This window comes from Fundulus heteroclitus, chromosome 19 (assembly GCF_011125445.2).
Source record: "Fundulus heteroclitus isolate FHET01 chromosome 19, MU-UCD_Fhet_4.1, whole genome shotgun sequence".
NCBI classification, from domain to species: domain Eukaryota; kingdom Metazoa; phylum Chordata; class Actinopteri; order Cyprinodontiformes; family Fundulidae; genus Fundulus; species Fundulus heteroclitus.
This window is the reverse complement of record NC_046379.1, coordinates 18,850,775-18,911,924: the sequence shown is the minus strand read 5'-3', so window position 1 is coordinate 18,911,924 and position 61,150 is coordinate 18,850,775. Positions and strand designations below refer to the sequence as shown.

Here is a 61,150-nt window from a genome sequence, read left to right as displayed (position 1 = left end):
GACAAAATAGAACTAAAATACCCCCACATCCCAGCCCCTCTGTCCACAACCACTTCAAAATGAAGTTCTTCCACCTGCCCTTCATGTAGGAGATCCCTGTTTTTGATATTTGTTGATATACAGGCATCAAAGTCGATTAGTTTGCCTGGGTGAGTGAGCATGCTCGAGTACGATAAAAACAAAATTGTTTGATTTGTTTGATAAATTGTTTTGATAAATAAAAGAAAAATAACGTTCTCTCGAGTCTAATGCATGTTACAAGTTACTGATTTTGAAACAAGATATTTCCAGCATTTTTTATTGCTAAACTGCCAAAACAGTTCTCAAACTTTAATACAAATACCACCTCTGTGAAAACTAAGGTTTCTACCTACTGTTGTATTGACAGGCATTTTAAAAAGGACATGACTTGGACATTTTCAGTTTTTTTTCCCCCTTAGAGCCAAAATAGAGATAAAAAATGGCATCATTGTACGCTGGCACTGTATGTGTGATTGAGTATTATGTTTTTACTCAAAGGCTTAAATATCCACGTCTAACATTGTACCAAACAAAGACAAAAAGACCCCTAAAACTGACACTGTAAGGGAGAAAGTCGGATGTTTAATATCAATCCGAAACCTTATACTCTGTTATGGCCACCGTACGCTTAAAACATACCGAGAGTTTTATTAATATTAATAATGTGGAGATACTTTTTTTTAGGCAACAAGCACTCTGGGTGAGTTTGGTGTGAAGGGAATGACGAATACATGGAAAAGTACCTCATGCCTCCTGTTAAGTGTGGTGGAGGATCTGTGATGCCGGGGGCCTGTATCTCCTCCTATGACCCTGAGAATGTCATTAAAGAGTACATGACACCATCATGAGTTCTATAAAATACATTTTAAATACAAATCTGGTGGACTCACCAAAGGTCAGCAGTCATCCAAAAACATTTGGCCAAATCAATGTAATAAATGGTTAACCAACCTTAAAATTCAATATTACTAAATGGTGTTTACCACATACACAAGCATCAGTAATGCAATGCTCATTTGCACTTTTGACAGTTTGTATCTCATTACGTCTTCTTTCAACATAGTGCTCAGTCACTGTTAATGTACATCTCCTTTTAGTTTTTGAATACGCTACATAAAAAAAAATATGCTGCTGTTAGCTTATATGGTTAGTGATAGTTCACCAGTCACTCCTAATAGAGGTTGATTTGTCACTAGTTTGAGAACTAGAGCGTTAAATAATTTCATTAACATCAAACTGTCCTGTATTCATTCAGATATCGACCAAGAGATGCTAACATATTGGGCCGACGGTGCATACCAATGGCATCCAGCAGATTAAAGGGAGTCCTTCTCTCTGAACATTATCATATACTTTGGGCCAGTCGTCAGCTTGTAAATAAGTGATGTAGAAGCCTTTTGTCTGATGGGGGCACAGATTGGAGACAGGCGTCTTTGCTCTGTCGGCATGAGGCTCAGAAGACAAAGGCAGGAGACAGAGCGTCTAACCTTTGATTCTTCTGAGAACCTCAGTCGCCTTGTATCAGGGCATCAGACACAATCATGCTTTCCATGTGGGGACGTTAGGAACAAAGGAATTACCCCGACACCGCCAGGTTGAACAAGGCAACTCGGCTTGCCTGGGATTAACAAGTATCACATCCACTACATTACAATGGACCTAAAAGTGATATCTTAGAGCAATAAATACGTTACAGACCTACCAGCTTTGAAATCCTCTGCAAACAACCCTCCAGAAGGTTTTCTTCTCCAAAAAAAAAAAAAAAAAAGAAAAGAAGAAAACTAGTGTGCAAATTAAATTCGTTCCAAAATCATTCATTGGTGGCATCACATAATCAATGCGTTCTTTTCTGTGAATAGATCATATCTAGACAGAGCCAGCCCAAGGTTGAAGGGGGCCCTGAGGAGAATTCCAATCGGGGCCCATTTACAGCTAAAATACCAGCAGCAGAAAAGATTGCAAATAGATTTATAATCTGACTCTGTTTAAGCAGTGTTCATTCTCCAAATGTTTTCTGGATTATGTGTTCAACGGGTGCAATTGTAAACTTGTCTTTTGTGAATACAAGTGTTCTTGGGACTCGCAGAAGAAGTTGCAAATTTTGCTCATGTCCAGCTTAGTCATTGCCTTTTCACATTTTCTCGTCCTGTCCTGTTCACTGAGACCTGATCTGTGAAAACTGAAGAACGAATCAACCTGACTGAATTTATCTTTAAATTAATTGAAGTTTAATCCCACAAAATCAATACAGATTGAGAGCCTTTTTTTGTATTCAGCTTTATTTTATTTGTTGTCAAGCTTATTTTAATGCCTTAAGGAGCCTTTGATGAACATACTGATTGATTCGGTCTTTAACTGGTTCATAAAAGTCAATCAATAACTTTTAATGTGTCGCAGAATTTGTTACTTTTTTGTGATATTACTTCAGGTGGTAGGATGCAATTCATTCTTTTTATTATGAAAGCAATAAATAATACCAGCAAATAAACTAATACGTTTTTGGGTGTTTTTTTTTTGTTTTGTATTTACTATTGTTACTATTTTCTGAATAAAAAAAAAGACAACTTATACAATTCAATGTACATTATGGAAGGATAAACAATTTCTTTATGTTTAAAATAAGGACTCAATTTATTTTTAATATGTAGATATAAATATATATATATATATTTTGTCAAAATATATGATCATATTGTCAAAGAAAACAAAAATGTGAGACAAACATACACCTCATAAGAGTTATAAATAAGGGTCCAAGTGAGCATTTTTGGGAGAAAAAAAAAAGACCTTCTGATTCGTTCTAGTGTCCACATCGCTTCGTTCAAGGCGCCATTCTTTGTCCAAGATTTTTTTGCAACTCTGTGCGCTAGCGGCAGCCACAGCCCTCCACTACCATTTCCTGGTAGTTTCTCAGGACCACCTTGTCATGTTCATCCACATAGAGCATGGAGATGGCGCTGAGTTCTGTTGGTACGCAGCAGGCCTTGGGAATATTGTTATTCACAGAGTTCACCAGTGTCTGAACAATGGCATGGTTGGTGGAGTTTAAATGATCTGCCAGGGGGAAAGGGCACTCCCCGTGGCAGTAATATGCCTGGTAGCCAGGTGGTGCCACAATCCAGTCATTCCAGTTTACGTCACTGAAGTCTACATACAGTGCATGGCGCCGGCAGTTGCGCCTGCCTTTGCGGCTCCGCTGTTTGGGACTGCGCTTGGTCCGGCGGGTCAGCGGGTGGCCCTTCCCGTCGTGACCAAAAGTTACCAGAAGAGGACGCAGCTGCTGCCAGTCCTCTCCGGGCTCCTGGTGGACCGAGCGGCTGGTGCGGACGTGTCGGCCCTGGTGGCGCGGGGTCTGGTTGAGGTGCAGCACCTCCACGGCCAGTCCGTAATTAGGGAGGCCCTCGTGAGTCCAACGCAGGATGGCGGGGCTGACATCAAAGCTCTCCCAGCGGGACGCGTTGTGCCTGACGAGCCGTGTGTCCAGAAGCTGGGTGATGAGCTGCCCGGGCCGTGGAGGTTTCAGGACCTCGTAGATGTTTATGCGGTGCAGGCTCTGGTCGTCCGCAGTGGCCTCAGCAATCTGACTACGGTAGAGTCTTAGCTCTGCAGAGGAAAGCAGCTCATCCTCTGGAATGCTGCTGAGGTTGAACAGGAAGCGGAGAGGCATGGATTCTCCATCACCCAGCTCATGGATCCTCTCCATGTGCTCTGAAAATAAGGAAAAGGAAAAGTGTGGGATGTTTGCTGGAGTGCACAAGGATACAGCTTCCAAATTCTGGAATGAAGTAAATATATATATATATATATATATATATATATATATATATATATATATATATATATATGGTCTCTTTTGCCAACTCTTATCAAATGAAATCCAACACTTTATTGTCATGCTTCTCAAGGCCTCCAATGTAGTGACAATTAAGAGGATATTTCATTCAAGTTTCTTTAACTTTCTTTCATGATTATCCTCCTGTTCTCTCGGTACCTTTCTTTGAGCACTTTGCTGAAACATGCATCACGCGGAGGGTGGTGATTAACGTACCACAGCTACAGCATAAACACAGTAGAGGCTCCCTGTTTCACTCACAGTCTGCAGATTTCTGGCAAGATCACCATTGTTGGGGGAAGGAATGTTGTGTCTACTATTTTCCTGCTCAATCCACCCCTGTTATTTCACACCCAGGCCCTAATCTGGTCCAGGTGGTTCTCATTATTAAAACCTGCTGTGCTTTTGATTGCCTCCGCCGTTTGTCCACTTAAGACATTTATCATTTTCATCATGAATAATCATTAAGGAGTCAGACAATACAGTAGAATCTCATATATCCGAAGCCCATGGGAGGGAGGGTACTGCACGGGATTACAGTGCATTCAAAGCCGAAGGATATTCAGGCTTTCGTGCATGCTTACACGCACTACTCACGTCTTGTCTGCTTTGTAGCTTAACAGGGGGAAAAAAAGAAGAAGATTTTTTTCCATTACACCTGGTCAATAAAAATCATAATTTTCCAGGCTGAAATCCACAATGAATGCCTTGCCTTTCCTGTAAACACATCTCCTCATCTAACCATCCATCTGCTGCAGACTCTTCTACCTCCCTGTGGTTTGGATTCGACTGAGTCACTCTATCGCACAACAGCGCTTCCATGAAAGCAAGCGATCGCTCTTCAAATGCTTCAAAGCGCGTTATTAAGATAGTTCAGTAAATCCTTGTAGAGAGATGAATAGATCCATGCACAAGTTCAGCTATTCAGAGGTTAACATGAACAACTTGCTCGTAAATAAAATCCTTGTCTTGTATGAGCCACATGACTGTGAACTGCTTTGTGGTTATTTATTATATCATATGACAGATTTGGCCCAATTTATAAGTTAGGGTGTAAGACAAAAAATATTGGTGGAAGTGCAGGAAAGAGCAAAGGATTGTCATTAAAATGTAGGATTTGTAGAACTAGCCTTTGCCCCATTTCCTACTTTTAGCAGTTTTAGTCATTTTGTACAGATTTTGTGTGCGAACAGTGGTACAGTAGTACCAATGGCAGCAAATAGAGCCTTACCATGATGATACCACCACCGTGCTGGTGGAAAACAAGTAATCTGTCTTGGGACATTTCATATCAGTCATGCTTGTTTTGACCGCCAACAAATATTTTTTGGTTTGATCACTAATCATATCTTATATTTCTGAAAGTTAGCTCACCAAATAGGGTTTAGAATCACAACCAATGAAAATAGGATGCAACATAAAATCTTCGGAAAATAATATACAATGTATTTTTATGATATGGTATCTCCATGATTCATCAGAAATAGTACAATAAAAATAGACTGATATGAACATGGAAGTAGGAAGGGGGAAGATGGCTTTGCATGAAATTAAAATGGGAGTCCAAGCTGTAGTGGATTGCCAGGGAGCCGGCTTTCTGTTTAGGCGTACTTCAAATGCACATTGTGCCTGTTTGAAACACAAACTGCAAAGTTTGTCCTCATGTAACTGGATGTCATGGCCCCAATGGATCAGGCGCACTTCTCCCAAACACACACATGAGACAAAATGTTTTACTTTGGAACCAAGTAAAAGATTTTACTTAGGACTTAGGGACTGAAAAGGTAAAATATTATATTCGGCTGTGAGTGGAAATACTTGAAATGTTGCACTTGCAAATTTAGTAACATGCTCATCCTTTAATTTAAAATGGTAAAAAACAGAAGCTCTGTTTATTGATGAGACAGAACTATAGAGTACTAGTAGATCAATTAGTGAAATAAATATATTATGACTGCCATAAACTACTGTGGTTAGTATATTTTTATGCAGGACACCACTTCAGTGTAGCATATGCATTTGCATAGAAATCTCATCCGTTGATGGGAGAATTGATAAAAGAAAACTAGGATAATAAAATGCTTGATAATTGGGCTTTTTTTTTATTAGACGTGGGCCAGTTGTCAGTATAAACAAATACAAAGTTTTTTTTTTAAAGTAGCATTTTTAAAACTGTTTTAAATAGACGACCAAGCATGCTGTTTTCTTGTTATTTTTTTTTATTAGCTGTTACATAGAGTAAAGCATCTCTGACCCTTTTCCATCTCCTGCTGCACACTCGGGTATTGCACTGCTCTCTCGCTGGCAAGAAAGTCAACGTTGGCTGTTTGGAAATCTTGGAAACCAACAAAACAACACCCATCACCCTTGTAAGGACGATGTTGTTCTAAAACTGCCGTTGACAAGCTATTAGGGGCATAGCAACTGATTGCAGATTGGCTACGTGAGCAAATAGCCTGACTAATAACGGACTATTACACTCCCAGTGTATCTCTTTGAAGAAAAGAATGGCTGAAAGATGTAATGTTTCTGCGCAACCAGCACCAAACAGCTACAGGCTGCATTTGTTGAGTGTTTATTCTATATTCTGTTTTTGCTCAAGTCTATGTATCAACATCAAAGTAACCATAAATGAATTTATTAGATAACAATAATGTAACATTAACAATCAACATGTTAAGATCTTCCTTGGTATTTATACTCAAACCTATCATACATATATCTAATATATTATATTAGAATAAGGATCATCTTAATAGCGTAATGCTTTTTTTAAAACTGCAGCTAACAAGGCCCGAGGGGCATGTCTGTTACACAGCAGACCATAAGCTCTACTGGAGCAGATAGCCTGACTTATTTTAAAGCTAATATCCGTTTCTCAAATACACGTTTTACTCTATAAAGAGCAGAACTACAGAAGAGTAAGATTTTGCATCCGCCAGCACCTAAAATGTACGGCTGAACGTAGTGAGTGTTTAGTCTACATTTTTTCCTTAGTCTACGTATTAAAATAATAACTGATTTACAAACATAACTGTAATAATCAGTTATGAATATGTGGTTTCAGGAGCAGCAGAAATAAGTTTTTCTTTTCTTACTTAAATATCAAAGCAACGTGATTGTGTTATACATTTTGGTTTGAATTTTTTGAGTTAATACTGGGATACCAGGGTATTTTTAGTCTAGGTAATTGTGCCATGTGGATCTCCAGCCAGCCACATGCCTTTTTTTGATTGAGCTCGGTGCGATTCAGTGACTTTGGGGATATATGGAGAAAGCTACAATTAGACGTCTTTGACAAGCCAAATGACAAATAAACACCAGACTGCCTTGAAACATCCCAGTATTCTCAATTCACTGTTTGCGCTGGTTCTTTTTCTTTTTCAGAATGTTGCTTTGAAACATTTTATGCCCTGTGGGCCTCGTTTTGAATTCGGTCAAACTTTTAAAGCCTAAGTAAAAACCTTTGCATTTGAGCTGAAACGTCGCAGCCTCAATGCAAAGAAAATTCCCTCTAATCTTCTCATCTTTGCATCCCACAGGCTCCTAAGACTGGTTTCGCCTCGGTCCAAAAGAACTGCAGCGTTTTTTTTTTCTCTCAGCACCTACATTGTTTGCAGCAAGGCCTTTATTTAGAAGGTTGCGGAGTAGCATTAAAGATAATTGCATGGTGAGGACGATCTTTCTTAAAGAGCCCACGGTATAAACTGGGGACATGAGAGAGGAGCGCGCTAGGTTTGCGAGCCAAGAACGGGCTTTTTTTAAAACCCTGTTCTGCTGGGTGGAGCAAGACGTGTAGGTCAGTAATATGAAGGTATGCCCTTTTCTTCAGTTACAAACCAAACACACAGAGCTCTGTCAAATTAGGCTCCTGAGAGCTTGTCTAGCTGAATTTTATGACTCTCTGCAGACTGTGCTTGGTGACCACATCCTTAGATTCTTTGGTCATGGCGAGATGGGTGGAGCACTCTTGCATTTTTTTGTCCTACTCTGACTTCTCTGCAATCTGCTGCCATGCTAAAGCACCTCACTTCTACAAAAGCTGTTAGACTGACTGTGAGTATCCACCTCAGAACATATGTGCATTAATTAATATCTATTTCCCCCCTCTCGTGGAAGCTTCCTCCGTTTTTCTTACCTTCATGGTGGAAGGCCCTTACAGTGTTGGCCCGGCTGGCCGACCTCTCAGGGTACTCGAAGTCGATGTCGTGGGCTCCGGCCTCCTCGGCCTCCCCCGACTGCAGCCGATAGAGGTCCAGCAGGTAGCGGGGCACGGTGACCGAGCGGCTGGGCCGCGGCCGCCTCTTGAGGCCGAACATGTGCAGCAGCGTGGCCTCGAAGTCCCGCAACAGTTCATGGCTCTGAGCAGCCGAACGACCCTGCAGGCCAGGCACTTTCTTCTTCCCTTCTTCGGGTATCAGACTAGCATGGTTGCTCTCTCCCAGCAGGACTTGGCATATTAAAATGACCATCAGCATTCGATTACCAGGAATCATGATGTCTCTGTCGGGGGGGGGGGGCGGCAGATGGAACAGGAGGAGGAAAGATTAGAAAAGGTCTGAGCAGAGCAGATGGGTCAGAGAACATAAGAGGAAAGAAGGATTTCTCTTTCCTTTTCTACAATGTATCTCACAACCCCCCACCCATCTTTCTTCTTTTTTTTTCACCCATTCCCTCTAAATGCAGACTAATTACCTCCAATAATGCAGTCATGTTTACAGTGAAGCAGACTACCATCAGATAGACTGCTTTTTGTTTATCTTTTGTGACATCCTCCAAATGTAAACAGCCGGTTCCACACTCCAGCATTTTAAATGCAGTCTTCTTCCCTCCACCCCTTTTCCACTTGTCTCCCTGCACTACAGTTACACAAGCAACAAAAAAAAGGCAGCCCTGGGGGTCATAGCAAATTTGTAACTTATGGAGCAAACCTCAGAGCTTTCTTGTTGTCTGCGTCACATTTAAAACAAGCCACTCTTCCTCAAGCACATGCCCCAACCCAACACATTTGGTTTGGTTCTGGACTAATGCCACAGCAAAAAAAAAAAAAAAAAAAAGAAACCCACGAGCTTCCCCAAGAGGAGAGAGGAGAATGGTAGATATGCAAAACGTAGCACAAAAAAACTGAAGCGGCACTGTCCACGTACTCACCGACAGGAAAGAAAGCATGGGAAAACAGTCCATGTTTCTTGGGGGCATGCACTGGACACGTTCTTCCAGGAAATGTTAGGTGGTGTTGGGAGGCTGCAAGAGGGCGTTGGAGTGACCCTGTTCCTGAAAGATACAGTTGAAAACACACGGGGAGAGGGGAGAGGGGAGGAGGGGGGGTTATAAACCGAGCGAGAGCGGCTGCAAACACTTGAGGTTGTTACATGGTATTTACTTGAAGACCAACACATGAGAATGTGTGTGTATGTGTGTGTGTGTGTGTGTGTGTGTGTGTGTGTGTGTGTGTGTGTGTGTGTGTGTATCTGTGGGCGGGTAGGAGAGAGACCCAGTGTCTCTTTAAGGCTTATCATTTTGGGTTGTGGGTAAGCTAGCTATTTGCTGCAACTGGAATGTAAGGAGGTATGTGGCACAAAACAGACGAGCAGATCGCTAATATTCTAACCTCAAAACAGACAAGCGAGCAGACGTCGTTCGGCGGCTACATCCCAGGCTGACTAACGAGGAAATAACGCAGGACTACTTAATCCGCGTAAAAACAATACGCGATGTCATTAACAGTGTTAACTGCGGCTGAGTCACGCTCATAAAAGTGCCACTTTTGTGAGTGAGCTCTCTGGAGCAGGCCAGGTTTTCATTTAACCTTTGTGCAGCTGGTGTACGGCCAAACAGTGATACACTGGGAGCAAAGATATTCACGTCCCATAATGTTTCTCCCATTCCTTCGCTTTTTTTTTTGTGATAGATTGACACAAAGTAGTGCATGATTGTGAAGCGGAAAGAATATGGTATATGGATTTTTAACTCTTCTCCTTAGAATAAGAATCTGGAAAGTGTGGCATGCATATGTATTCAGCCCTATGAAGGAAACAATCTGAAGATCCACCTTTCAACTGTATAAAAAACATGCCTGGTAGAGAGAGCATCCCCACAACATCATGCTGCCACCACCATGTTTTTTTTTTTTTTTTTGTATTCAGGGTGATGTCCAATGATAATTTCCTTTTTTATGTGGTTTTGTGTCTGACCAAAGCACCTTCTACATATTTGCTGTTTCCCTGCCATGCAAGCTATATGTGCTCTGTGTCCACCCTGTGTTAAACCGTGTCTGTCTCAAAAAAAAAGTCACTATGGTAACACACGGTGACAATAAAGATTCTTGGTTCTTGATGGCTTCCATCAAACAACCTTTTCATTGCGTTCTTCCTGCCACACTTTTATACAGGCCAGATTTGTGGAGCGCGGGACTTTAAAGTTTTCCTGTCAACAGATTCTTCAATCTTGACTTGTGTTAGATGAATGGCCATGCCTCGGTAGATTTACTGTTGATTTATACTCTCGCCATTTCTGGATGATGGATTGACCAACGCTCCATGAAGTCACCAAGGCTGCAGGTGTTGTTTAATACCCCTACCCTGTTTGGCACCTCTCTGGGTGTTCACTAATGTTCTCCCAACAAATCTGAGGCCTTTCTAGATCAACTCTATTTGCACTGAGATTACATTACACACAGGTGCATTGTATTTGCTAAACAGTTGACTTCTGAAGAAGACTATGAGGGTGGCAATGAGATTCATTTGCGGTGTTGGAGTAAAGGGAACTGCATATAATTGTCGTTTTTTTTAGATTCTTCTTTGTAAAACGTTTTGCCCCTTTTAATGAGACTTTGCAATTATGCATGGCTATCACAATCACAATTAAAGACACTGAGGTTTGTGGTTGTGACGAAACCAAACGTAAAATAAAATAAGAGTCTTAACACTCCTGCCAAGCATTATATTCCCAAGAACGATTGCAATGTTGCGTACAACACCGGCAAGTTGTGCGTTTCCCAGTGTGAGACTGTTTCTGGCTCAGTATCTGTGCGATTATCTCAGCCCTTGCATGGCTCACTGTACATGCAATCAAGGATCTTTTTTTTTTTCCCCCTAACAGCATTAGGCTGACCTCGGAGTGACCCTTCTTTCTCGGTCATGACACTGGATCCAAAGTGTGTGTGAGAAAACAAAACACACACACACAAAAAAAAAAAAAAAAAAAAAAAGGCTGAGGTGCACCGAGCGCGCGCATGCACGCTCCGTCTGCACATTTGCACCAAATGTGTGCCGCCACTCGCATATTCGTGAGAACTGCGGCGAAGCGAGGGAGAGGAGGGATCAGAACATGATCAGCTCTATTACCCATGGGGTGCTGGGATAAACGCGTCTGTGTGCGTGTGTGAATCAGTGAGCGCACATCTCTGACAACAAACGTTCATTGTACAGAGCGGGCCTCTCCCATGATTACAGGGATTCATAGCAGTGAAAAACAGTGACCATACAGAACATCTTGTAACTGTAACCAGCCACTGAGAAAGCTGTAGGCTACGGCAGACAGACAACCCAAAGTGGCACGGTGATGACGAAAGGGGAATATAAAACAACAATTAGTGGAGAAACTTAGAAATTTTGGAAAACAACCTGGAAGATATAAAAAAAAGTTCAAATTTAGGAGTTTTTTTATCAACCTCTTCCTATACTACATCTCTCAAACAATCATAGCAGAGCAGCACCTGAATTATACATTTGTTCAAGGTGCATTATATTCAGAAATACTTGAAAACAAGCAGCAAACGTGCACTTTTTTTTTTTTTTTTTGCAGTGACAAATGCGGAGCGAAGTGCAATTAGGTCGCAGCAGTAAACTGCCCTTGGCTTTGCTTGGTCCTGCTTTTGCCGCTCCCTCCCACCCTCTCAGTCTCCCTCTGACCAGAGATAATGTGATCAGACTTTGCACATGGCTCTTCAGATGTGTTTCCTGAGGAATTTGACAGGGATGGTGGGAGGGAAGATGGCAACGAGGCAGGGAGGGAGAGAGGAGCGCAACAAGTTGCCACGGGAACAGATCTATGACCTGATTTTATCATTAAAGATGTCTGCGGCAGCATGTCTGTCTTCAATGAAAGCAATGTTTTTCGAACACTGTTATTCATCCACATACAACTGAATGCACTGTTCGTTTGATGGCCTTCCAAATTGAGGATTTTTGTAGAGCTGCTGGAATTTAACCGCATACTAAAACCAAACAGTATTATTTGTTTCACACAACTTTTAATTTATTGTGGTTTTCCTGGCTGATACTCGGCTTCTCTTTAAGGTTTGTTTCCCAATTCATATCTAATTTCCCCATAGACTTGGGAACAGTCACAATCAAGATTGAAAAGTTTTTCTTAAACCAACTAGTTCTAGTTAGTTGCCCCTTTAAAGAGCATGACTGATTATGCAAAATTCTCCCTAACCCCAAGGACTAAAACATATAAAACATTTCCTATAGGTTATTTAATATAGTTCAATAAAGTTTTAAATCCAGCAGAAGATGAAGGCATTATAAACTTATGCTAGCATCAAAGCATGTGCCCCTAACTCATCTGAGCTTAATTAAACAGGAGGAAAAGTGTGTCAAAATACACCCTGTTGGTTGGGAGACATTGAAATTTGTTTGTTTAGATACATTTCATTAATATAGGAAGAAAACAAAGATTTTTCAGTGTTTGACTTTGTGGTCAAAGTGAGCTGGCTCTGTATTTCTACTATTCCTATATTTTAAATATATATTTGAAATCTGGGGGTAGGGTATTAAATAGAAGACGAAAATGGATGTTGACCAAATATTACTACTGGTATTTGTTTTGAGAATAAAATAAAATAAATAAAAAAACATCCCTGTAAATTCTTTCTTTCCCATCTAAATCTTTAGAATTAAAGATTCACTGGAAGCAGATTAATGAATTAAGCAGATTAATGATAACACATTCTAAAACGAACCTTACCGGTTTCCCCTCATATACCTTCCATGACCTCATAATCCAGAGGCCGCATTTGTTTTTGTTGTTTTAATGTTGAATACTTCATTCAACAAATCAAACTGTTAAAACTTTAATACATTTGGATATCTGTTACCTTAGTTTCCTTTTTTTGCAACAAAATCATGTCTGTAACTCTATACCAAAGTTGTCTTTCGAAACCCTATCATCTTTCGTGAAGTCAACGTGACAAAAACGCGCTCCAAAAAAGCGAGTAAGTATTGCTGAGATGTCCTATTTGTAATCTAATTTATCACAGATTATAATTGCGCATGGTGAATAAAGAAAATGGGTTTGAATCAAAGCTAGTTTCAGACCTCAATTCCCGAGCTCTGCGTTCACCTTCACACATCTGAGTGGAGGCGTGCGTAATTTTTCTAATTAAAAAAAAGCGTTTTTATGAAATGGTTCCTATAATATAAGGAAATATTTAAACGGATCGGAACCAAACGAAGCGCGGGGAAATCGGACGCTTTGTTTGGGAATGACCTCACTACTTGGGTTTTGTCACCGCACACGTCTTCGGGCACAAACCAGCAAAAACCTGTTGCATGTTAAGGATCACACGTTTCCCTTCGTCTCAAACTGGATCAGCGAGGCGCACGGGAAGTCATTCGACAATTTTACATCTCGCGTGAATTCTTTTTCGGACTTTCTAGAAATAGCAAATCTCCGCAAAAAAAAAAAAAAAAGTTCTCCCTGTGATCTCTTTGACGTTCTGTCGGTCAAATCTCTGAGAAGTGTGAGTGCGTCAGCTGATGAGCGCTTACCATCAGTAAGAGATGCAGGTATCCTCGTATGGAAATGGAGGTGGAAAAAGTGGTTCAAAACAGTCCAGGCGTTTCGGAAACACACAAAAAACTGTGCCTTGGAGGAAAGTCGGGTGCTTTTTTTTTTCAGCACATTTATCCTTCAGTGAAAGCTCTAAAGGCCGGCTCTCGGACTCTGCGGCGAGGTTTCCTGTCCGTCTCCAGAACAGTGCGCAAAGAACGGGCAGCCTCTCCAAATGATCCTGCATCTACGGTCCCTACACTTTTTATGTGTCCGCCCAATTTGCCCTCCTCCTCCTCCTCCGTCCCCTTACCCCCACCTCCCTCATCTGTCTCAAACACCTTGGATAACCCCCCTTCTATCCTCATCCGCGATGGAAAAAGAAGGCAGCTCACGATTTTTTGTTTGTTTTTGTTTTTTTTTTCTTGTGAAACTTTGTGATTAATAAAAAATCTGGTCTTAATGCAACTCTGTTATGTGTTCTTTCTGCAGCGAAAACAAATTGAGGAGAGTTCCTGGATGTAATGCAGAACCCACAACAAGGATTTAGGCATGGGGGGAAAAAACATTCAATACAGACAATAATCTCTTTTAATGACCAGTAGTTAAATTGCTGGTTCTTCCCACAATAAAACAGAAAATAGTGTAAGAACAGTATTTAGTAATAAGAAAACAACAATAAAGTACCCCCCCCCCCCTTCCCCTCCAACTCCCCACAACTCTATGCCTGTACTAGATCTTCATTGGTTTGAAAAATATATTTATCTCCTTGTTATGTTGAGGACATACAGGTGCAGGCATGATTAAAAAGAAAGTACACCCTTAATCAATTCAAGGGTTTTAAGATGGAAGTGAGCTGGTCTTTACCAGGTTCCAAGATTCTATGTGTGTTTTCTATCTATATGCTTTTGGAACATGTTTGACATATGGATATCAGATAGATATGAAAATAGAATTCAAGAGCACGGTGTCCCACAAGGTGCCCATTAGAGCAACGTTACTTCCCAAGTAGAAGAAGTAGAAGACTTATGGAGTCTTTTAGTTTTTGACTTCTATATTCTTTTGACAGATGGGTCTAAAAATAAATTATTTGGACATGTGAACAAAGGGTATGTTTGGCCTAAACCGAATACAACACTTCAGAAAAGTGTGAGGAAAGGGAACGCCATGATAACTGTAAACCATGAAGCTGAAAGTGGTAGATGGAAAACAAATGTCCCGTTGAAATTATTTTATTCAAAGTCCCAACTTAAAATATAGTTACATATGTATATATTTATATTTTTTGTGTGGAATGTTGTATGTATATATATATATATATATATATATATATATATATATATATATATATATATATATATATATATACACATATATATATATATATATATACATGTATATGTTTGTATAATAGGAGCGTGTAAAAAAAAAAAAAAATTTCCCTCTGGGATTATTAAAGTATTTCTGATTCTGATTAACTTTTTCCTCAGCTACAAAAGGCTTTTTTTGGTTGATATCCTTGTTTACTGTTTCTTCAAGACTTAAGATATGTTCAATTTTGATTCAAACAACTTTACATCATCTATATACACACTTAATTCATTTGGAAATGTTGATTTTAGAGCCCCAACTGAAACCTAACTTTTGACCAAAAAGCAAGTCACACCTGACAACAAGCTTAAATGCCTGCTTAAGCCCAACTTTGTTTTCAATGTGTTTCAGGGACTGTTTCACCTCCACATACAGGCCAAAAGTAGTTCCTTTTGCGCACACAGCAGAAGACATTTCTACAAATGCTGCCACGTTTTAGGATTTATTTAGAGAAGGCAATGATCATTTTGAGAACGTCATGTAACTATCGCTTGTGATTTACTTGTATAAAATAAACTTGTGAGGATAAGGCACAACAACTGGCTCTAGCCTCGGGGCCCATATCCTCCTCAATTCGGCCCTGTGTGTATCAAAGGAAAGGATCAGACACTGCTCGCTGTTATTCATTTGGGATGACATAAAAACCCTTTTTGTGTACTTGATCTTAACATATCACTTAATAAAATTAAGTGAATCTTAAAAAAAAAAACACACGTAGCATTGTTTACATTCTTAAAGTTATTTTTACTCATCTGATACTCTCTTCCATTACTTTCCAGTAATCTTTGGTCCTTCAATTTTAAAATCACAAATCTTTACTCATCGGAGCATTGCAAAACAATGCTTTGGTTCAAAGTTCCACTTTTCGATATTCTTTGAGAAGGATACGCTCACTTGGTTGTAAATTGACACTTTGCCACCAGATGTCACACTATAAAACATGCACCAACCAAACTGAAATCAAAACAAAGTGAGGCAGTGATTCATTTATTTTAACCGTCTGGTCTTTCATGATCATTCCCCGTTTCGGCTGTAGAAAAACTTTGGCCTTGAGGGCATGCAGATTTAAAACAAGAGGTTATTGCAAAAAAATATATTTTACAGTTCTAGTTAATGATAAGACTGCTAGCAATTTGGAACTATTTCCTCATCTCTTCAGTCTGTCGAGTGCTGTATACAATGGACTACACAATTAAAACCTGAATCCTAATATCCCGATATTTGGTCAAACACCGGAAGGCAGATGTCAGGATACTTAAAAAGAGGATTAGGCGTGAATCGGTGACCAAGAATCAGAGCATGGATCGACACCCAGATGTCCAAACAGAAGTAGAGGTCTGTCATGGGCAAGGCAAGGTGGGAAAAATGCAAATGTAAATTTGCTAGGCAACTTGAAGACAAACAAGAGCAAAGAAAGGCTGTTGGGCATCTACTGGCACAACGCTGTAGATAATCTGGTAGAGGCTGAAGAAAGCTGGTGTTGTGCTTATAACCTTTTGTTCTCTCTCTTTTTTTTTTCTTCATAGTAGGTACATCTGGTCTGGCGTTCTGTTATCTGAGACATCATTCAGGAAAGACAGATCACCCGCTACTACCATCTAATGTAGAACAGATTACTGGATCAATGTGTGCTTCTGTGCTTTTTGTCTCTCTTGTTGTGTCTCTGCTCTGTCTTCTGTAACCTCCAGTCGGTCGAGGCAGATGACCGTTCATACTGAGCCCGGTTCTGCTGGAGGTTTATCCTTCCTGTTAATGGGGAGTTTTTCTTTCCACTGTCGCTTCATGCTTGCTCAGTATGAGGGATTGCTGCAAAGCCATGGACAATGCAGATGACTCTCCCTGTAGCTCTACGCTTCTCCAGGAGTGAATGCTGCTTGTTGGGATGTTGAAGCAATCAACTGGTTCCCTTATATAAGAAATTGTTGACCAATCTGTATAATATGATTGATTTTGAATTTGTAAAGTACCTCGAGATGACATGTTTCATGAATTGGCGCTATATAAATAAAATTGAACTGAATTGAATTGTGCTGCACACAGGTGAGAAGGAAAAAAATCAGGCATGACCATGGGCTGAACAAGGCTGGTTGGTGAACCGACTTTTGGCATGAATAACATGGGGAGAAGATATTGAGCGAGAAACTTTGCGTGGCAGAAACGTGAATCATGGGTGATTTAGCAAATTCTAAAACAGAAATAGTTTGCAATGTTATTTTCATTCATTCCACTCTTATTTAACTGGTGACACAATGCCAAAAAGTCATCAAGTAATTTAACAATGGCGTATTTTATGGATGTTTTGATGCTCCGATGCATGACATTGCAATGTTACCTCAGAATGATGTGTATTCCCTTTTTGATGTCATCCATCGAGACAAGTCTACACATGCTTCACTGTGGGCCCGTGGACCATGCAAGCTAAAAAAAAAAAACAGAAACACACTACGCAAACAAACAAAGCGCCCGTGTGGGTTGCAGAACAGTTTGTTGCAGGCAGATAAGATAAAGATCAGCCTTTCATTTTCATGTACCTGTGGGGAGAAAAAAAAAAGTGAAGCAAAAGCACGTTTCAAGTCATCACAAGTAAAATATTTTTCGCTGCTGCTCACTTTTTGGGGGGGGGGGGATTTGTCAGGAGGAAAGGCAATGCCGTGGATGCCCCCTTTCCTCATTGTTGACCAGGCTTAGCCTCTCTGAGCCCTCTCAGTTCCGAAGGAGATTACCCGCTTCGGGTGGCTTAGAATCACAAGCAATGAGTGTTCAACTTATTTAACAATGCCATGAGTCTTTCCTTAGTTTTTGCCCGGAAATGTCTCCAAATATACAACATCGTATGTGTTTATGAGACAATGTTCCAGGTTGGAAGTTGTTTTATTATATTTATGTGTCTAGAAACCTCACCTTCTATTCTTTTTTACTGACTGAATAACTCTCATTCATCTCTATACTTTTGCCTTTGGCAGTTTTGAAGGTAGATCAGCAGTAAATCTCTTCTTCTCAGGAAAAGAAGGGTGATCTAACGCCGGGGCAGTGTCACTGCGTCCTGCTTAGAGGCAGAAATTAGCAGAAGCTCAAAGGCAACCGTGCCATCTAGATCTGTGATAACGCGCCGTTTTTCTCTTTTTTTCCTTTGTTCACTGCTGTAAAAATGTGCCACGACCACAAATCAAACCCAAGCTTTTGCACATGCGAGGATTTCTTTTTTGGAACATTCTTCAATCCAGCTGCCTTGTGTTCCCTTGTCCCATAATCCCTAAACCCATCCCAGGGACCTCAAACTCTGTAAGTGGTGAGAGGGGTTAAGGGGAGGGAGGACGAGGGGAGCGGAGTTTGAGGATGGCTCAAACAAACTATTTTAATCCCTGTAATGGAATTGGCATGTAAACCCCTAAACGTGGAAGTAAACAGAAAGAAAATGGAGAGGGTTGGCCTGAGCAGTTTGGAAAACTTGCTTCTTGCCCCCACTGAACCGGCTGCAGCCTTCCCTCCTTCCTAACAAAGGCAGACTGACATATTTTCCAGCTTATATTCTTGAATATGGACTCACCAGGCATTTTATTAGCTAAGCTTTGCCAATACTGGATTGGATTTCAGAGTTGCCTTAATTGAATAAGTTGTCAGAAACATTCCTCAGAGGTTTTTGTCCGTATTGACATGTCAGCATCCCTCAGTTACCTCTGAGGGATGTAGTTGGCCGCACATCTATGATGGGAATCTCCTGTTCTAACACAGGCCCCTTTATTAGATTGAGGTCTGGTGAACATGAAGATTTTGAAGTTCGGTGAACTCACTGCATGTTCAAAGAAACCAAGTTCAGATGATTGCACATTATTCTGCTGGAGGTACCAATCATAAGATGGGTACAACATGGTTATGAGGGGATGGACATGGTGAGCAACAACACTCAGGTAGGCTGTGGCTTTTAAATTATGCTCTGTTGGTTCTATGGGGCTCAGAGTGTGCCAAGAAAATGTAACCCACACAATAACACCACCACCACCAGCCCGAAGGGTTGGTTGGAGAGCTCGTTCTCTCATTTCGTTTACACAAAATACTGTGTCAACCTTTACTAAAGAAATTCTTACCCAGTTTGTACTGAAGACTTTTGCTTTTCTATCAACTTAAACCAGTTTCCTCTGACCTCTGACGTCAACAAGGCATTCCCATTCAATTAGCTGCCATTCATTGGATGTTTCTGAAATCCCAGAGAAATACCATGTTGGTATCAGTTTCTTAGATACTCAGACGGGCACTGACCAACTTATCCTGTTTCATGATGCTTTCCATTTGTCCAAGAAAGTCCAAGTTTCCGACCTCCGAAATTTCCACTGGAACACCCCCTAAAGTCGGAATTACGAATCGGAACCATACTCGACTTTCACATTCGTGATGGCTGCTACTCACTGTAACTTTGAGTAAAACTTCATATTTTAACAGTTTTTTTGCATCTCTCTATTGTTTATGTAACATTTAGTAAGTCATACAGGTACTTTTCAGTGTCACAGGATGTTTCAGCGTTGTTTATTTGCACACAAAAAAGCGTAGAACTGTGTTATTGCCACTATTGTTTTAATAACAGTGGCCATAGAGGATAAACGAGCAGTAAAGAATTGCCACCTGTTGTTTAACAGTTCGTGTTTAGTTGAAAAACAAATTTGCGTTAAATTGTGACTTTAAAATGCATTCTGAGGCTCAGATTGGCTGTATTTGTACATTTAACATTATCTTTTGTGCGAGCGTCCATGTTTTTTACTGCTGTCTGACAAGAGGGAAGCTGGAACGCAAAAAGTTGGAGATGACGTAATCTGCGACTTCCTGCTTTTATGTTCCGAGGTAAAAGGAACGCACCATTAAGTCACTCACATCCTCCATCTTCCCCACTCTGGGGCTCTGTGTAACCCTCAAAAAAATCCTCTTCCCCATCTTCACATGCCTAAAATACATTGATTTGCTTCCATCAGATGGGCTGAGTTGCCGATTGTGTTAAAACGCTATGGAACGGGCATACTTAAGGTGTCCAGTGAGCATAGATCACAACTTAAAAACACAATGTTCCAACTTAACCAAAGTTAGGTTACATTGAAAACTGGGGATTTCCTCAAGGGTCTATTCTTGGATTATATTCAATAATGCATAAATTGTCCCAAATCAAACACTCTATCTATATTTTAATAATCGAAAAATGATGAGGCTAGGGACTACAAAAAGTGACCTTGCCAAGCCATCACTTCCCATAACACTCGCTGGAAAAACATAATCAGCACCATTACAAAGCAACATCATCAAAGACACTCCAGTGCACGTGGTTGAGTCTGTCAAATGATGTGAACTTGTGAGTGATGGGACTTTAATGTTTGACCATCTCCTGCTGTCGCTGGCGCAAACCTTCTCCTGCCGGATGTTATCAGAGGCAGCTGGTCAAGTGAGCAGTGCTGGGAGTGGGGGGCTTTTAAAGCCTCCTTTTTTTCTGTCAAAGTGTGAGGAGACACACTTGGGCTTCAACACTGTCCAGATGCAGCCCGAGTGGAGCAACACCTGATGCTGGGGCTCTGGGGCTGTCGCATCAAGAAACGTTCTCGGTGGATTAAAACGCTTTCTTTATCGCCATTTGGATTGGCACTTGAAGACACTCCTTTAATCTGACTTTGCCCACACCAGAGTCCCCAAGAGGCCAAACTAAGAATGAAACAACATATGTTCTCCATGCGGTGGCGCTACGTCCTGATGGAGAATCTCAGTAGGGCTATGTCAAGAGAAAAACAGATTAAATGTGAAATGATGGTAATGGACCAGAAAAGAACTAAATCAAATGTCATGCTGTATCAGTGTATATTGCACAGACATCCTGTAATCAGAGTCTGAAAATTGAATGTCTGAACTCAGTGGACAATACAGAATATGTAACAGTCTCTTAACCGAGTTATGAAACCAGCGTATAAAGTTGTTATTTAATAGCAAGAAGCAACTCCAAGTTCATTATTTAACTTTCAGACAATACAATCAAAAGAGTCTCAGGTTTGCTTTAATAGAGCCTAACTGGAGAAAGTTAAACATTTACAAGATGATTATTTATGCACAACATATGCCATGACCTTTCTATATAATCAGTGATATTCTGCCTTGCAAAGGTATTTGCATTCCTTGAACTTTTTCACATTTTGTCACATTACGTCCATAAACTTTATTGTTCATTTTCATGGAATTTTAGATATGTTGTGATGAGGTATTTATCTCCTTCCTTCCAGTTGTTTTTTTCTTTTTCTTCTACCCTTAATGACTACACAAAAAAAAACTTTGAACAACTATATAATTAATTATATTATATAATTAAAAATCAGGCCTTATTACTGCCTGACCCAAAGAAGCAAAAGAAACTGAACTAGAACCTCTCTGTCAACATGAAGTTAGAGCAATACTTTCTGCCACGACCTAAGCAAATTTAAAGAACAGGTGAGAAACTTTCACTGACATCTGTTTGGAAAAGGCTTTAGAAAGCAACTCATCTAGGAGCTTACAAAAAGAACCCAGGACAACATCTTGAGCAAATTGGACAATGAGAAAGAAACTGGGCAAAATGACATCTATGTGGGAGTTCCCAGGATAAAACTACTGCTGACCAAAAGGTAAATAATGGACTGTTTTAGATTTGCCAAAAATCATTTTGATAATCCCAAAAAAACTGACAACAGCATTTCAGACATTCAAACCTTGTGGTTTTAGTGTTATGGTCTGGGGCTGCTTTGCTACTTCAGGACTTGACAGATTTACCGGGACTGATGAAGCCATCTCGTTTGCCCTCTATCAGAAAATCCTGCAGGAGTATTTTCTGTCTTAAACTCAAGCACTGTTGGGTTATGCAGCCAGACAATTTTTCAAAGCACACCATGCAGTACGTCTAATTAATAAATGAGGTTTCAATTTGGCCAAGTTAGAACACATATTTCAGATTAAGATTAGCTGGTCCTTTTGTGGCAGGGCTGAAATGCAATGGAAATGTTTTTTTTTTTGGGGGGGGGGGGGGGGGTAAGGTTAATTTTCAAGGCAAAGAGAGACTTTCCAATTAATTGCAGTTGAGGTGATCACTCCTCATAATACTCTGAAGTATATGCAAATTGCCATTATAAACACTAAAGCAGCAGAACTGACCCTGTGAAAATGTAATATTTGTGTCATTCTCAGAACTTTTGGCCATAACTCTACAAGAGAAATCAATGTGTGCTTTGGCTGTTATTTACAAAACTACTCATTATTTGCATATCTATCTTTTTTTTTTTTTTTTTTTACATTATATTCTCAAATAAATGTATAATTGCTGTTGACATAGAAGAAAAATTGAAAAACTTAAATAATTTTTTGTGTTTTTATTGAAGCATAATTGAAAATGCGTCTGGGCCACCTCAGTAACACAATTAACTGGAACCTGGAACAGTAATATAGGTTCACACAAATATGATGCTCATTGGACTTTTGGTTTAGCTTTTACAGTCTTTATTATAATTTACTGGAGGCTGGACACCTAGCATCCTCCTGGTGGTGGTAATAATAAAGCCTCAGATACTAAAATATAGGAAATTGCAAAAATGATAAATACATTTTTACAAACTGAAGGATTATAGATTATAAGTACTAGAAAAATAGGAATAGTTTTTTCACATATTTTTATATCAGCCATGCAAGCTTTGTGTGTTGTCAGCCGCATGCTCTACCTGTACACATGATCTCAAAATCTACAAGCTTTATTACACTCACTATAAAAGTGAGACTAATATCACCATAACCAGTAAACCTAAATGTGTACATCGATCAACTAATATAAAAGGTTTGGAGTATCGGTTTCACATGTTGTGAGTAGCATATTGGATAGAAAGCCTTTTTTGGCAGAGTTCATCAGTCTTTCTTACATAAATATAGTAGGAGAAGAAGGCAATCTTGCCTTTCTTTGTGGAGACCCTATAAAACTCCTGGTTTTATGGATCTACTTTACCCACGTTTCACTTTACTCGCGTTGTCACTTTACACACATTCCTACTTCATGCGCACCCAGTTACAGAAAAAGAAAGGCTCGAGGGAGCTGGATGAGCAATGGAGGTCCTGAACATGGTCCATTACAATTCCATGTCTCTGACCTCTTTTACTCACATACCCCTTGATAAAATCCATGAAACCCAACCACCTTTAGAAATCATGTAAATAATTAATAGATTTCAGCTGTGTATGTATGGAAGATCTGTGAAAGTCTCAGGGGTTTGCTAGAGAACATCATTAAAGTCAATGAATATTGCAGATAGGTCAGGTAAAAAAGAAGGGTAGGTTGTTAACATCACATCCCAAACTCTCATCGAGCACCTGTTCAATTATCTGAAAATGGAAAACGCATGGGACATCTGTCAAGACATCGCCATCTACCTGGCAGGCTAGGAGAGTAATGATCAGGGAAGCACACATGGTAAATGGGGGAGCTGCAGAGATCTGCAGCTCAGGTGGAAAAGTGTTTTTACCAATGTGGTCTTTATTGAAAGAGTGGCAAGAGGACAACTGTTGCTGAAAGAAAGCCCTAAAACTTCTTGTTTAAGGTTTTACCACAAGCCCTGTAAGGCCAACTGCTAACAAGTTGAAGAACATGCACTGCTGAGATGAGGAAAACATTTAAATCTTTATCCTATATACAAAACATCATGTGTGGCAAAAAAGCACATTCCCCTGAACAGACCATCCCTATAGTGAAACATGGTGGCAGCATCATGCTTTGGGGATACGTCAGCAAGCAAGTCCACTTTAATATATTTTTAATGTTTGGGGTATGTTTATATTCACTCTGACATCCCTAGTACAACTATTGTCCTTTGAAATCAACAAAATTAGTGACTGGTGTGTTATTTAATCCCTTACTGTAATGTAAATATAGTTTTTAATCTAGTCTGTTTTTTCTCTCTGAAACTGTTGTGCTAAAATAATCCCCTCAATTCGATTCACGCACAGCTTGAATCACTTATTCACCTCGTTCACTGTGTGCCTCTGATAACTATCTTTTCGGTCAAATTTGATGTATGTAGTGTGAATTCATGCAATGAATAAAAATTCATGAATTATTTCATAAAGTTCATTTGTAGTTCTAAACATATTTAGAATGTTTTTACTCCCATTTTTGTCTTGCCAGAATCACAACTACATGAACAAGTATGCAAATTACACGATGATGTCATCGAGCGACGTTTAGGACAGCCAATAGATACTTTCCTTGCTGAGGAGATAGCAACAGTGTTACTTTGTGCCACTTCATGCAGGTGTTTTACAGAAAAACAGAATTAAAGTCATGAAGGTCTGTGGTTGTAATATCACAAAATTAGTAAAGGTTCAATTAGTTTGAACTGTTTTGGAAGACAACATCAGAAACCTGAGTTATGAATCAGACAAAACAAAGACGTTAAGAAAGGGCTTTACATAGTATAGTAAGAAACCCCCCCCCCCCAGGCATATTATCACTCCTTTATGTTTTATTTTGATTGCATTGTCTGCATACTATTGAAGGTAATTCACAACCACCCCTTTTTTTAAAAAAAAGTGTGCACAATGTTTTAAAGCATAGCATTTAATTCAGCATGTAAATCACTCTGGGAACCTGTTATTCCTTCAAGAATGTAATTACATACTTTCAAATAAAACTTGAAAGGGCCCAACAAGTTTTAAAATGCAGTGTGTGCTCCCAAAGCAGCAGGAAGGAATTCCAAGCAGCTGGAATATGCTAACATCACTGTGTGGGCGAACTACGAGCTCTGAAATGAGAGCAGGATATTTGAATCGAAAAATGAACCCTGCAGGTTACAGTGTAACGGTTTGAGGATTTGATATGATCCTCAAAACACAAAATCTAACACTTAACAGAGTCTTTAGCGTCAATAAATTATTTGATTTACCTACTGCATGACCTATTGCTTTTTCTTGGAAGTAATGTTCAGTGCTGAAGCATGATTGAGCATAAATGTACCTTCAAATCTACCTGTTGCTGAAGTGCAAGGTTCATGGTGCTCTCTCATTCGGTTTTCCATTGTTTTATCCAGCATCAACATATTGGATCTTAACTGTGTACGTCAAATGTAATGTTATAATATGCCCTTAACTGATCAACAGCCACCAAGTAGCAGTCTCATTTTTCTTTATGGTTTATTAACAAGCTTAGTCTAGTGGAAGAAAAGTAGCAGGTGTTGTTAGCATATAAAGCTGTGAAGCTCCTAGCTTGGCTCAAGATCTCAATGACTCACTCCTGATGTAATAATTCCTGTTAAGGTTGGATGTTACACTCTCAGGGGTGTCTGGTCTGCTTCTTAGGATTTGGCACGGAGCAGCAGGTAATCGCTCGATTAGATCACTGGTCTGCTCGGAAAGCCAGGAATGCTAAGAGCTTCATTTTTGGATCATCCATCCATGCGTAAAATGTGCATGTTAAAATCCATGTGTTGTACAAATGTGGTGTGAATTAAGTTTTCCCAACATGAAACGACTGCATAAGGATAACGATATTTTAAACACTTCACAAAAGGTTTTGTTTTGCTTTTTATCTGTGTAAAATAAATCTTGCTGGAGTGAATGACTCTGTTGGAATGGTTGCAGGATATTGGTAACATTATTAGGGATTATGCTCATTAGCTCTAAATAGGTCTGTTGTGTTAATTTTTAAATTGTATTCTTTGAATATGATTTTATTGAGACATTGTGTGCCTCCAGATTTAAAGGTGCATTAAAACTTCCAATGTTCTTTCACAGAAACAACAAATTTTGGGAAAAATTCTGAGATCTTCATTCGATTAGCAAATCAGTTCAGAGGTAGGGGCTTCACACTAATGAAATAGTAAAGAGATAATTGGACTTACTTTATTCAGAGAACAATATGATCCAAGGTACATCTTTAAACCCGACTGATTGCACCAAAAAATTTGATTCCTAAGGATATCATAAAAGCATTAATGAAATTTTTTAGAACCAGAGTAGAGGCCAAATGTGATGTCCATGCATCCCAATTTGAAGAACAAAAGAAAAGTAAAAAAAAAAAAAAAACAAGCTTGCACAGTTGTGATGATAACCCTTGTAACAAACGCATGTAGCATCCAGTGTAAAGAGTTTTAAGACAATACTGATCATTAGACTTCATGCCATTGGAAGATTTGTCACAAGTGTCAATTAGAGATGCTTCAATCATAATTTTGTGGACTGTTTTTTATTTGTCTATTTTGAAAAATTTTGGACTGCCGACAGTGATTTTAGGAGTTTGCATGTTCTCCCTGTGCATGTGTGGGTTCCCTCCGGGTACTCCGGCTTCCTCCCACAGTCCAAAAAAACAAAACAAAACATAAAACATGACTGTTAGGTTGATTGGCTTCTCTAAATTCTCCTTAGGTGTGAGTGTGTGCGTTAATTGTTGTTTGTCCTGTTTGTCTCTGTGTTGCCCTGTGATAGACTGGCGACCTGTCCAGGGTGTAACCCGCCTCTCGCCCAGTGAACGCTGGAGATAGGCACCAGCACCCCGCGACCCTACAAGGGATATACGTGTTGGATGGATGGATGGATGGATGGATGGATGGATGGATGGATGGATGGTGATTTTAGTCGATTTTTATTTTAGTTATCTTGCCACAATAGATCATGTATTATTAAATTTGAAGCTGAGGCAATGTCACATTGTATGAGTGAAAGGGCAGTTCTTGTTAAACAGGAATACATTCCTGTTTTACATCTTACATTTAGCAATCATTTAAACAGCAGTCTCTGTGTTTGACTAAATAATGTAGATTTGTCTCTTAACTCCAGAATATTCTCTGACAGAGGATACAAGTTCAAATGCATTGCTGCATTCTGTTCAGCATTCCTGTTATCTGCTTCCCTCCTGGAATCTACTCTCCTCCGTAACACCTGACACACGGAAGAGGGCCTGGTAGTGCTCATGTATGAAGCTAGCAAACGTCTGATTCACGTCTGATTTTGTCTCGTGGTGTCTCAGCGCATTAGAACAACCCTGTTTGCTATTGAAAATAACGATTCAAATATTCATTAAGTTTTCTTGTTCAGTATATAAAGATAAGACAACACAATATTTCCCCATTTTAATCAATGGTGTCACTTTAGGAGAAGTTATCCAGTGTAATGACTCCAAGCTTTTTCTTAACTAAATGATTGTATGCTATAGCTACATGCTCAGTGATTGTTGAAATTACCAGTCAAACAATACATATGATTCTTTAACTCAGGTGTCTTGAAGCAGAGACACCTGAAAAGTTGTAGGACCCTGGACCTCGGGGAATGGAGATGAGGGTCCCTCTATTCCAACTGATGGAGTAATACTCACATATCCATAGAAATAGTTGTTGTTTTGGGACCAGGGGAATTCGCAGCAGGAAAGTCACAGCAGAATTATAGCATAATGCATGTAATTCCTTCCTGCCCATAATTACACATAGCATTGTTCAGTAGGGAAAATAGTGACAACATGAACAACTGTCTCATGTAACCTTGATAAGGTGGAAATGGATGACGTATGACCCCAAGAGTTTTTTATTGTGCCAAGTCCTGAAGGTAGGTCTACCTACCAGTACCTTCTCAACACCACAGTCTGTTAATACACATTATGACTTCTCAAGACCACCATGGGTTTATTTTCCCAGCAAAGCCATTTCTACTGTGAAGACATAGATCTTTGCAACAGAAAAAAGTCAAATGCTACTATGTTTCTATATAGAACATTTCCAGTTGAAATGCACTGAAACAGTTGTTTTTAATACATTTTCCACAACGTGAGGATGCTGGCTGCAGTGGAGGTTATTTTCAGCTCTGTTTTATGTGATTTGATTTTATGATCACTGATAAGAAAAAATACTAAAGAATATTGAATTTACAGTTAAATTTTATAAAGGCAGAATAAACTGAAAAATTTAAAACTCGTGGTAAACACAAACAAGGCCTAATCATATTACTTAGTTAGCTTAATATCAAGCTTCTTCATACATTAAACTGTTGCAACATAGTGAATTACATAACAACAGTTGGTTGCGTTTGTAGAAAATTCTGCAAAGGAACGATTGTCTGCTTTTCCGCTGTAACTGTGGACACATGGATAAATATGACAAAACAATACATGACGGAGGAGCGGGTGATTGTCAAACAATTTCTAACATTTCATGATCTTTGGGTGTTAGGTTTTGATTATCACGTGTGTTTATTATCTTAACATCCTCCGTGTGGTCCATTTTGTGCTCACTTTCTCAGTTTATTCTGATGTTCCCTGTGTATTCCATGACCCTGTGTTTGTCTGTGTCCTTTTCCCTTGATTAAGTGTTTCCTTGTCTCTGAGTTTGTTGCATTGGGAGATCATTGGTCATCTCAGCAACTTTTCAAACACCAAAGTTTGTGTTGTGTTTGTGGAAGATCTGCTGAAAAATTAATTCCAGGAGCTCGGATTGCAACAACAGGGCAGAAGAGAGGAAAATGAAAGTTGGGGTGGGGGGAGAACCTATCTGTGGCTTGGATCAAATCAGCCACACAATCCTTAATCATTTCATATTATTTTTGTCATGCTCCCTAAGGGTTTGGGTTTTGATTTTGTTTTGTGTATGGGTTTTGATAATTTTTTTGTTATATTATGTTCCTTAGGTTGTGCTTTCTTTAATTATGTACTATGTACTTATTTTTAGTTGTGTGAGTTTTTGTTTTTTATGTATCTATTTTTTTCCTATTTGCATTTTGTAGTTGCTACCATTTTACTTAATTTGAAGATCATATTCTTACTTTATTCTATGTACATTTCGTATTATTACCCGTTTGATTCCTCCCATGTGTTTCCTTTCAGTTTCTATTCATTGCACTCCTCCCCTCAACTCATCTGTGTACATTTGTCTCAGCTGTTCCTCATCTCCTGATTACCGTCACCTGTCTCTGTCTCACTTTTCCTCTATATTTAAACTCCCTGGTTTTCATTCCACATTGCTGGCTTCTTCCGTTCTCTTCATGCGTCCTGCGTGCTTTGTTGCTCTGCCAGATTTTGTCATTCATCTTCATGGTTGGTTTCCCTACACTCGTCCTCTTGCCTATTGTGAGTTTTTCTTGATTTTAGTATTAAAAATCTACCCTTACTGGTCTGCATTTGGGTCCTTTCTCAACCAAAAACAAAACTATTTTTGCTGTACTCGATGTTTGATTACAATAATAGATTTCATTTAGATTTTGTGTGATTGACCTACACAAAATAGTGCATAACTATTAAGTTGATGGAAAAGGAGACACGGCCATTTTTAGTGTGATGTACATCGCTATTTAGCACTTCTTGTTTAATTCTTTACAGAGCCATCTTTAACTGTGAGTATAGGTGCAATCTGACATTACTTTTTGCTGATAGTTTCTATTTAATCAGACAGAGGTTGAGCTATTTTGCAAAGAAGAATGGGCAAAATATCCAGTAGATCTCCAGTCTCTGCTGAAAAGCTATTGGAAATCCTTTCTTCAGTTTAGTTAGTGAGTTTATTTTGTTATTTTTCTGTTCATAGTGATGTTTATATCATTGTTAGGTTCTGTTTTGCTCCCTGTCTCCTGCCATCTCATTACTTTCCCTCTCCTTTAGCTCATTTCCGTTATGACATTCACATGTGCTAATCACTCTCATCTGCTTTCCCTCTTTTTTCTCCCTTATATAACCTAGAATTTCCTATCCCTCCTTGTCAGCTCCCCCGTTGTGCCATCCCTTGTATGGTCTGTTGTTCTACCCACGGCTTTCTTTAAGAAAGTATTGCCTGTCATAACGTCTGATTTGACTCAGATAATAAACACGTCCCTTCTGTCAGGTGTTTTCCCCATGTCTCTAAAAACAGCAATTATCAAACCAGAACGGTTTGGACAAACTAGTACTGCAGAACTACAGGCCCATCTCAAACCTCCCCTTTATCATTAAGATTATTGAAAAAGCTGTGTTTCAACAATTAAATACTTTTTTAACAACGACCAGCCGCTTTGACGTTTTCCAGTCAGGTTTCCGTGCTCACCACAGTACAGAGGCCGCCCTTGCCAAGGTGTTCAATGACATCCATATAAATGCAGACTGAGGAAGAACCACAGTGCAGGTACTATTGGACCTTAGCGCAACATCTGAAACTGTTGATCACTCCATTCTGTTAGAACGCCTGGAAAACTGGGTCGGCCTTTGTGGTAAAGCACTCGTCTGGATTAAATCCTATTTAAAGGACAGGGACTTTTCTGTGTCTGTAGGTAACTTTATAATCAGAGACCTAAAAAAAATCACATGTGGGGTTCCCCAGGGGTCCCTCTTGGGTCCCCTCGAAAGCTTGTTACACAAGAACAGAGAGTTTTTTTCTTCTTCTTGTTGTTGGGGCGGTAAGAACATGAAAAACGTTTGTTTTGGCTCTGTCTATTCATACTGCATGAGACGCTCAGCTGCAGAAGTCCCACGTCATTGAAAATCATACGGGCGGGGGAGGGGCCACAGAGAGAGAGTTGAAAGTGGAGGAGCAGACACATAATAGCTCATGGTGCGCTCTGGAGCTATTTGGAAAGACTACAAACACCTGGAGTGTGCGGTGCTACAGGAGTGGGATTGCCTCGCTAGGATAATTTATAGAGTAAACACAGCAAGTGAGAGGAAGTGGTATGTCAAACCTCTGAAACCATCAGAGCTGATACTGCGGGACTGCACGACTACAGTTCAACAGATGCGTGAGACATTTCTCCTTTTCCAACCTAAACACACCCATCTAAATCCTGTTCTATCACAGTACAGCAGTTGGACACCCTGTGACAAAAAAAGTTCTGCCCAGACGTCGAGACAAAGAAGGAAGCATTTGCTGTGGGACTGAAAACGAACGTCTCATTTCTCATGGAGTATGCAGCAGCCTTTATTCAATATCTACATGCTGCCTTTAGGTCAGATCATAAAAAACAACAACATCAGTTACCATAACCATGCAGACGACACACAGCTCTACATCACCATGTCACCAGGTTACTATGAACCCATTCAAGCACTGAGTAAATGCTCAGAAGAAATCAATGCATGGATGTGCCTAAGAAATTCTTTGAAGTAATAATTTTTGGGCCGATAGAGGAATGATCAAAAGTAAACACACAGCTTCAGCTGCTTCAGCTGCTTCAGCTGCTTTAGCTGGAAACCACCAATTAGGCCCAAAATCTAGGTGTAGTGATGGACTCAGACCTGAACTTTTAAAGGCATCTAAACACAATTACAAGGTTGGCCTTCTATCGCCTGAAGAACATTTCCAGGATTAAAGGACTAATGTCTCAGAAGGATCTGGAAAAACTAGTCCAATGTGTTTATTTTTAGTCAATTTGATTACTGCAACGGTGTTTTCACAGGTCTGCCTAAAAAGTGGATCAGACAGCTGCAGCTGATCCAGAACGCTGCTGCCCGTGTTCTCACTAAGACTAAGAAAGTAGAACACATTAACCCCAGTTCTAAAGTCCTTACACTGGCTCCCTGTATCTCAGAGAATAGACTTTAAAATACTTCTGTTAGTCTATAAATCCTTAAATGGCTTAGCACCTAAATACATCACAGACTTGTTATCAGTGTATCAACCCTCCAGACCACTTAGGTCTTCTGGCTCTAGCCTGCTCTGCATACCCAGAACCAGAACCAAACATGGAGAAGCAGCATTTAGTTCTTATGCTCCACTTATCTGGAACAAACTTCCAGAAAACTGTGAAAGTGCGGAAACCCTGAGTTCCTTTAACTCAAGGTTAAAAAACCTATTTGTTCAGAGTTCCCTTTTTTTTAGTTAGTGTTGAAGTTTGTAGTCCAACTTGTCTTATATCTTAACCTGCTGCTAATCTGCAATGTGCTTTCAATTCAATTCAATTCAATTTTATTTATATAGCGCCAATTCATGAAACATGTCATCTCAAAGCACTTTACAAAGTAAAATTCAATCATATTATACAGATTGGTCAAAGATTTCCTATATAAGGGAACCAGTTGATTGCTTCAAAGTCCCGACAAGCAGCATTTACTCCTAGAGAAGCGTAGAGCCACAGGGAGAGTCGTCTGCATTGTACATGGCTTTGCAACAATCCCTCATACTGAGCAAGCATGAAGCGACAGTGGAAAGAAAAACTCCCCATTAACGGGAAGGAAAAACATCCAGCAGAACCGGGCTCAGTATGAACGGTCATCTGCCTCGACCGACTGGGGGTTACAGAAGACAGAGCAGAGACACAACAAGACAGACAAAAAAAGCACAGAAGCACACAATGATCCTGTAATTTAGTAACTGTTAAATTAGGACGACTGGGTCCAGGTCACACCTAAAACATCTCTTTCCGGTTCGAGTAACTAGATGAGAGTCATGCTGGACGCCACCCCAAAAATGGCTCCAAAAAAAATCGGATAGACCAGGCTGCCATAAGCTTTTTCCTCTTTACGTTCAGGATTACAGTCGGGTTAAGTCACAGATTTAGCTCATCTTGGTGTGATACCAAATTAGCAGCCATGTTTGAAAGAAGCCTCCTTAAGAAGGGGTTGTTGACAAAAGGACAACAAACATTTACAGAAGCTGCTGCACCCTCCCTGGCCAAACGAGCAGGCGATTACATCAGAGGGAAAACACGGTCATTCTCTGTTTACGTGGTTTATTTTGCCTGATTATGTGCAACTCCACCAAGTCTTAGAAGCTTCAGAGCAACTTTTAACCGCAAGGGCTTCAAACAGGCCATTTTATTACCTGCGTCTGCTCAGTTCCAAATAAAGGCGGGTGGTCACCTTTCATCATGGAATGATGGGAATGGGTCCCGTAAGATGAAACCGTACAATGCAAACGTGGCTGTGACATCACTGCTTGGAAATTCATTTCCTGTCCCCTAGCTAGCAGTGACAGGAACCATCTGGGAAGGGCTGGAGAATACGATCAAAGGAGGCAGGAGCGTGCATGCGATGGAGCATGGGAATCCTTTAACATTTTTGGGTCGTTAAAAGCTTTTTTGTTGAGTTGTCCACGTTGTGGAATGGCTTTATAATACACTTTTAAATCCAAGCAGTAAATCCTTTGCAAGAGGACGATTTTATAAGGAATGAACTGAGAGGAATGACGGTTTTATTTTTTCTATGAACGTTGAGTTCATCCCGAAACATTAAGATAACACGGATCAGCGAAGGCCCACCTTAAAACTCCGACAGCCTTCCAGTGCCTTACACATGGTGTGTGCTATTTGTGCAGCCCATGGCTACATAAAGCACACATAAAACAGCAGCGCGCACACAACCACAAATACACACCCGCATATGCAGAGCTACCCACTACCGCTTCGCTGCCCACACTCTATTTCAGTCTGGACTTTACCGTTCCAGAGACCACAGGCCGCACCACATAGAGAAGGACTGTGTTGGGTTCTCTAACCCCAGTCATCCCGGGGTAGCAGCAGCAGCGGGGTGGGGCACTGTCGGCGGAAAGGTGGGGTGAAGGTGGTGGTGGTGATGGTGGTTGTGGGGTGGGGTGGGGGTGGGGAGGGGTGTAATGCTATCTCACAGCTGTTTTGTTAAGGACGGCGAGGTCTCTTAGCATAAATTTAGCTGATATCACCTCCATCGGACGGCCATAAAGCTGATTTATTATAAATACGGCCCTTGTGTGTTTACTGCACGCATTCTTGAGCCTGCAACATCTTTCAAAGTGAGCACTTGCAGGTGCTCTGGCTCAGTCTCCATGGGGCAGACTGGAGGAAATCAAGCAAAATCAGATGGAGGAAAAAAAAGCGGTAACAACTGGGAGAAAGGAAGAAATAAACTGTTGAACTTAGAGATGTTTAAAACTATTAAAACTTTTTTTTTTTAAATAAGCAAAAGGATATGGCCAAACCCAAGATGTTTGTTGGTATGTTTTGAAGGAAACTGGATGCAGCTTTCACAAATGTTTTAGAAAACTAACTGAACTAATGTAGCTAAGTATCAAATGTTTCTGTTACAAGATAACTTATTTTCCTTCAGAATCCAAATGAAAAGCAATGTCACCATCGCTGCTATTATCTGAAAACACTGTGCCTTCTTTATTTTTTTAAAGCAATTTATGTCTAATTTGCGCTTCTGATTTTCATTTGAACTTAGTGGTTAATCAAACCTGACAGCAATGATTAAGCACTCTTTGTGGTGCTACATTTGTATTCCCATCCACTTTTAGCTGTTGCAAAATAAATGTAAGACAGTAGTTTTGTTTTTCTTTTTTTTGCAGCATTATACCAAAGCTGAGTCTTGCATTGTAATAGTGCTGTAGCTAATAATGCAAAATTAGCTTTGGGAGCATTATTTTATTTCGACAGGTAAAACAACTTTTTTGGGCAATTCTTTTTAGAATGAGCAGAAGGAATTAGTTGTCCCTAAAAAAAAACAGCACCCGAGATGTAAAAGTGTAAAAACTCTTTTAAAATGTAACATTATTTGTTCAATCTTTTATCAACAACACAGTGATACACTGTATATTGTCTTAAATGCACCAATTAAACAGATAGATTTAGCATCCTATTGGTTCTTTCAAACCCTCTTATACCAGTTTTATCTTGTCTGTCTCCATCTGTCACGGTTTAGCATGCCCACTTTTATTATGGTAATTGCCTTTGTTTAATTTGTTCTGTTTTTATTTTTATGAGCTCTATTAGCTCGGTCCGTTAGCTCAGCTGTTTTGAGATCTGTATTCCCCATTGCGTGCCTTCCAATTGCATCAAAATTATCTCCCAGTCATCACAAGTAAACTTTTTTGTCTGCAATTTATAAGGCTCGAGCATTAAAGTTCAAATGTTTGCTATTCCACTTCTTATTCTTATGCAAAGTACTTTTTGTTTGTTTTGTTGTTGTTTGTTTGTTTTTGATATTTGGAGAACTGAATATTCTTATGCAGGTCAGGGGCAGGGAAACTCCACATCTAAACAAAAGATCAAAAATTGCTTCCTTGTGCCTCCCTAGTCTGCACTCAGTTTCAAATGTAGCTTTCAGAACCGGCCAAGATGTAGGGCAGAGGAAGAAAGCTCCCATCCCACCTAAAATCCTTATTTGAGTGTTCATGTCTGGTGTTTATGTTGAATTTTCACAAGCATCTTATTGGGATTTTGGCTTTTGTTAAAAATGCAATAATCTAACCTTACATTGTGGTAAGCCACAAGCTATTTTGAAAATAATACCGGATCAAATACTGAGCCCACTGTCCAAAAAGGTCTTTCATCTAATTCTATGAGAATCCGCTCTGTGCCCAGTTTATATTGTTTGCCTTCCAGTGGGACCGAAGACTATGACGAACATTTCCAAAAGCCTGACCTAACTTGTGGACTGTATACAACCTTTTCTTTCCTTGGGGCTTAAATGCGTGGTTGTGTTCCCAGATCCTGGCACTTATTTTACAGATGGATGCAATGTTGTTGGTGCTCAAGTCTTTAAGGGAGAGCATTAGGTTATTATAAACAGATAACATCTGATGAATACAGTAGGGAGTTTGTAGCTGTAATCATCTATGAATTACAAACAGCAATTATTAAATTGGCTACATGTGTAAATCTCATTTTTTTTTAAGTTTGGGATTAGGTTCTTGTACAGAACAAAATGCTAGTAGGCAGTATGGGTATTAAGTGTTGTTAAATCATGTGTTGGAAACAAGAAGTCGGCCGCATTGCAGAGGCTTGCTCTTTCATAATATGTCATGCTACAACCACAAACATCGATGTATTTTATTGAGGCTTTTTTAACACAAAGTAGGGCACACTTGTGAACCGGAAAGAAAATGATACAGGGTCTTTACAAATAAAAATCTACAATGTGTGATGGATTTTGGTATTCAACTACCCTTTGTTCTGTTATCCATTTACGCAATCCAGGGCAACCATATCTTCAGAAGTGACCCAAATGGAGTCTACATGTGTTTCTCTTTTTTATCTCTATTAATACTGAAGTCCTCATTTGTTTGTTAGAGAAAATTAGAGAACTAACAAAATCATTGAGACCAAGGAACACCGCAGAATGGCAGGAGAAAAAGTTGTGGAGAGGTTTATTAGAGATACAGGAAAAATTTCCCAAACTTTGAACATCTTAATGAGCTCTGTTCGGGGCATTAAGTATAAACCCCGTACCAATAGACGAATGACCTAAAACTGCAAGGGAGCAGCAACCAGAGAAGCAGCAACGAGCTCCATTGAAACTCTAGAGAGGGTGCAGAGATCCAAAACTCAGGTGGGAGAATCTTGGGACATGACAACTCTTAAGGGAAATGGATATTGGGATGCTTCTCTTCAGCAGGGATACTGAAGGTGGTCAGAGCTGATAGGAAGACAAACGAAACAAAGGATTCCTTCATCTTTACACATTTTATTTAATTGCAGAGTACAAAGACAGTACAAAAATGGCATCTTAAGGCAACCATCTTAAGTGCATGTGACTGACCACCAGCTCATCTTGATAGGTTCATTATTCTTTTGATCTCCCATCAGTTCCAGACAGTGTTGCAACAGAAAGGAGAAATCAGCGTGTCGTAACCGAAGAATGACGGGGGTAAAAATCCCAACTCTGACTTCTCCAACCGTAATGTAAATCCACAACAGAAGAAAAAAAAAAAAAGGAGAACAGAGAAATCTGAGTTATCCCAGCAATGCGTTGGAGACAAACTAAACCGAACAGAAGGAGCTCAGTAAAGGGCTGCTGCCATCGTGTCTTTTTGACCTTACACAGAGACTTATCTACTTGGTCTAAAAACTAAATCTTTTCCAAAGAATATGCCAAAACTAAAAAAAAAAAAAAAAAAAAAAAAAAAAGGAAAGGAGATTTGGGGAAACTCGAAATGCCTGAGATTAGTTTGAGGATCCGCAGATAAGAAAGAAAAGCGGGAGCTCTGGATCTTTTGGCATGCGCACAGACGGGGAAGATTATGAAGACATCTTTCACTTTGATGGAAGCCTTTTAGCAAACCTGTCAGGGATGAATGTGTTCACCTCAGGCTTAAACGATCTGCTGCAGCCCTTCACCTTTAACAAATGTTCCCTTTCTTTTTCCGCCCGGCTCCCCTCTTTTATTTGTCGAGCACTTCAGGGCAAGCAGCTTTGGTAAACAGTAACTTTAAGATACCTTTGTTTCCAAAACACCTGCTATGCCGTGTAGGGTGGTTAGGCTTTGTACGCAGGCGTGCACACACACTCACACACACTCACACGCACGCACACACATGCACACACACCAACTTACATGTAAACAAATACCCACAATCGTCCTACCACCGGTCCACAATCTGGCTTGTGTTTGCTTTCAGGCAATTTTTTTCACGGTGTGGAAATATTTAGCTCTGATGAAACACGCATTTATCTGCTTTCCCCCCCCCCCCCCCCTCTCGAACCGCAACCCCTAAAATCAAATAAACGAGGGAGCTCTAATTCTTTTTTTTCCTTCCATAAAGCCCCATCAGGAGGAATGACGGTAATCCACGTCCACTCCTCCATGCCTTGTTCCTCTCATTACCAGCCATGTTGTTCCTGTTATGCCTCAACATCCTCCGCTCTTATCGAGATCAACGCACTGAGATGTTCCCCTCCTGTTTTGCATTTTGCCTGCCCAAACCAGGATCACAAGTTTTCCGCACTGAACAGTTTACTACATACTTGTGGGAGAATCTTGGGGTTTTCTCCCCCTTCCTTTCTCCTCCTGTCTTTCTGGAAATTCGTTTGGAATTACTTTCCTCGTCTTTTATAGTTCTCCAAAAAAAAAAAGTTCTACATGCAAAACCAGCAAGCGCAACAGCTCAGGAAGGGAGCAGTTTGGGTCATTGTTCATCGTTGTCAGTTCATTTTGTGGTGCAGGTTCTCAAAACGGTGGCGGTTCTTGCATGAACAGCACCCTGGGCAAGCTCATTCTTCTTCTCCTGCTCTTATATAACCCCAGCTGAAACAATGTTATTGAGAATAGAACGACCCTATGTTCTTTAAAATAAAGGTATAAAGAGGAATCTCAAACAGCACTTTAAAGAATTTAACCCTTTCAGGTGTGCGTAAAGGATCTCTGAACAGTATAGAAGAACCTACTTCATTTTAGATCAGTATAGTGTATTTTAGGTCGTCAGATAACCCAAAATCTGGGCCCTGTGGTTTAGAGCCGAATTAGAAGCTGTATCATGTACCATCTTTAGCATCGTTAGCATATTTTCTTACTGTTGACACCTAACACGTTACAATCACAATGCATGGTAATAATCAATAATATACAAATTATGCATACATATAGATAGATAGATAGATAGATAGATAGATAGATAGATAGATAGATAGATAGATAGATAGATAGATAGATAGATAGATAGATAGATAGATAGATAGATAGATAGATAGATAGATAGATAGATAGATAGATAGATAGATAGATAGATAGACAGAAATAGATATAGAACCTCCACTCTTCCAGGCAAATATACAGGGCCAATGGAAGAAGTACAGCTGTGCATATTCAATTTTCTCACATACAGGTTTGCATTCTGAAGAACTTTTGCCAACAACTTTTTTTTATATACTTCTTAGACTAGGGGTGTCAAACTTTACTTCTTGTGGGCCGGTGTCCCACAACTTTTAGAAGTGTCCCTAGTTCAACACACCTGAATCATTGAATTACTAAACAAAAGCCAGGTTGCCTCCGATTTAAGCCTGTTTGCTGTTGCGATGTCCCGTATAACTGAGAATTTGCACAGGCATACAGGAAAATATAGAACTTTTGCAAAATGAGGATGGATATATTTTGGAAATTAAAGGGCATAAAAACAACAGAGTGCTATATCAATATTTAAAACGTTAGTTCATCATTTTTAGCCACAGAGCCATTTGCTGCTCAGGAGCAGCAGGTTGCTGAGTTTAGAGCGTTAAGTAAGCTCTGAATTATTTACTGACATCATGAGTAACGATGTTATTTGGAATGAAACCATCTTAGTTTATATTAAACTAGTTAAAACAAAAAAAAAATATTTTTTATAATATATAATAAAAGTTAGGAACATTAATAGTTTAACCCTGTTTAGTGGAATATTATGATTGGCTATGTTAAGGTAAGCAGCAAAGATTAATTTGGTTCCAGGCTTTTTATAGACATGTAGTTTTATACTCGTCATACATACTGAAAGTGAGACACGGCTTCTTCCACTGATGCAAAGTGTTTGCTTTTTTTTTTTGCCAGACTCCCGTTTAGCTGCGATAAAGTGACCGGCACTAGACAGCTGCTTCCTTTATGGGCACCTCAGTGACTAAACCTATACTTCATGAACACATCACTGTCTGCAAATGTTGCTCGCCCACACCGTCAGTCTCCAGCTCTCCTGGTAAACCACACAGAAAGTAAGGATAAGTTTGAAAGTGAGAGGAAATGAATAATAATTGACAGCTATACTGTTACATGTTGACACAAATCAGGTGGATAAATTGCTGCACCGTTAGTGTTTTTTTTGTTTTTTTTAGATAGATTTAAATTTAGGCATCTTTTATTTGAAATGGAGGTTTTCCTAATAGAAAATGAAAGCATTGAAAAATTTACTCTAAACTCTGTATTTCCTTTGATAGTTTTTGTTTTCGCCCCCGAGCCTGGCACATGCAGAGAGACAACGAAAGACCCACAGTTACCGATAATGATGCAGAGAAAGAAAGGCTGAACGGATACAATTAAGCAGTGTGTGAACAAGCTCTTCTTTGTTGACTTTCAGGGAGAAACTTTATTAACCTGCCCTGCCTTGAATGAAAGCCACCTGCTGTTGGCACTTAGACTGTCATTTCTGCAGCGGAGAGCCACAGGGAGGGCTCCCGCCATGCCCAGCGCTGCCTGATGTTCAATTGTTGAGCACTCCATCATCCAGCAATCGAGTGCTACTTCGTTTACAATAACTTTCCCTTTTGTTTGGTATCGTTACTAAGCTGACAGGCTCTTTTCTCCTCACTTGTCAGCAATCCAATTATCCCACACAAATTCAATGCAATTCTGGTTCTTTTGCCTGTCAATTGCAGTCAGCTGTCCTTGATTGACTTTTTTGTCCAGGTTGCTATTGGAGCAGTGCAAGTTTGGAAAGGAATTAAATTTACTGGATCCCCAACAAAAACGCAACAGTTTTGGTCGGACAAAAGGTCTAAATGAGAAAATCGAATACATTGTTCGCTGTGAGAAAGCCATTCTGAATTGTAGGTGAAGAAATTGGATGTGTTTGTTGAAAACACAAAAAAGGCTCCTGTGCGTTTTCTTTGGGACAGAATTTGAGGTTTGATGGGTTGGAAAAGAGACATTTTGGACAATTCAGCAGCCCAGTCAGACTTCACTAAACCTCTTCCATTGGATAACATAAGCAATCAAAAGGTGGTAAAATGGAAAGAAGAACTGATTATAAAGTCAATTTAGACAGGTTAAGAGGCTATGTTTATTTCTGCTTTCTTGCAACGGCTGATTTTCTTATTTGTTTTAAACATTCATTTAAGAACTATTTTTTCCGAGGAGAACAATTTTTTTATTATTATTTTAGAAAACTTTATATATTAAGTAATGTTTTTATTCAAATTTAATTGTTTGTCTCTAAATAATCTTATTTGAATGGAAATGCATGGTTGCCACACCAACAAAAAAAAATAGAAGCAAGTTATGTTGTAATGGGACCTTTTTTTTAATTTGCACATTTTATTTCATTATTACAATAGAATTTACCCTTTGAACCGCTTAATATTAGGTTATTAGAATTTACGTCTTTGTCACGGAACACCAAAAATGACAACAAATATTGATATTGTTATAGTATATTTCATAAGAATGCAGTCTATATTTTTATAATTCATTCATTGTTATGTCATGTTATTAGGTTTATTGTTTGAATTTAAAAATGGCAGTTCACTAACATGAAGGCTTTCCATTTCCAGCATGGATTAAGATTTTAGAAAAGAAAGTATTTTCTGTTAAAATACTTAGCATCTCGGTAAAATATCTTGTCAGATAATTTTGTTTCTTTTTTTGTTATGTTTGATAGTTGCCATGAGCAATATGTAAATTGAAATAACCTAATACTATACTTTTTAAACATGGATATTAGGTTTTTTTAATGTGAATGTTTCATGTACAATATTTGACCACACTACAATGTAAATACATCACAAGAACATCTGGATTTTTTATGACATAATAAATATTTATTTTATAGTTACAGGATGTTTCATTGCTCAAACTTGAACAGATATAGAGAAAATACACTTTTCACGTCAGAAATAAATTTTCCTACGATGGGGAGGCAGATTCACACCGATTCAACAGAAATAAATTTTATTCATATAGCATAGACTCACAGCACACGTCATCTCATCACATTTTGATCAATCCAAACAGATTGATCAAAATGTTTCCTTTCTGCGGAAACCCAGCAGATTGCATCGAGTCAAGCAGCATTCACTCCTCCCGAAAGAGCGTAGAGCCACAGTGGACAGTCGTCTGCATTGTCCATGGCTTTGCAGCAATCCCTCTTACCGAGCATGCATGAAGCGACAGTGGAGAGGAAAACTCCCCTTTAACAGGAAGGAAAAACCTTCAGCAGAACCAGGCTCAGTATGAACGGTTATCTGCCTCGACTGACTGGGGGTTAGAGAAGACAGAGCAGAGACACAACAAGCACAGAGAAGCATTGATCTAGTAATACTTTCTATTTTAGAGAGGGTTATGGCAAACAGTCTGCCCCCCAGGGATGGAGTCACAGCTAAACAGAACGCCGGGCCAGATGTACTGTACCTGCTATGAAGAGAAAAACACCACTACACCTGGAGCTGTCACATATTTTGGAACCCATGAATTAACTACATTGTGTTGGTCTGGTAAATTAAAACCAAATAAAATTCATTGCCATTTGTGATGTGAAAAAATACGGAACAGTTCATAATTACCTTTCCAAATCAATGAATGTATATATGTCCCTATCTGAATAAAGGTTAAAGCAAGCTGGTGCAATTTTGATCTCTCCTCAGAGAGCACAGCTGTCACCTAGGAGTTAAGGGGATGGATGAGTCCTTAGACTGAGTGATACTTCCTCCAAAGTGCATAGTGTCAATAGCTGACTTTCAGCAGAATAGATAAAACCCAGCTCCTCTGGCTTTTATCACTTTTCCTGGGCTCAGGGAGCATTGATACCACCCATTAGAAGGACAGCACCCAAGGCGCGCAGGGATTGCGGAGGCTTCAGTGTGTCTGCTGCAAAAAACGGAGTGTCTGTCAGTATACTTGTTTGAGTGCTTCTTCCGTAGGCTGATAAATCCAGAATGTGCTCAGAAGTCTTAGGTCTCTTTACGTAAGTGTGTATTTATTTATTTGTTCTCATGCAGGAAATTAGGTAACTGGAAACCGAGCACGGTTTAAAACTAAACATCCACAAATATACACACTGTTTGCATATAACTTTTAACCTTACTGGGGCCAAGAACAACTATGTAGACCCCTAAGGCAGACATTATGTTGACGATTACAGCTCAAAGAAATAATAATAATGTTGCAAAGTCATCCACTGGCATGTCCTTCCGTCCTCGCAACACGCAGCAACAAACTATTCATTTATTTGTACACTGTTAAGAAAGTATTTGATTGCAGGCACCGCGTTTCCTGCTTTTGCTTCATTGTGTGCAACATTTGTCCTCATTCCTGTTGAGGCGGCCCTCGGCTCTAAGCTGAGGTGATTAGCTGTAGCAACTTTCCAAGGATTAGCAGTCGACTAACATTTACAGGTCAGTGCTGCCTTTCGTACAAAAAGGCCAAACTGTAAGCAAGTCAAGACGTGACATAACATGACATTGCACACATTTTGGGTCGGCTTTGGCGCTAACGTGCTTTCCTCTACATGATTTAAAGAGGCAGCAGAAAGGAAATGTGTGTTTGTGTGTTAATGTGTGTGGCGTGGGGAGGGTTTATTAGCTGTGGAATGATGACCTTTGCCTGGCCTGAAAGGACCTTCATTCATAGCAGACATGGAAAGATTAATAGATATTGCTAAGCAACATGAATGTGTGGACTGAAAGTTTTGTGCAGAAACCGCATGCAGTTTATTGCCATTTATTTTTCAATATAGGTCACCATTGGTGATGCAAAGGTCATACTCTTCTTCATTGTTGTCTGCAGTGGTGGCAATGAGGCGGATGGAGATAGATAGATAGATAGATAGATAGATAGATAGATAGATAGATAGATAGATAGATAGATAGATAGATAGATAGATAGATAGATAGATAGATAGATAGATAGATAGATAGATAGATAGATAGATAGATAGATAGATAGATAGATAGATAGACTGATACTGATGTCATCTATAGAGTATAAGAAGCTAATATAGAAAGGCTAATCAAGTGAGAATGCTATACAGCATTCTCACTTATTGTTTTCCTGTTTTTCTGTATTTTTATTATTATTATTATTCCGTACGTTTTTCGACTTCTAACTAGTTCCGCATTTTTCAACCGATTTCAACCATTCTGGTATCAAAACGTTCAGCTCCTTCAGGACATTACTGCTAAGACTTTTTGTAATTATAACTTTTATAATATTTAAAATATTTAACTTTTTGTGCGTTTTTTGCTCTCATTGAAATTGAATGGAGAATCCTTCAAATTCTTCAAATATTTCAGCTTTTTGACATCTTACTGCTTCAGCCTACTTTCAGCTAGAAACGTCATTCAACTTTTGAAATGTAGTGATATCTTTTGGCTATTATGGTATGTTTCAGCTTTTTCATATCTTTCACCATTTTCGTATAGTACGTCTTTAAAATAATTTTGGTTTTTCAAGAAATTCAGCAAATAACATGCGTTGCTATGGTCGTCAAGGAGCCTCGTTTAGAGTGCGCACTCTAGAAATTCAACAAATTCTTCTTCTCCGAACAACTTCTTCTCACTCGCTCAATTTTCAACCTATCCACATAAATTATACATCAAAACGTAGGAATTTTTGTCTGGATTCGGAAAATCTAACCATCATTGGTGTGGGATTTATAGATTTTTCGCAAATCACCTCAGAGCGACACTAACCCGAAACCTTCCCCATTCATTTCCTATGGAGCGGTTTTCAAAAATGACACCTGGAAATCCAAAACATCACATGTATTTACATCGTCACTACTCCTAAACCGTTTCATGTACAGGCACAAGACTTTCACACATTCATGTCCAGACCCTTCTGGCGCTCACAAAAGAGAAATTTTGTTGATAAATGTTACGGTTTTGCCGCAGGAACAATTTGTTCGGGAGTAGCGTTTTGGGAAAATGCTAAAACAGGATCAGACTTCAATCTCCCCAAATGAGGCACTTTTCTACATCGTCGCTACTCCTAAACCGTTTTATGTACAGGCATGAGACTTTCACACATGAATGTCCCGACCCTTCTGGCACTCATAAAAAAGGAATTTTGTGGATAACTGTTACGGTTTTTCCGCAGGAACAATTTGTTCGGGAGTAGCGAATGTGCAAAATCCTTAAAACGCTTTGGAGCTTCATTCTTCCACATCAACCATTTTTTACATCGTCGCTGTACCTACACCGATTTTTGTACAAACCTAAAAATGAACTCCATAGTCCTCAAAAGCCTGCTGATACTCAGAGTGAAAGAATTATTTTGATATCTCTTATACTTTTTCAGCTACAGCGATTTGTTCGGGACCGTTTGTAGAGGATTTCTCAAATTTCATAAAAATCCTCTTTATATCGTAATTTTTTACGCCTAAATTAAAATATTTCTAGCAAAAACCGATAGTTTTTCTTGTTCTCCTATCCGTTACGAACTAAACGCTGAAAAAATTATGTCTCTACCATTTACAGAACAGGAGATATGGAGCGTTGTTTGAGGCAAAGTTCTCCATTCTATTTCAATGAGGCAGAGTCTGACAAAGTCTCTGCACTTCGGGAGACTGGCCGCTGCAGCTGTGTCAGTGAGTTTCCATGACGACGGAACTCCGAGGGCCAGAGGGACACGCTCCATTCGGATAGAATAGCAACTTTCAACATCCACTGCAGTGGCTGTGATTAATGTAGGAGCCTGAAATTCGCACAGTCACTTCCTCTTAACATTTAAAAATTTTCAAGTGACTTTCAGCCATGTGTCAGTTTTCTGTCCCATTTTGGATGTCACATGCTTTCCTATTGGGCCTTTGCTTCCAACAGGACCTGGCATGATGCCCAGACACGACCCAATTGGCCAATACAGCACCCCCCACGTGTGGGAAATGGCGCTACTGACCATTTTGGTCAAATGTTGAGTTCTTGGCCCAGATGTGGTGAGGCTGAGTTGCTAAAGGAGGCCAATCTGACCCATGAACTTTGGTCACGTTTGGTGACATTAAGTATTGGCACCCCTTTTTGAGGCACTTCCTAGTACAGGATTTGGACCAAACTGACAGAGTACAATCACCCGGTGATACTGAACACAACCATGCTAGCGGCTAACGGTTAGCATGTTGCTAACCAGAAGTAGCTTTAGAAAGGTCCTACCAACTTCTGCTTAGCCGGGGTTGTTCTGCCTTTACAGACAAATAGAGGGCTACAGCTGTGAGGGAGTCTCCATGACAACCCTTTTAGCCAGAGGCTTCTAGGAGGTCCATTGACTTAACATGGCACCTTTCGAAGGGCACTGTGGGTGCTGTGAAGACCGTAGGAAGCTGAAATTCGCAGTGTTACTCCCCGTTAGTATTTTTGACGGTACCACGAGGCAGGCGCCTTGCTAAATTTCTTCAGAATTTTTTTAGTTGTTCTTAATCTTCAAATTCTTCAAATTTTTTTTTAATTTTTCAAATTTTTCAAATTCCTTTAAATTTGTTCAAATTCTCTAAATTTTTTAAATTCTTCAAGTTTGTCAAATTCTTCAAATTTTTCAAATACCTTCAAATTTTTTGAAAATTTTCAAATATTTCAAATTTCTTCAAATTTTTCAAATTCTTCAAATTTCTTCAAATGTTTCAAATTTTTCAAATTCTTCAAATTTCTTCAAATTTTTCAAACTTCAAAATCCTTCAAATTCTTCTATTTCTTTCAATTCTTCAAACTTTTTCAAATTCTTCAAATCTGATTTCAATGTTTTCTGCATCTTCTGCTCAATCATTCTGCAGATTAGCATTCTCACTGCTGTTTCGCAGGAACAGCCTTTTCTAGTTAAAAGATATTACCATCTGCTGGGATAGAGCCTGTTTAATGGGTACGCCGTTCATTGTTTGCCTTTTGTAGTTTTAAATCACAGCAATCTTAATTAGGGTGATGTGTGGAGATCCCTTGGGTTCCACGCTGTCTTTTTGTATAATTTTATTTTTTGTGGTCGGAAACATTCCTTAAGAGCCAAATGTGTTCTTTTTGTGAATGTGAAGAAAAGTGCTGGAGTCTTCTCTCAGCCAGCTGACCACCAGTGCACAGCAGCTGGTGAGAAAGTTAGGAAGAGTCAGAAAGAAATTTTGAGTGGTTTTGAACGGCATGTTGAAAGAGATAAATGCTCTAAACCTGCTCAAAACCTGTCCAGACTCCTAACAACAACAACAACAACAACAAAAAAAACAGTCCTTTGATTTACCTACAAATAGAAATCTCAAAGTAGATGCCAACTTTCACAAGTACTTGTGGGAAATTGCCCATTTCAAAGACAACAGCTGTTGGTATTATTTAGGCTTTAGCTCAAAATGATGTCCCTCTTAAAAGCAAAGAATGTGCTTAACAATTATGATTTCAAAGAACTGTCAAACATTGCGTAATTCCTAAAATCTCTCTTCCACCCTTTGTCTGCTACTTGTTGGCCAGACTCTGCAATCCAGACATTTAAATGGGGAACTCAGGCCTGCTAGTGTGGCGCATAGGCCTGTATAAACTAATATAACACAGACATTTCCCAGCCTAAACTTGTAGAGCCTCCTCTCTTGAGTTGTTCTATCTGCTCCATCATGTGTTTAAGCCCTGCTAAAGACACTTTTTGTGGTGCTTTTCAAGAGGAACCCCTTCGAGAGGCAGCTCCGCTGTGACTGGGGACAGGCAGTCGGCCAGCTTCCAGAGTAAACATATAATCATCCCTTGGACAGCTATAATTATATCTGGGACGTGAAGGAACAGAAGCAAGCAAAAGGGCCAAGCAGATACACAGTAGCAGAAATCGCTGGTCCTAATATTTGTTTTCTGCTGAGAAATGAAGCGCAGGTTGTTTTCAGGCAACCAGAGGGAAGGAAAAGCAAGTGGAGTCACAACCCAATGGAGTGAGATCAAGGCGGTTCGAGGCAATGGGAGATTTGCTCTGTCGGTCAGCACAATCCAAACTCCCTAACGTGCACAACACTTGAGTTCATATTTCACTCACATACAGTATCCTGTACAGACTTTCTAGCTCCCTTTTAAATATTGTGTCACATTATGACCCAAATCTTTTTGACCCAAAGGCATTTTTGGGGGCTTTGAGTGATACACCAACAACACATAGGGATAAGTGGTGGTCTAGTGGTTAGAGAGCAGAGCGCTTGTGTCTTGAAGAGGCTGCTAGGTTCCTAGTTCAACTCCCACAGACTGCCAATCTGGGCCGCTGAGCAAGAATGCTCCCCTGGGCGCCGCACAGAGGCAGACCACTGCTCCCTAAGAGTTGGGTTAAATGCAGATGACAAACGTCATAGGAATGCATGTTGCAATGACAATAAAGATGATGATGATTATTATTATAAAGCAACAACATAACAATGGGTTACGAGGAAAGGAATGCATAGTTTTCAAATATTTTACAGATACAATATTTTTGGTATGCATATCTTTGGCCACTTTTACTCTGATACCCCTGAATAGAGTCCAGCGAAACCAAGAACCTTCTGAAGCCATACTCACAAACACAGTCCAGTTGTGAGGAATCTCAGCTTCTATAAAACTTTAATACAGTTCTCAGCGTCATACGGTAATACGCTTGTTAGAGAACATTAGCGAAGACCAGCATCATAAAAACCAAGGAACAACGCATTCAGGACAGAGATAAAATATAAAGCCAAGTTAGAGTATATTAAATATCTCAAGCTTTATTCATCAGATGGATGTACTTAGATCTGTTATCTGAAAATGGAAACACATCAACCCTACCAGCACAGACCAGGCTCCGGGACCACTGATTGGGGACAGAAGGACTTCTAGTCATCCACATCACAGATATGGCCTTTTTGAAGGAGTGGCAGGAAGAAAGCCGCTGTTTAAAGAAAACAATAAGTAGTTGTATTGTCTCTCTTACAATCCCTGTAAAAGAGACAACAAATGTGAATGTTTCTGGTTAGATAAGATTGAAACTGGACTTTTTGCATACATGCAAAACCCTGTTTACTGAAGACACCCTGAACATCTCATCCCTATGGTGATACATGGTGTTGTGATGATAAATGGTAAATGACTTGTACTTGTACAATACTTTACCTAGTACGACGACCCCAGAGTGCTTTACACTACAATCATTCACACACACATTCACACCCACTCAATGGTGAGCTATGGTATTAGCCACAGCTGCCCTGGGGCAGACTGACAGCATGGTAGTCATGCTGTGGAAATGCTTTTCTTCAGCAGAGAATGTTAACGCTTGTAGAGGGGAGATGGACTGAGTTAAATACTGGGTAATCCTGGAACAAAGCTAGTTATAGGCAACAAAAAACCTGAGACAAGGGCACATGTTCACATTTTCCAGCAGGACAACAACCCTAAACATATAGCCAGAGCTACGACGGAAGGCTATAGATCAAAGTTTATTGACATTGCAGGATGGCCTAGTCCAAGTCCAGACCTAAATATGTTCGGGAATCTCTGGTGAGAATAGAAAATTGCTCTTCGCAGGCACACTTCGGGTTATCAGACTAATCTTGAGCTAAAAGGAACAGGTAAGACGTTAGATCCAAAAGAAAAACTTCTAGTTCGAAATTGCAGTGAAAGTTGCTTCTATAAAGTATTGATGGTGAGATGCAAAGTTGAACACAAATACACACTTCACCTTTTAGATTCCTATTTGTTCTAAATTTTCAAAATCATGTGTCCTTTTAACCTGACTCTCGACAGATGGATGCAATTCCGCCGAGCTCCAACGAAATCCATCTGGGGAGAGTCAGGTTAGTGTCCTTTGGCTACCACTCCACCATCATACACTATTTTATGTTGGTCCGTCATGTAAAGAAATTGATATTTGTGGTCATAACATGACAAAATGTTAAAAAGTTCATGGGAAGCATTGTTGGCAAGACAATGCATGTGATTTCACAAGAGACACTATGAGTATTCGTTCATCCAAAATCTGTTACAAGCAACTTGAATGTGGTTAACTGCCCTTCCACTCGGCCAAGCTAAATAGAAATAAATTACAGTGTCCGCCTGGAAAATCAAATGGCTTCCAGGATGTTTCTTTTCTGTCACTTAAAATGAATTTGTTACAGCCGAGCAACATAAAAGAAAAACAGCCTCTGAATACCTGTTTTCCTTTGGATCACCTGACTCACTTAAAAAGCAGCCCTGCCTCCGTCTTTTATGTGAAAGTTCCCCTCTAATTTTCCTTGTCTGTGGTGCCCCCGAGCCATATTGGATGGCGGGGCGTGGAAGAGTGACATCACGTCATTTAGGCAAATTCCATATGAAAGGGGAGAGGAAAAAAAAAAAGAAAAACCACAGAAGCTATTCTCAATAAAAGCTGTGGAAACACTATAAAGTTATAGGAAGCAGTTAGCTGATAATTATGCAACCTGAATAAACCCCCCCGCTGTTCTCACACGTCATTACAACCTACCAAATGGACGGGGGGGCGAGACAAGAATAGAAGGAAGGGTAAGAGGGGGCTGCGGGTTGTGGCTTCAGGAGCAACTGAGGGAGCAGGCAAGCAGATGGGGTCAGGAGAAGGCACGTTAATCACCGTTATCCTGTCAACAACAAAGAGTGGGCCTCACCCAAAACGCTCAGCTCGGTAGCCACGATTACGCCACGTGAGTCAGGCAGAGGTGTCACAAGAGAATCGAGTGGGAAGGAAGGGAGGCCAAAAACACGGGTCGAGGATGCTCCGGCAGGAGAGGAGTAGGAGATGAAAGGAAAACAGAGCAAGACAGAAAAAAAAACCTTTAAAAATCCCGGTTGGGTTCCGTCTTTTACTTAAGACGATAACTTAATTACATCCGCAGGAATCTTTTTCTGGAGAAGGATCCCACACACCCTCTCGGCCGCTGATGAAAAAGCAATAAATCACCGTCATTGGCCATTTCGTGGCATGACTTATTACTTGTAAGGCGCACCCCTTTGAGTGATCACAGCTACCCGTTTCGTTTGCACCAGATATCGTTAGTTGGGGAACTGCCACCAAAATACTCGTTGTTTGGCGATGTAAACGTAAATGTGTCGTTTCCAGCTCCACCGATTGAAGCGCAGGGCTTTTCCTGTCGTGACCGTGAACCCGCGCGGAGGTCGCATTACTGAGCGGTGGACGTGTTTAGATGTTTTACAGCAAAAGAAAACATCATTAGGATGTGAGAGTGTATTTCCCTTTTCCCTCGTGGCAACGGCCACCCAACCGCAACCCCCCCATCCCCCTGCAAGGACCGTGGCATTAGACCTGACCTTCAACCTACTCACCCTCCACAGTTCACACACACGCAGGACTTTGTGTTTCTCTCCTAGTTAGAACACAGTGTTGTCTGCCATTCCTTTAGGTAACCCTGCTTGTGCCAAACCCTAAGATGGCTTTCAAAACTGTACAAACTCGCTGTTATATTTTCCAGGTTTCTGTGAAGTGAAATTAAAGAATTACCCAAGTTAATAGTTCAGAAACAAAACTAATGTGCTACAAGGAAAAAAAAAATAAGAAAGATGCAATGACCAGGATGTCTAACTGTGCCCACCCTAGAACTGATTTTGTGTTTAGGCACCTTTTGATTAAATTTCTGCATTCGGTCTCTTTTTAGTAGATGTTTGGCCTTTGACCTTACAGATTGTAAGGACATCTTACCCAGATCACTCTTCGGGTGATCATATTGTTTTTATTTTGTTCTGGACCCTGGGTACCACAAATTTTCCTCATTTGAACTTTTGATAGGGTGTACTGTGTTGCTGATGAATAAAATCAAACTTCATCTCCGGCCTACTGGCAGATATTGCAACATTTTGGGACAAAGTCATTTGGAATTGTTCATTATTTCAAAACCCAAGTTTCACCAGAAAGAAGACTAATCCTCGAGCACAATGCTGCCACCGCCATGCTTCACTGTTGGCACGGTGTTCTCTTGTTTTTGTGTCGAACTTACTATTTTTAATTGAGGCCCTATGTTTGTTTTCATGAGACGTCTCCACATTCTTCCACCAGGTTTCGGGAGATTTTATCCAGACCTGGATGCTTTGATTTGAAAGGAAAACAATCTTGCAACCCTATGGGGAGATTGTTGTCACACTCAGATCATAACCAGTCCTTGTTTGATTCATGTAGCTCCTACAGTGTTACTGGGAGCCTTTTCACAAACTCTGGTGAACTCCTATGTTGGCCTTTCTGTAAGGCCAGAGAAACATCCACTGAGATCCATCTGATCATTTGTTATCCCTCTTCAAAGTGTGGCTTTAGCCAAACTACGCAAATGTAAGGAAATTAGTCCAATCTCATAAAAGACAGATGACATTTTTTTTTCTCTGAACATTCAGATTCAATATAAATGATAAAAGGTGTGGACTCTGAGACTAAATGTTGAAAATGAATTAAACATTAGCAGGGTACTGCATTTTACATTTTTTCCCTACAAGCAGATTTGTTAGATGAATTGAGCAGAACAAATGGAAAATGTTTTTAAATGATTTATCTTTTTCCATCACAATGTGTATGACCATTTTCTTTTTTAGATCTACTGTAGCACGGGCCCTAGCTTTCCCATTGCTGGCAAATACCTGGCCCTAATCTAAACTTAATGCAAAACTTAGCACGAACTTTAAAAAAGCACGGTCCAATAAATTAGGGCTGGGCCTCAGCACATGAGGTCTATCGGTCTTTAGGACAAGATACAGTTTGTGTAAAGATTCCCTAAACCTGTATGCTCTACTTAAAATAAATACATAAAGTTCAAGTTAATCACCTCCTGCTATCTGTTTTGTTCACCCAACACCTTAGAATCTATTATTTTTGAATTAATGCCACACAAGATGGAAAAAAACAAGCGACTATCAATTGATGTAACTTTTTGAAGTAATTATTTTTGGGACGTCCGTGATCAAACCGGAAAAGCATCTAAAGAGAAACCAAATGCGAGTGCACAAAACATCTTGAGTAGACACGCACAAGAAAATGCATGTCTGTTTAGCAGTATACAGAAAGCAATGCCTCAGACATACTCTCAAACTATTTTGAACTTGTCTTATACTCTTTCCATCTGGATTGTCTCTGCTCCAGCAATTGTCTGATGTGACACAGGCTGATAATAGGGTCAGGCTCAAGTGAAACCAGAAACAATTTGTTTTGGTCTGAGCTATCATTCCATTTCCCATAAGCCAGGCCTCTCCCTTCTCTCTCCTCAGCCTCTCTTTGTATCTCTTGCCAAGAGTTAAAAGGCAAGACTTGAGACACAGTTACAAAAAGCAGCTGCTGAGCAACTTTCTTCACTAAAATGTACTAAAGGCCATCCCAGATTTGCATATCTTATTCCAAATCACAAACTGCATGCCTTTTAGAGAGCCCCCAAGGGGCCTCTGCTCGCTCATTTGGAGCCGCATTTTTAGAGCCCACCTCTGGAATGAATAAGAGAGGAAGTAGGGAGGCCACACGCACCCTAAGGCAGGAAGTGACATAGACATGACGCTCAGGCAGCAGTTGTTTTGAATCTTGTGAGGCAAAAAAAAAAAAAAAAAAGAAAGCTCTTAAAAGCATCAGTAAGGTAAGGCGACTAGAAACGAGGAGAAGGAAAACGTAATTCGATAAAATTCTTTGCCCACAGCAGCTTTTCCCATTCCAAACATGGCCATCCAAAACCCGTTGATGTAAACACAGCATGCTCTTTGACCTTCAGCGGTAAACATCTGTGCATGGATAGGCTTTCACCCTCATTCAAGCACCGCCTGCAATGACAGTGATGAATACACCGTCAACCACCAGAGGTAGCGCGTAAAATGAATCTTCATTACCAACTCAACTGAAGTAAAAACATGGCAAACGATCCGTCTTGTGAGTACCCACGAGGAAGACTGTGTGGAAAAAAAATTGTACTTAAAGGGTTAGTTTGGATTTTTTGAATGTTTGTATCCTCAGGATATAGATATATTGGAGGATATTAAGCGTCTACACTTTTACAACATACTGTCAATGTTACTAAGCTAAAGTTACGTGAGCAAGGAAGGTGTGGGAGTGGTGGCCTAGTGGTTGGAGAGCCGGATGTTTTTGCCTCGGTTGGCCGTTTGAAACCCAGTCTGTCACTCTGGGTCCCTGAGCAAGACCCTTGACCACAGATTGCCGAAAAATGTCACCTCTACACGACTATAAAGGGAAATATTTATATATTTCCCACTACTTGCTGTATCTGTCCATATCATGACCTGTTCATGAGTCCACCGGGATATTTTCCAAAAACCTGTCGCAAAATGGATTATTTTAGTATTTATTCACTTTCATACAAACCTAATATAATCGGATTATCTGACATCTGTCTACTACAGGTTAGGAACCTTTTACCCCCAGTAATTTAACAGGATCTGTTTTTGGAAATTCAGAATTTTGCCTTAAGACAACTCAAAGAAAATGGATTTTAAAGGGAGATGTTCAAACAGTTTTGAGTGAGGTTATGTTAAAAAGGTCTGCAATGTGAAGCAGTTGTCAGCATCTACAGCAAGAGGGTTGAAACCAGTGCCTTTTAACATGCCGTTTGTTCTCCAAGATCTCTGTACTTCTCCCACGGTCCAAAGCAATGCACGTTGCGTTAAGTGGTAACTCTAAATTGTCCTTGGAGAGGGAGTGCGTGCCTGTGTGTGCGTGTGTGTGTGTGTGTGTGTGTGTGTGTGTGTGTGTGTGTGTGTGTGTGTGTGTGTGTGTGTGTGTGTGTGTGTGTGTGTGTGTGTGTGCATGGTTGTCAGTCCTCTGTGTTTCTATGTTGCCCTGTGATGGCCTTGCGACCTGTCCGGGTTGTACTCCGCCTGTCGCTCATTAACCAGTGGAGATAGACACCAGGCCTTTACACTGTAAGGATAAGTGGGCCTAGCAAGTGGACGGATGGTTCTGTTAAAAGGTTATAAGCAGTTACATGCAGTAGATAATGTTCTTGGAGGCTTTCTTTCGTATAAATTCAGATTAACCGGTCCTTGGGGCTGAAGTTAAAGCTTCAGGAGACAAGGGAAGAAAAGAGCAGACTTCTGCCAACTTAAAACAACTCAATGCTAAAAAGATTCAGAGGCATTTATGCGATCAGCATTTTACAAAACTTTAAGCCCTTATTATTTGCATCGGGCGGCTGTTAAGAGGAAAGACAGTTATCATTTATATGGGAGGCAGTGTTTCCCATTTGAAAAGACGTACAGCGTATCATATGCCCAGGTGTTAGGTTATGACTTTCATTCGTGTTTGTTTTCAGCATTCCCTTCATTTCTTTGTTTATTATGTTCTTACAGGCTTTGTCATGTTCTGTTGTTGTTTGTGTCATTTGGGTTTTGCCATTTAGGTTAATTTATTTGTATCTTGCCCCTTCAGCTGCTCCTCATTGCATCTGATTAGCTCTCTGGTTTGCTTGCTATTTCTCCTACCCTGCCTCAACATTTAAGCATCTGTCTTCTCATTACGCTCTACTGGATCCTTCCGATGCCATGCCTGTCGCTTCCCTGTTATATTAACTATTGTTCTGCGGCTCTTCTGCCAAGGTGTAAGTTTGCCTTTTGCTATCATGAATATATTATTATTTTATTTACTCTGGTTTTGCCTGCACTTGGGTCCAACTGCTAACCAACAGGTAAAGAAACTATGTAATGGGAAGGTAAAGCAATGCAAAAATCCACAGCAGTGCATTAGACTCAACCACTATACTATTTTTGAGTTTTACACTATTTTACCTTTTTTTTTTTGCTTTACAATTCAAATGTTTCTCTGTACATTTCAAAGAGGAGGATTTTTGTTGGGGTGTTGCTTCATACCTTAGTTCTTGTCTTCTGTGTAAATTAATGCCCAGGGTGAATAATAATGCTTAAAAGACTAATAAAATAGTAATTGTATAAACTAGTTAATCTTTTCTTTGATCTTGGCCTCTAGTTTGCTAGAAGTTGGGTTCAGCTTCTAAAACCAACTACTTCTAGATTTATACTAAATGGAGACTCCAAGAGATTTGTTTACTGTAGGTAATGTATTTATTTTTTTACCCTTGTAAGAGCACATCTCTTCAAAACTCTTAACTGATCCATTTGGACTGGATTATATCCTTTCTTTACCACCTTAAACTTCTATTTCTTTTATATGATATTAGTATTTATTGCTCCACCCTTTTCAGTGTGACCACCAATGTCTTGGAAAATAAGGATAGCTCTTGGAAGTGATGGTCCCCAGCCAGAGGGTCCAGTAACTGGGGCTCATAAAGTAAATAGCCAATTACGCTCTTTGGGAGAAGGGAGACAATTTAGAAAATTTGTAGTTCCCTGGAGATTAGATAACTTTTTCCTGTCCGTGAAGATACAAGATACTGGGGGGCACAGTGGTGGTGCTGGGGTAGCGCATGTGACCCATGTTTGGAGGCCTTAGTCCTCGACGCAGCCGTTCTGAGTTCAAGTCTTGCCCTGTGCACCTTTGCTGCATGTCTTACTTCTCTATCCCAACCCCATTTCCTCTCAGCCTACTGTCAAATTCAGGCCACTAGTGCCACACAGAAAATACACTCAAAATATAAATTGAAGAAATGCCATTCAAATGTGTAAATCTGATGGTTCTAAGTCCACTTATGAAGTGGAATAAGCGTTACTGGACCCCCACGGAGAAAAGGGAGGTAGACTATCAATGCTGATGACTTCCTACAACTACTGGAGTCTGATTATTCCCCCAAGGCTAAGAAAAAGCCCTATAAAAGCCTTCTGATCAAGAGCAAACCACTTATAGATGGCTTAATGAGTCCAGGCCACTAAAGTAATTGAAAGAATAAAGGACTAATCGAGAGGGTCCACTTACTGCTTAGGTGCTCCTTTTACTGTATCTCCATGACTTTAGAGGTCTTGCTGAAATAGTCACAACCGTAGTAAAGGCCAGCCTAGAAAATCAATCCAGATAGTTGTCATTTTCCTTTTCTATTGGAGACTAAGGGTTTAGTGATGCATCCAACTTAGGAAACAATGCACTATATTGCATTCCAGAGAACTACATTAAATTTTAGAGTTAATTTTTTCCCCGTTATGATAAAGGTTTCGTCAATTAATTAAAACAGTTATAAAGAAACTGTGCACACTGTTTTGTTAGGCCTAGATTTTCAGCTTGTCAAAGTGTAAGGTGGAAAAAATCTGAAAAAAATCTTTTTGTGACTCGTTTTTTTTTTTTTTTTTTTTTTTTTTTTTTTTACAATATAAATATTTAATTGATCTCAAATTATGTTTAAGGAACCTTTTTTCCCATGTTGAATAACCCAGTTTGTTTTGATCCTCCATCCATTGTCTATGCCTGCTTGTTCGTGGAAGGATCACGGCGGCCATTTTGCGAGAGGCGGGGTACAACCTGGACAAGCTGCCAATCTCTCAAAGTGCAACACAGAAACAAAACATCATTCACACATTCATCACGTAAGGGAAATTTAGAGCGGACAAATAACCTAACAGTGGTGTTTTAAACTGCAAGAGGAAGCTACTGTACATGAAGAACACGCAAGTCTTCGTAGAAAGACCCCAGGCAGGGATTCAAACCCAGGACCTTCTTGCTGCAAGGCAACAGTGCTAACTGCTCCACCATGCATCCCCTGGTTTAATCAGTGTTTGTATTTTAGAGTTTTTGTTTTTAACTGTGAAATAACCTTTTAGTGTAGCAATAGGAAGCTCAGAAGAAAGATGCTAACTTTAGCATTATTAGCGGCTAACACGGAGCAGGTTGCTTTGCTTCTCTTTGAAAACCCAAAATGATGCCACACAAACAATTTAAATGTGGTTAAGGCTTCTTAAACACATTTGTAACTGAAAAATTTGAATAGCACTTCTCAAGCTACACTTGGACTAGGAATCTCATATCGTATATGAAATTATCTCAGCTCACCCCTGACTGATCAGATTTCAGTGACGTGCAGACAGGGGAGGCAACAAGGAAAGAAGGAAAATATATAATAATGATAACATAATATAAATTGTGATTTACTCAGTCATTTGTAATAAGTATTTTATTTCTCTAATTTCCTAATTTTTGATCATATTTTTGTTTAAAATCGCAGACTTTTCGCTATTTTTCATGTAAATCTTTGGTGGCGCTTGATAACGAAGCAGCGAGCTTGGCCTCCCCTGCGATTGCGGAATCCCATGTTAACTGCGCTGGCTCCCATTCTGTGAATGCATCTTCCTGTCTCTAGATCATAAATTCAATTGTTCAAACAGTTATGAACTGATTTTCCACAATTTAATATATGTGGATTACGAATTGTGTTCTGGTCATCATATTGTGTGCAGGTAACATATTTTCGTGCTGCTGCGCGATCATAAACAGCAAAGAGCTGGTTGTAAGTGAGGCCGGCAGTTCCTTGGCCTCTAGGCAGGGGGCGCTCAAGGGGCACCGCTCGTGATCCCACAACTGCAGAGTGACAGCAAGTTATGGATGTATTATTAGCGAGTTATGCTAAACAAATAAAGCACTAAAAAGACTTTAAACATACAGCGGATCAGGACTGATCAAGGAAGGCTTTCCTCCCTGGCAGTGAGCTTCACTGAGACTGAGAGACTTTTAAAACTGAAGAAGACAAGAGAACTTTTACCAGAAAATGACCGATATTTTTGTGCAGAAAGAGTGCCGCATGAACTTCATTTATAAGTAGAGATAAGACAGCGATAAATATTCATGTTTTGTTTTTGTAATGAAATGTGCGTAATGTGGGTTATAGTTTTAGAATGTGTTACAAATGCAGGAATCCATAATAACTCAACTGTTGCCAATCAAATTACAAATAAATTAGTTATATTTTTTTTCATTAAAGAATCAAAATTTTTCCATGTCTCTTGGTGAATTTATTTGGCTCAATCAGTCTCCTTCAGCACTTTATAACAAATCTACTCTGTAGAGTGTATATATTTGTAAATCTGACTCTGATGACGTCAGTTTCTCACCAGCTATGAACCCTACCGCACGTCACTGTCAAATGTTGTTTTTTGTATCTAAACGTGGACAGTATTCTTTCTTCTGGCATTGTGTATATAGTGGTATTGACTCAAACTGAACTTAGCTTGACCTGTGAATTGAAAAATGCAGTAGAACATTTAGCATTACCAGAAAGCATAAAACATGATTAACACTGGTCAGTGATGACATAAAGGTTTGTTAAAATAAAGCAGCAATTTGAGGCACAAAGAGCTTAAGTTACTGCACTTTAATTAAAATTAGTCATTCCAAAGGTCTGCACAACTACTCACTGTTTTTAGCTCACAGGCAAAGACCATCCAAGTGACTGACTAGGCCACAACATCTGATAAGTTCAACATTACAAACAGGGCGATAAGCTCCTATAGGTCATTCATCATACCACTCCACCCACCCCAAGCTTCTTGCATCCTGGTCACCACCCTCCCAGGCTGATAACCTGCACTGATCCTATCTATTCCTTTGAGAACAACAAACGCTACAAATTCACACCAACTCCTTTCAGGCTAAACACACACACACACATACTGGATGTAGACACACACGCATACCCACCTGTGGTAACTATGCCGAAAAGAACTGGGATGCACAAATACATGCAGCTCCAGCCCACATGCTTCCATAATGTTAATTGGAAACAAATGCTCCTTAGAGAGACATTGTGAGAATAGGTCAAATTAATTCAATATGTTGAGGAGATGAAAACCAACAAAGTTCCCCTCATTTACACTTTACTTGGTACAGTTCTGTGCACTTTCCATAAACCCTGCTAGACCAATCCTGCAATGCAAATTATAATCCAATGTTCATAAAGTGAGCAATAAAACTCCTGGCAATGGTCTTGGAATCCTTTCACAGAGAATGTGCAGCAAAGGGAGAAGAATGGCTCTTTACCTCGTCCCTTGCTTGGTAGTCTAGTGTGTGTGTCACGTTCCAGACAAATAAGGAGGAGTTTTTTTTCTGCCATGAAAGTGTTTTAGGACAAGGCAAAAGAAAACAATCTTTTGGCAGGTGAAACTATCTGAAGCAGATAGTGTGAAAGGTTCAGTGCTAATTATGATTTTGCAAAGATGGGCCAGTTGGGTGAGGATAATATGCCAAAACAACACAGACTGATCAAACCCATCTGATAGTCCCACTTTTCTTACGTTTGGCTCATGAATCCAGGAGGAAGTATAATGTCACAACACCCCAATGTTCAGACTATATTCTATGGAGCAGTATCACATAATTAATGAATAGCTGAGGCACATGGATTTTTCTTTAACTGGGAAGCACCTTGGAGCATGAAATGTGGCTCCAATTGTTTCTCTGTGAGTGTATCCACCCTTAGCACTGCAGAAGGGTTATTGGCAGGCAGGAGGAGGGGAGTTTCGGGAGGGGATGCTGAGCTGAGAATGCCAGGAATGTCCAGCCCTGTTTACAGCCCGGGCCAGTTCACACCTGCAGGTCAGGGAGCTATCACCGGGGCTGGCCCCTCCTCTCTTCTGCCCCCCGCCCTCATTACAAGGGGGTCAGGCTCAGAGGTGACCTAATTAGAAGCTCATTACATCACAGACAATCTCCATTAGCATGCCAAGCTGGTCTGTTAATCCATTAGCACCACAGAGGGCCGCGGTGCAGTCCTTACATTCCTGCCCCTATGGCCCTCTGTTAGGGCTCCTGCCACACACAAATACTCATTTCTATTGCAGTTATGATGGGACCTACTCAGATATTACATGAAGTCAGTTATAATTTAAAACAATAACTCTGTGACAACTTGAGCTTTTGTTAAGGGCAAAGAGATTTGATATGGACCATTTTGATTCAAAGCCTTTTTATCATCAAAGTGGCCATTTCTGAGGTTAATGTATGCCTTTATAACAATAACCAGGGACAGATATAGGTATGGCATTTAAATAGTTTATGACGTAATTCTGTTGTTTGTTTTCACAAAAGAAATAATGACAAATTTGTAGTTGTGGTGAGATTCAGCTAAATTTTACAAGTATTTAGATCAGAAGAAGTTGCCCAAATGACTCCTTTTGCACTACAAATGTGTAAAAGAGAGCCTAAACTAGAGTATCCTATCCATCACAATGACAGGATAATCTAGTTTGATACAAAGTTTGATAACAAAGCTAAACAGGCAATTAGACTCAACATTAACTTAACATGTAAAACAGTCAGATATAGCAACAGTTGGGTCCAAATCTATCAACGGTTTGTTAAAACAGATTCCTGCAGATTTTCCAGACATTTCCTATAGCCAATTACTGCCTCGTCATTTAAGGCCCCGTGCACTTCAAAGGGTTTAAGCACAGTGGAGTATGCAAAAGATAGCAAGCGTGGCCCACTTCAAGCAGTGCCTACTACATAAGAGTATTTAGCTGCAAAATGCATTTGCTTGAAAACGCTGACATGCGCTTTGTCTGGTTCACAAACATATCAAAACATGCATGAGATCATATTATTACTAATTTTCATTGCAGAAACTTGAACAATAACATTTGAATTAGAGGACAAATGTTATTGTTTCTGGTGAATCAAATGTTTCTGGTGAATCAAACAATAAAAAATCTCCTAAATATGCACTTAACATTTGCTCAAAAAGCTTAGTTTACACCAATAAACTGGATCTGTTCTACTCATTCCTCCCCCTCAGGGTGACCAGGGATGACAATCTGAATGTCAAGAATTTTGTTTGTTTGTTTGTTTGTTTGGTAAAGAGAATGAAGCCTGTTGGTGAACTAATATACCAACTACCAGAAAACTATAAGATTCAAGTCCCACCACAACTACCAGATGACCCCATGGCACATCTTGGGTAATTGACTCTATTGCTGATTTTGTTCGAGACTCTCACAAACCATGTCTAGCTGGTTTAACTGCTTTTGAGA

At 39.9% G+C, this 61,150-nt stretch overlaps 1 protein-coding gene across 1 annotated transcript; it reads right to left on the bottom strand.

Annotated features, from left to right (window-relative positions):
• Positions 1–2,226: 2,226 nt before the first annotated feature.
• bmp4 (bone morphogenetic protein 4) lies at positions 2,227–13,881 on the bottom strand. The gene is made up of 4 exons (XM_012861589.3): positions 13,630–13,881; positions 9,005–9,127; positions 7,992–8,356; positions 2,227–3,729 (listed from the first exon to the last, which is right to left on the bottom strand). Exons 3-4 carry the CDS (start codon positions 8,347–8,349, stop codon positions 2,888–2,890), a joined length of 1,200 nt encoding a protein of 399 aa, XP_012717043.2. The 5' UTR covers positions 8,350–8,356; positions 9,005–9,127; positions 13,630–13,881; the 3' UTR covers positions 2,227–2,887.
• Between the last annotated feature and the right edge of the window lie 47,269 nt (positions 13,882–61,150).

Bases quoted from the DNA above. Each gene is read 5' to 3' on its own strand.
- bmp4 (XM_012861589.3), bottom strand. From the start codon at position 8,349: ATGATTCCTGGTAATCGAATGCTGATGGTCATTTTAATATGCCAAGTC. The intron at 3,730-7,991 runs GTAAGAAAAACG...CCTTATTTTCAG, and splicing joins AAGGGCCTTCCACCATGAAG to AGCACATGGAGAGGATCCAT.